The sequence below is a fragment of the Alosa sapidissima genome, chromosome 6, assembly GCF_018492685.1.
Source record: "Alosa sapidissima isolate fAloSap1 chromosome 6, fAloSap1.pri, whole genome shotgun sequence".
NCBI lineage: Eukaryota > Metazoa > Chordata > Actinopteri > Clupeiformes > Clupeidae > Alosa > Alosa sapidissima.
Genome location: NC_055962.1, coordinates 8,243,488 through 8,314,831, shown reverse-complemented (window position 1 = coordinate 8,314,831; position 71,344 = coordinate 8,243,488). Strand labels below are relative to the sequence as shown.

Sequence of the window (71,344 nt, the reverse complement as noted above, 5' to 3'; positions counted from 1 at the left end):
GATCAATCACGACGTGCCGCTACTCTACACGTACACTAGGTCCCGCCCCGGCACAGCCTGCGCCACAACTTCCTGTTCGGTGGCCTCGGCGTCCCCCTCCTCCCCCTCGTCGCCCTCCTCCTCGTACTCGATGGGCTTGGGGCAGCTGTACGGGTAGCCGTTGTCGTCGAAGAAGCGGCGGAAGGTGAACTCGTAGAAGGCGTGCTCGGGGTGCTTGCCGTTGCGGAACCAGCCGTTGAGCGTGTCGTCGTTGCGGTTGCCGTCGGCGTCGGTCCCGTCGCCGCCGCCGGTGCTGCTCCACAGCTTGTCCGGGTCCACCGGGTCGAAGTTGGACGTGTCGGTGCTGTGCGTGATCTTGGGCACGTAGGGCGCCGGCTGCTGCTGCTGCCGCAGGTCTGTGGAGAAGTCCACCGAGCGGAAGAACGGGTGCGCCTTGATCTCGTCGGCGCCGTTCTTGCCCAGGCGGTCATCGGGCCCGCGGCACAGCTTGACGATCAGGTCCGACGCCTCAGGGCTCAGCTTGGCCTGAGGGGGGATGTGCAGTGTGGTCTGCCAGTTTATGACCTACGGAGCAGAAGCACAGCAAAGGGGACAAATCACAGAGCGTATGAGCATGAACAGACTTACTACGGAGTGGACAGGACGCATCTGGCTGCAATCTATGGAAAAAAAAGGCCTTGACTGCTAAAAATCAGACATACAGTACTTTGACCAGTCAAGTATAAAGGCAAATGGAACCCAAACTTTGGTTTGTTTGGGCATTCTCAAAAATGTATTGAACACCCCTTGTTTAATAGTATCGCCATGAAGCTCAGCAATGCCTACCAACAAAACGTATTAGAAAATGTTGCTTTACCTTGACCTGAGTTTCCAGTGGCGTGGTGGCCAGGAAGGGCGGCTGACCCACTAACATCTCATAGAGGATCACGCCCACACTCCACCAGTCACACAGCTGGGTGTAGCCTGCGGAGAAGAGAAGCACTCGTGAAACACATAGCCGCTACTCGTCAAGCGCATAGCCGTCACCAACATCCACTGCTTTTGGACACGTTTGCATCCGGTCAGATTCCTACAGACAGGATGGAAAGGAGACGTACCGGCGCTGGACACAAGAAAAGGACACAGGTGACATTTCAAACCCTGGGACAATGGCTGGGGCCTTGGTAACAAAAACAAACAAGTGGTTCGAGAGGAAATGTGTCTAAAGCTTCCACCGTATAAATAAGTGGACAAAAACTCATGTGACGTCACCCATAGGTTTTCAGAAGAGCAGGTATGAAGCTCGAAATAGGAGCCTATGGACGCCACCATGTTTATTATGCTTGCTGACGTAAGCTAACAGCCAGACAGACAGACAACACATAAATCACAGCAGACATTATTGTTTGTCGTAATAATTATTGGATAGTAGGGCAGGTTTAGAAACTTCCGTGGTGGCTTCATTGTTTGTTATCGAATATTGCCGCTTGGTCTGACTCACACTTACATACCAAAAACCAGGAAAAACGGGCTCTGGGAAGCATAACATAGGACAGAAGGCAAAAGTCAGTGACAGAGACTGCATGTTATTTAATAGGGTGTTTCCTATCTTTTGTCCAACCCTGCAGTGTCTGGGATTGTCTTACCAGTGCGTAGCAGCACTTCTGGGGCAATGTAGTTGGGCGTCCCCACCAATGAATGGGCCAGACATCGCTGGTGTTGCCGAGCAGCGCGGCGCTCCAGGGGCTTGAGCCGGTCGCCGCAGCGACAGTTGGCGGAGTCCTCCCACTCCTTGCTGAAGTCCATGCTGTCCTGACGAACGTGATCGCCTGCCGAGATGCCAACGACACAGCATCAGAAGTGTGAGGACAGTATTCCAGCACTTTAGAAATGCAGAACGTGCATCTACTTAAGCTATATAATCTAGTCCACTTAGAGAATGCTTTTGAATGCCTATGGCATGCTATATGTTGCTAGATTACATGGAATTCCATGCAAAACAAAACAAAAAAATTCATGTAATTTTTTTTGTCTCTCTCTCCCACCTGCTTCCTGTCATCCTTCACTGTCCTATCAAATAAAGGCAAAAAGCCCAATATATATATATATAACAATACTCAAAACCAATTATGAAAAACCTTAGTCTGCCATCCCTCTTAGCATACCTAACTGCTTTGGACTCACATATGCAAACTGACCAAATGAAGTAGTCTCCCCCGTCTCCCCCGCGTCCACTCACCGCTCTGGTAGTACTTGGAGTCATGGGTCCAGCGGAAGCCAGTGCACAGGCCGAAGTCGGTGAGCTTGATGTGTCCGTCGCGGTCGATGAGGATGTTGTCGGGCTTGATGTCGCGGTGGATGAAGCCCATCTTGTGCACGCTCTCCACGGCGCAGGTGAGCTCGGCGATGTAGAAGCGCGCCAGCTCCTCCTCGAAGATGCCCAGCCGGATGAGCAGGCTCATCATATCGCCGCCGGGGATGTAGTCCATCACGAAGTACAGGCTGTCCTTGTCCTGGAAGGAGTAGTATAGACGCACCACCCACTCGTTGTCCGCCTCGGCCAGGATGTCCCGCTCGGCCTTCACGTGGGCCACCTGGTTGCGGAGGAGCACGTCCTTCTTGCGGAGGGTCTTCATGGCGTAGAGGGCGCCCGTGTCCACCTTGCGTGCTAGGCAGACCTCGCCGAAGGCACCCACGCCCAGGGTCTTGATCTTGACGAACATGGACTTGTCCATCTTGGCGCGCTTCAGGCGGATGTAGTTGGACTCCTTCTGGCTCAGCATCATACGCATCTGTTCCTGGGCGTCACCGGATAGGCCCACCTGGGACACACACACAAACACACACACACACACACAAAGACAGACAGACAGACAAGAGAGGGGATTGTTAACCAAAAATAAGGTACTAGTGAAGATTTCACATGCAGGTGTTATAACAAAAGGATTTGCTTGGACACACACACACGTTACATAAATAATGATAGACTGAATTCACTCGCACGCACACACACCCTTCATTCCAGGTGACTCATCACATTCTTAGATCATCTGGTTAAACACACGATGCCATGCAGTCACATGTGGATTCTTAAAATACCATGCAGAACTGACGTGTCAACCACTAACAAATGACACACACACAGAAGAGGTTATATGATGGGAAAACGCATCCAAAGGCTACAGAGATTTGTAATTGAAATGGGGAACAAAACATATATTTGCGTTGCATGCATTAATTATTTGTAACTCATCTTAATGAGAAAACATGAAATTCAAAATGCATGTAATTTAATAGCCATACATTAACTATGCAATGTTGGGAAACTATTACATTGCCCTGTATGTCTTGTGCCAAACTCATACATTAGTATATTAAATGTTAAATATATTACTATTTCATTACAACATTTTAGGACATTAATTGATTAAAATGTTGTCAAACAAAAGTAGCAAATACGCCTGACGAACATGTGGCTTACTTGCACAGTGGTGCATGTGGACTATTCAGGTGACAGCGAGGAAGAAAGCTTTTTACCTGCTACACCAGAGGTTAGTGACAGGACTGAGAGAGAAATAAAGAGAGAGATGAGAAGTAAGAAAGGTACAGCGGACTACATACGGCCTGTGGAGAGTTCCAGAAAGGAGAACTGCCTCCGACACGGAATGCCAGTAAGAGAAACAGGTAGGGGTGTAACGGTACACAAAAATTATGATTTGGTATGTACCTCTGTGTTGCAGTCACGGTTCGGTTAATTTTCCGTAAAGTAATCCTGTAAGTGCTGCTTGCCTAACATTCACTGACAGTATTGCAGATGCATAACACATATAAGCTGGAATAGCATTTTGAAAAGGTGTGAAATGTTTTTTTGCCATTAATTAACTAAACTGACATATGGTCTGTCACTTAATATGCTTTTGTGGGAAATTGCTCTTTTTGACTGCATTCGGTACACATCTGTTCTGAACCCAACTTCCTGTCCTGTACCTAAACGGTTCGCTATGGATACATGTACCTTTACACCCCTAGAAACAGGAATAAATAGAGGAGAAATAGCAAAGGTACTACAGATGGACTACGGGAGCATAAAGAAGGTCTTTCAAAGGACCAAAAGAGTACCGACAAAAACTAGATCAGCATGTTTTAAGCTAAAATACAGCCAAGGACATCGGGAAGCCTTCCGTGTTCTCACCCTTTGCATCTCGCTCTCCAGCTGTTTCTTCCTGCGGATCCTGTGCTGGTAGTTCTTGAGGATGTTCTCCACGTGCTGCTCCATGAAGAACTTGAAGGCCTGCGGCGAGTAGATGGGCACGCGCACCTCGCCCCGCCGCTCCTCGTCTCGCTTGTTCCGCCGCACCGGAACCGGCGACGTGGTGATCTGCTTCTTCTCGCCCTCACCACCGCCACCGCCGCCGGGCGCCTCCGACGTCTCCCGCTCCCTCTCCGCGGAGCTGCTGCTGCTGCCCTGGTCATCGTCCGCTGCTGCCGTGGCCTCCTCAGGACCGGCAGCGCCTTGCTTGGAGCCGGGCTCGCAGGTTGGACACGGAGCTGATGGCTGCTGCTGGAGGAGGTGTTTGGGGTACGGTGGTGGGGGGCCTTGGTAGCTGGGCGCCTCGGCCACCATGGTCATCTGAGGCGGTCCTCCTCCACCCGAGGCGGAGGTCTCCTGGTAGGGGCTCGGCGGTGGCGGAGGGAGAGGCTGCTGCTGCTGCTGCTGCTGCTGCTGCTGCTGGATCCAGGGCGGGTGTGTAGGCGCCACGGCCGTGTGCAGCTCGGGCTTCTGCACGCGCATGCTCTTGACGGGCTGCAGGATGGGCGCCTGGGTGATGGCCGTGACCGTGGTGGCCGAGGGCTGGGAGCTGGAGGGGGCGCCCTGCCCGCGGCTGCCCACCATCTGGGGGCTGGTGAAGGAGTTGGAGCGGACTGGGACGTTGTGGCTCGCCCACGAGGGAGGGGGCGCCAGGTCCTGGCCACTGCCCCCCGCCGAGGACGCCTGCTGCTGGCCGGAGCTGTGTGGCGGCGCCTGGGCCCACGGCTGCAGGTTGTACATGTCCAGGTTGTGGCTGTTGCGGTTGGGGACCAGCATGGACTGGGGGAGGTTGCCACCGTTGACGTAGGGTGGCGACGGGGCAGGGCCACCACCACCGGCTTGCATCTGCAGCGCCGTGGGGCTCTGGCGGTTGCTGGGGTTCATGGGATACGGCGGCGGGGGCTGACGGTTGCCGCTGCTCATGGCCATGTTCTGGTGCCCCATGTAGTCAGACTGCGCAGGGTTGCCATTCTGGGGCCAGCAAGGGGGGAAGGTGAACTTGTTGCCCGCCGAGGAGGGCATGATGATGGGCTGCCGCCCGACGGGCACCGGGCTGATGCCCCGCTGGTTCTGGGAGGGAGGCGGCGGCGCTGCCGGGTAGCCCTCGGACCAGCCGGTCTGGGGCACGGGGGAGATGCGCGGCCCCAGGTAGTCCATGTTCCCCGAGAAGCGCTTGGTGGAGGGGTTGGCGTCCCAGGAAGATGGGGGCGGTGTGGTGCCCCGGTTGGGCGGCGGCGTGACACTACGCATCTGCGGAGGCAGCGGCGGGTTGACCCGCTGGCCGCCGCCCAGGTGGGCCTGCTGGAAACCGCTCGGCGTCGGCGGCGGGCGTCCGGACATGTCCCCGCCTTGCGGACCGGGGCTGCTGGAGCGGTACATCATGCCGGCGTCCACCATGACCGGGCCGTGCCTGTGGGGGGCCAGGGACTCCTTGGAGCCCTTCCAGCTGGGCTTCCTGAGCACCGGCTGCTGGATGTGAGCCCCACCTACGTAGAACACAGAGGAACACAGGGCTCTGAATGAAACATCGCTCACACTCACACTTCCTAAACACAGTTGTGAGCAAAACAAAAGCAAATCGAGCGCTGCCGAGCCGACCCACGACTCAAATTACACTCATCTCACAACATTGCACTATGTGCCATTGTCTGATTGCTGAATACCAAGGAAAATACAAGCCCTATCATATATGACAAAAAAAAGCATAAAAGGAGTCCAAATCCAACACAGCTCCCAGGGGGAGAGAGATGCCTACCTGGCCCTTTCATGCCTGCGTTGATGGGGCGGGCGGCGGCCGCAACCATGACCATCTGTTCCCTGATGGGGTCCTGGTAGCTCATCTTACTGATGTATTCAATGGCGGCCTCTATGCTGCGGCTGTTAGTCTGCTTCAGGGCACGCACTGCCATCTCCTGCGGCCGCCGACAGAACGAAGCACAGTCAGATCATTGAACATGGATGTTAAGGTCTGTCAGTTCGCTTGCCAAATGCCTTCGTTTTAATCATGTTTTGGTTCAGCTGAAATAGTCTTTTGAGCACTAAGCCATTGTCTGATTGTACCCAAATTGGATTAAACCTCTACTGCATTGTGCACACTAAATGAACACCATGAGTTACCCCCTAGCAAATGACAAATGAACTGATGAACACAGGCCAGGCCATAGACATGCAATACAAGCAAGCAAACAAATACATAAATGGACACAGATGCATCACGTAATCATACCTCTTCAAAGCCAGCTGAAATAAGCTGAAGCTTCATTTGCTTGTTGACATCTGAAGTCGACTCATACTCAAAAGGCTTCAGGGATTTTCGGATTTCCTGAAGGGCCTTGTAATAAGGATTTTTGGGGTTGCCACTGCGTCCCTGCTGCCTCGTATCAACAGCGACCATGTCCACTTTCAAGCCATCGGAAGGCCGTGGGAGATTCCGCAGACTTTCCCGGATCTCCTGTAGCATATGCTCGCTGTTGCCACTGTAGTTGCTCGCGGGGAACGTTTTGGGTCGCATCTGTCGGTATCCTTCGGGTTTCTCCCCTCTCTTCATGTAAAAACATGTATGTTGACAGCCAACAAGGAGAACGGGGTTGTATGCAGCGCTTCCTTGCTGCCTGGGAGATGCGTGTCGAATGTCCACACGAGTGTCCCGACCATTCACTTCTTATTACTCAGCTGCTGGAGGAAGACAACATACGTATTTAGGATGACAGTGTTAGCTCACGCCGTTTCAACTTCAACATGGATGTCCCTTCCATACCTGACAGATGTACTGTATAACAATAACACTGCAACTTTCGATCGATCCATTTCCCTTTTCAGATAATAGGTCCTTGCTAGCCATATCCATAGTGAAATGCATCTTACCACCATCATGTATTAAGCTATTTTACAACTTTTCAATGTTACTTCGCCACAATCAACTAGGCCGAGAAGTTGATTCAACATTTGATGCAGCCATGCAAGTAAACACGAAAAGTCTTACTTTGATTCATTTATTCGAACACATAATAGTATTGTCACTACCGTGTTCCACAACGTCCCACGACCACTTCAGCTGATTGACTGACCGGGGGCCTAAGCTAACGATAGCTATCCTGACTAAAGCTAACTAGAACCAGATAATGTCTATTAGGAGACGGGCTCTGCTAGAACTAGTTTAGGTGCGGTCAACACTGCTCACTGCTCAGCTACTGCAGCTAACCCTCCAAGTCACTGGCTGAACTGGCAGGTGACATTTGAACAAGTTCGAGAGTTAGCCAATTGATCTCAATTTTGCGCAGTACCTGCTTGTACGTAGAAGTACCAAACGCTGGGACAGAGCTGACTCTCTTAATAGTTAATTTAATAATAGTTTTATAATAATGCCGATCTAGCCGTCAGCTACTTTACGTTAGCTAAAGTTAATGTGCTAACATTACCCAACTTGAATAACTCCACATTTGAAAACTTCCTGTACAAATAAACCATTTTTTAAGATGGTTAATCACTAATTATGCATGCCACGTTTACATGAGCACTGACAACATAGTTTTCCCTGAGTGGTTATTACAATTTAAGTACAACTGAACTAAGTCAGTGATAGTTAGCTAACCAGCAAGCTAACAAAGTTAGGCTTGAACAGGGGCCTAAAGTATCCGATTAGCTGAACTGGCTAGGTACTAACATTAGCTTGTTAGCTAGCTATTTGTTGATACTCAATGTTATGCCACTTACCTGTTGATTTCCAAGGTGCTCCACAGATCTCGGCGTCTGGGGCAGTTTCATATAGAATGTAGTGTTATCATTTATAACGGATTTATATTTCCCAGTACAAGGTCTAAGGCAAGTTACAACAAAATATAATCCCAACGTCTTTGTATTGTCACTGTCGCCAAGGTTTTCCAATGTCTCTCCTACGATTTACTGTTGCCCGGATGTTTGAGTACTTCCGCCTTTTCGCCACTAGAGGGTGATATGTTTTAATTTTCACCAGAGCCAGATATGATCATCTATCATGAAGGGTCTTGTGAAGTAATAGCAGTAATAACATTTTCAACTGAATACTTGCTATCTAATTTCTCATCAATTTCTCCATTTTGACAAGCAATACGATGTGTGATTGTCCATGTTTGCTTGGTGTGGATGTAGAGTACAGCTTGATACTGATTTCAGACAAACTTGCAATCTAAATTATACCAAGATGTATAATAGAGTGACACATTTACTGAAGAAACCAACAATACTAGAAATACTATTTAGACATGTCATGGTTCATTATAAATGTACTTAAAAAAGCATTGTAACTTCATACACACATCAGGAATAGCACACAATAAGCTCAAAACACCTCCAACACCTTGCTACAAGACAAATCCGGCTTTTATTTTACTGTTGCCCATGGTTATTTCAGCTGAAAATAATGACAGAAATATTGCCTGACCCAAAACTGGAAATATGAAAAGATATCTTCACAAGTAATGAGTAAGCAATATGTTACAACAATACATACAAAGAAACAAACAAAAAATACTTTAAGATAACTTTCAAACTGGAACCTGTCTGTTGACATATACTGCCTCTCCATCAGTCCCACATACAAGGCATTGGCCAAGCACATCTAAACTATTTACAGAAAGGGTCTGACTAGGGAGCATATGGGTTGTTTCAAGGTGGCCTTTGCCTGAGTCTCCAGAAAGCCACGCACTGATAATTGATTGGTTTCCTCCCGCTGGGGCAATTGCACTGCGGGATATTATGCTAGTGTTACGTCCACCTATGGGAAGAAATAGTGAAAGAGTGAAATGTACACATCACTAATGAGTTGAAAGGCATACAGCACTTTATTACGCTTAGAGGGGGCCATATATGCAAAGCTCGAAGAACATAGATTTTTCTTTGCTGTGCTTCACACATACATTATACATGCATGCATACATACATACATACATGAAAACATAAATAATTTGTGCATGTTCATTCATTATTCCGTTTCCAAACCAGATCCAAAAAACAACTTTTTTTTGTTCTTTTTTTGTCGTTTTTAAAACCAAAATGGAAAAACAGAAAAAGGAAAAACAACACAAAACAAAAACTTTCTGACATTCATTCATTAAATTAGTCAGAGAAATAAATTAAAAACTAAACTGAGCAGGTTCTGCTTTGAGCACAACCTTAGGCCTAGAAAAGCACTGTGGGGCACCAACGCGGTGCAGAGCGGTGTTTTTCCACTCTCAAAAAGTTAAAAAATAAATTCTGCATAAGGCTGAAGTGTGGCCATAACTTTGTAGTTCTTCTTGGTTGCCGTAGTATCAAAGGTTCATCAACCTTCTCTGGTGGTAGACTATCAGATGAGCAGAGTGCGCGCTAATCTTTTCTGATATTCTCTACAATTCCTAGAAAACAAACCACTGCTCCTTCGTTTTTCGTTTTTTAAAATTTTATCCTTTTTCTGTTTTGTTTTTAAAAATAGAAAAAAAAAAGATTTGATTTGGAAACAGAATAATAAATGTACAAACCATACATGGATTGCTAGCTGGCCTTTCTGCTTGTGTAGTGAAAATTACAGATGATTCAGAATGCAGCAGAATTTCTGCAGTTGAATACTTTTGCAACCCCCTGTACAAGTAAATGCTGCTTAGAAGATACAGTACGTCTGCATAACAAACATATATACAAGACTGTTGTGGGAGTTTGGCTGAGATTTCAGTCGGTAGGCACTGATACTCACTCTGCAGGAATGAAGGTGTGTCTGAGCTGCTGGAAGTTTCCCAGTGCAGCAGGGATCCATCCTCTGAGCACGTGAACAAGTGGTCTGGGTTGGAGGGATGAAAGTGGACTTCCCACACTGCAAAGAGAACAGTACATAAATGGCTACTTCCAATTCAAAAGATAGATCAAATTTAAATAAATATAATAGATAAAATAACAGATAGTAAATACAAATATAAATAAGTAATAACATAGATTAAATAGAATACAGTAGATAAAAGATACATAAATATAAAAACAATTCTCACTTTCTGCTGAGTGGGCCTCCATGAGCGAGAAGGGCATGTTGCCCTGCCTGACGTCCCAGATGCACAGCATGCCGTCCTGTCCTCCTGTGGCCACTATGTGCTGTTGGTTTGGGTGTCTGTCCACACAGTGGAGAGGAACTCGGTCGCCAGTGCTGCAGCACACAAAAGAATGACAACAATCAGCAATTACTAACCAAGAGGAACATCACTCAGATGCGGATCTTTTGGTTTTGCACAAGTCTCCATCCTTTTTTTCCTCTCTCAATTTTCTTAATTTAAGAATATTGATGCAGTGTTGATTGACTGATTAGCAACTTTATTGGCCGATATCGCTATAAATAATATGACATTTAACAATGGCAGTGGCTGACGTTAATATGTCATGTTGCATCAATTCTACACCAGCTAAATGTTGTGTTATGCTCAGACTGGCACATTCAGAGCTAGAGCTATAAAGTATAAAGGCCTAAAAAAACTGGGAAACAGTAAATTAATCATTTTTGTTTGAATGGGTATAATTAACAACTAAAACAAAGTAAACAAACCAAAATATATCAGTATTTGTATCAGTGGAAAAATGTGAAATGTGTGCGAGTACGCTTACAGGGCAAGGATCTGTGCAGGTTCATTGCTTTGTTGCCTGAGGTCCCAGAGTTTAAGTTGGCCAATTGAGTTCACTGTAAGAACTTCAGCTGTTCTCAGGAATGTAACGGCATGGATTGTGCTGCTGTCTGCATTTTCTGAAATTAAAAACAATTGTTACCAAAAATATACAACTGAACAACTGACAGTAAATCTATATCTAAATAATATTGAGAACCGAGTTCTCAATATTAAACTGAATACATGAAAATACATTCCTTTTAGGAAATCTGAATATAAGAACAACAAAATTGGTCAAGAAGTGTCTGCTAAATGTAATGTAATGTAATTAAAATAGTTGAATAACGGTGGCCAAATCTATGTAAAAGTCTATGCAAACGAAAGAACAGTTTTCAGACAGACCTATAGTGCGCAATACCCCAGTCTGGTCAGCTCGGAAAAGTATAATCCTCCCGTCCTCTCCAACCGACACCACCTCAGGGCTGTTGCAGACCACTCCTGTGCACGGGGCATTATCGCAGGGATAGTGATGGGCACGGTCCCATCTGTGAGCCACAGACAGGGTCTGTAGAAGGAAAACAAAGACTTGTTAGATATGAAGAATCAGGTTAGTTGGGATATGAAGTAACATGTTGAGATGGATCCGTTTGGATGCAAATATTCTTGATACGGTTCCAGGGAAGACAGAGAAAACAAGATTGGTATGGTACGTGTGGACTAGCCCTTTGTCAAGTTGACATTTACCACATCCATTCATACTGAGAGTTTACCTAGCCCTGTTTATAGTTCATATACACAGGATACAATAACATCAATGAAAATATGTGATTTAATACCTGGTTGTTCTGATGATGCCGGTAGATGGTCACTGCCCCAGATGAAGATGCTGTGACTAGTCTATCTGCATCTAAAAACTTGGGCCAACAATTAAGTGGTCAGTGTTACAGTACAGCAGATTTATATTTAAAGCAGAAGTACATGCCTTATTCTGAGATATCTGGTGCCTCTTTAATCTACTGGTTTTATCCATAGTTCCATTCCTAAATATGGTGCAAAAAGCAAACTTACTTGGAGATCAAGGACGTCTCCTTCGTGTTTTATTTCACAAAGTAACTGGGGATCTCCCTCGAACTCATCTTCCATACTAGCCACTCCATGGTCACCAATAGTCCACAACGACACTTTATTATCCTGGGAAGGTTAACATTGGGACATTAACACAACACAGTTAGCTATGTAACGTTAGCAAATTATAACTTTAGCTTTACGTGTGACAGCCCACCTCGTTGTCCCAAGAACCAGTGGCAAACATTTCTGGTTGCTGCAACGAAGCAGAAGAGACTGGTCTCCATCGAGTCTTGCTGATCTTCTGTGAGACGTACTTAGCGTTGATACTATCCATATTTGAGAACTATATCGTTTTCAGCCAAAGTTCTACCTAAATAATCAGTTTTAAAACAGGCATGTTGCTTTTGACACTCATATCCCGCCTTCCTCCTTTTCAATGAAATTAAGGGCACATGTTGTATAGACTGCCACCTACTGTTTTGGAGTATTTAGACACTACTCCAGGGGAATAAGTGGTATTTGTGGGTGCTACCAAAGATTGTTAAGGCGGAGCAAGATACTTCGTCGTAGTTCATGTCTATGGGCGCGAAATGGGGATCGAATCCTTTTTTTAATTTTTATTTTTTTTATTGCAAAATAGTATAATACAAAGTGGTACAAATGTTATAAAATACAATTAATTAAATGTGTACAGTAAAGTAACAATGCATGAACATAAACAAATATTACAAACATTACCAGGGGGTACAGCATACAATAGACAACACTTATAAATCATATAGTTAGGAAAGAAATATGTTAAATAATATACATAGATCGAGGGTTTTGAGGGCTTTGCCGTTTTTAGAGAATAAGATGGTCTTGATGTATTGCCTGGATTCTCGTTCAAATGCTATAAAGGACGGTTTGGAACTAGAAAATTTCATTTTGTGAATATGTGCTTTGGCTAGTATTAAAAGTAGATTGATAATATAGATGGTTGGATTTGGATGTCGGGTATGAAGAGAAGCCAAACAGTACATCTTTAAGAGATAGAGAGGAGAAAGAGAAATCAGAGAGAATATGTTGAGAAATGAAAGCACTGAGGTCTTGCCAAAAGGTACAAGAGTAGGGACAGGACCAGAGTAAATGTTCAAGATTCTCAGGAGCCTGTTGACAGAAAGAGCAGTCTGTAGTAATGTCCTTCTTGAATCTTTGCATAAAAGTCTTACATGGGTAAATTTGATGGATTATTTTAAAAGACACTTCTTTAATTTTATTCGTAATCAAATATTTAGAAGATAAACACCATACTTTCTGCCATTCTAGGTCAGAAAATAGGTTATTCCAGTATGAAAGCTCTGTTGGGATAGAGACCTTGTCTTTTTGAAAAAGAGTGCGTATTCTACGGTTGTTATTTATTTTATTAGTAGAGAAACAGATTTGGCCAATCTCAGTAACAATGGGATTTAAAGGTAATAAAGGGGAGTTATGTGAAGAGTTTTTAAGAAGAGAGACAGCACCAGAAGGGATAGCATCAAAGACTATAGCGTACTCCCTAGGAAGAACAGGGATGTTGTACCTGTGTAGAAGTTCAGTGTAGGACATTAAATCTCCACTGGAGTTGAGCAGCTGAGTAACTATAAATACCATGACCAAACCAGTTTTCTAAAAATAATGTTTTGTGTTTATATAGCAAGTCTCTATTATTCCAGATATAATATCTGTGTGGTGAAAGTTGTGTTTATATATCATGTTCCAGGAGAGAAGCATCTGTTTATGAAAATTAGAAAGACTTAAGGGAATTTTTTCAATATTATAATTACACAATAAAAGAAACTCAAGGCCACCAAGTTTAGAGAATAAGTAGTTAGGAATGAAGTTCCATATAGAATTAGGGTTCATGAGAAATTGCTTAATCCAATTTACCTTGAAGGTATCATTTAAAGTAATCAAGAAAGTGAAGGCCACCGTGTGTATAGGAGTTCAATAAAACAGATTTTTTAAAGTAGTGAATTCTATTTTTCCATGTGAAATTGTAAAGTTTGTCAATGGACATAGATGTTTGTTTGTTTACGTCAAAAGATAAGGCTGCATATGTCAGACGGGATAAGCCTTCTGCTTTGGACAACAAAATTCTCCCTTTAATGGAGAGGTCTCTCTGAAGCCACTGATTAAATCTTTTCTGTGTTTTTTCTATGATAGGATTAAAGTTCAGAGAGCATCTAGTGTCTTGTTTACTGTTGATAGTTAGACCAAGGTAAGTGAGAGTTTCTTTAACAGGGATGTTACAAATGGATGGACGAGTATACGTTTTAAGGGGGAGCAGCTCGCATTTATTTCTATTTAAGTATAGCCCAGAGGCCTGAGAGAATAATTTAATTGTATTTATAGCTATTGGAACCTGTGAGGCATCCTTTAAGAGCAGGGTAGTATCATCCGCCAGCTGACTAATGATGATTTCCTTCCCAGCAATTGAGATACCTTGTAAGGGGCTAATTTTAATGAAATCGGAGAGTAGCTGAGCACAGATCAGGAACAAGTAGGGGGAGAGTGGACAACCCTGTCTGACACCACGATTCACCTCAAACCTAGGAGAGGTCCCAGAATATAATTTAATAGAGCAGTTTGCATTTGTATACATAGTCTTAATAGACTCACAGAAATAAGGACCGAAGCCAAATTTATCTAGGGCCTGAAAAATGAATTTGTGCTCGACTGTGTCAAAGGCCTTACAGAAATCTAGAAATAGAATATAAGCCTCGTTGTTGCAAAGGTCATGGTAGTCTATAAGGTCCAGTACAAGCCTGATGTTGTTAGAAATGTGTCTATGTCTTAAGAAACCAGATTGGGTTTCATCAATTATCTGATCCAGAGTTAACTTTATTCTTTTAGCAAAAATCTGAGCTAGAATTTTGTAGTCATTATTGAGCAGACAAATTGGCCTCCAATTATCAATGAGTAGTAAATCTTTCTTAGGTTTTGGAATTAGTGTTAATAAACCTTGGGATAGAGAAGGTGGGAGAGTTTGATTTTTAATGCTTTCCGTGTACAGACCGTGGAGGAGAGGGGCTAGTTGTTCCGCAAAGGCAATATAAAATTCTGAAGATAGCCCATCAACTCCTGGGGATTTGTTGAGTTTAAGATGTTTAATAGCAAGTAGGATTTCATCAATTGTTAATGGAGCATCACAGAGATCTTTCTTGTCATCTAAAATTGATTTTGTATTAGAGAGATGTTTTAAAAAGTTGTTGGCATTAGTCTCATTATAATCTGACTTATAAAGGTTTCTGTAAAATGAAGAACAGTAATTGGCTATCCTGCGAGGGTCATCAGTGATATCACCGTTAACATTGAGTTTCCTGATAGAATTTAATTTGTTCCTGGATCTTTCTAATTGGAAGAAGTAAGCAGTATTCTGCTCTCCATCCTCAAGCCATTTGCTTCTTGATCTTACAAAGGCCCCTTCAGCTTTCTCTCTGTATATTTCATTTAGTTCATCTTGCTGTAAATTTAGAGTTTCCCTGTCACTTTCGGATAAATCTTCAGGCTTAATTTGAGTAAGGGCAGTTATTTTAGTAATAATTTTAGTTTCTTCTTTCTTTCTTTCTCTGGCTAAAGTGGATCCATATTCTCTTAGGAATTTTTAAACCTCAAATTTAAAGAGTTCCCAATTTCTGCAAAAGTTGTTATCTATAAGGGCCCTGTTTGAGAAACATTGTATAATTTCCTGGATCTTCTCGATTACTGAAGCATGCTTAAGGAGAGAGTTATTGAGTTTCCAATAAGAGCCTCTAAATTTCTGAGTGAAGTTAGCCTTAAGGGATATTTGGAGTGACACAGCTTTATGGTCTGTTAAGGGCGTTGTAATGATATTGCAAGTAATGTTACTCCTATCAAAGCGGTCAGAGATTAACCAGTAATCTATGCGTGACATAGACGTGTACGCTTTATTGCTCCAAGTATAGAGTTTAGTGTTGTGATTTTTCTCTCTCCATATATCAATCAAATTGAATTTTTGCATGAAAATAATCAGGTTGGGAGCCGGAGACTTACCTATACTTGGTGGCCATCTGTCTAATTAACTATTTAAGGTAATGTTGAAATCTCCGCCTATTACAAGCAATAAATTGGGATATTTAGATATCCAGTATAGGAGGCGGGCTTCGAGGACATCAAATAAATAGTCATTATCCCGTTTAGAGTTATACCCGTATATATTGGCAAGAAGAAGAGGAATGTTATCAATACTAAGAATCAGTATCAGGTAGTGACCATGAGGGTCACTTTCTGAGTGCAAGACAAAACCATTAAAGTTATTCTTAAGAGTTGCAACCCCTGCGGATCTTTCTGACCCATGTGAAAACCATATTTCATTTCCCCATTGGGATTTCCAAAAGGAAATATCATTTAACGTAGAATGTGACTCTTAGAAAAAATAAAAATCAGATTTCTGCTGTTTTGCAAAGAGAAATAAAGCTTTCGTTTAACATTTTCTCGTAACCCCCTGGCATTGAGAGAAACAACTGATAAGGACAGTGTAACGAGTGAAAGGCGAGTAGAAACTAAAACCAATGTAAACAATTTCCACCCCCCCAGCAGAACAAACATGTTGAAGTATGAACATTTATTTGTACCTATGGACTGTATGCTATGAGTGCATGTATGTATAGTGTTATGTATAGTGTTGTGTACGTATTCACCCCTTGCAAGTGACGTCACGTTTTGTTCGCGCCACAGCAAAATAGCCTAGTGGACGGCAAGAACACGAATCAAATCAATGGGTTGTAATGGGACATATCGCACAGCTAGGAGATTATAGTGAGATTTAACCGTAGTAATGCCCTTCCACGACTGTTGGCTTATTGTTTGGAATACAACAACATCCCATGTTCTTGCATAGATATATTTTGGTTTGTTTTCTTTGTGTTTCGGGAGTATTTCAACCACAATTGCATGCTTATCTCCTCAGTGTATGAAGCACAGCAGCGGTTGCTATAGCAACCATAGACTCTGAACAGGACGGCAGATAGCACTTAGGCAAAGTCTTTGGCAAGATCTGAATGTAAACAGATAATACCATTCAAGTTTTTTTTTCATTTCCTATTTCTTTCAATTCTTTAACTTAAGACATGTAAGAAGTAAGGTATTCGCTGGGCAACGTACAAACTGACGAGTTACATTAGCCCTAGCACTATGAGCTACGATAAACGTTAGCTAGAATAGCTAGCTTCTAAGTGTGGCAGCTAGTTATTATTTCATGTTCTGATATGACATTCTTAACGTTTTGACTATGTTACAATTGATAAAAGCAAGACAAATAAAGTAACCAAATCGCTTTGCAATATTTTAGTCCAGAAATACTTATGGGTGTTCATTTACCATAATGTTAATTACAGTAGCCTAACGTAACGTTATCTCCCCTTGCTGTTACCACCAGTTTTAATAACTTTACATTTGCGATCATGACCCATTTCATCTAACAACACCACTGGCATCTTCTTTGACTATCAGACCCCAAACAGCAATACATTGAACTACAAAGATGTTATAGTAATGGTGTTCAGTTCATCATAATCTTTATGACATAATGTAATTTGCCGTCCGTCTCCCATCTTTTTGCCGTCCAGCATGGAGCCGTCACGTGACTTAAGTCACGTGTCTGCAAGGGGTGAATTCTAATCTGCTCGTGATATGTACGTCTGTGTGAACGCAGATAGTCCCCCTGTATGTATGTACAGTATGTGAATATGCGGTGCAGAGTTGCTACATAGCTGAATAGCTACATAGCTAACCACTACTTAACGGTGCAAACCATTATGGGGGGCTTGCAGTGTCCATTTCGGCAGGTGCTTCTAGAAGAGCTGCTGGACGAATCTCTTTTCCTTCTATTATCACGCAGGTCCCGGCAAAGTGGGCTCTCTTTCCTTCCTTCTTGGCAGCCTCGATCATTGGCCACAGTTTGGCTCGCAGAGCTTTGTCAGCTGCAGTAAGGTCTTCTGTGAAACGAAGTTTGTTCTCTGTGAGAAAACTACAGCCCTTAGCCTTCCTCCACACCAGGTCCCGTGTGGATCAGTTCGAGAAGCGGATGATGGTCGTTCTAGGTCTTTTTTCCTTGTCATTATATCAACCCAGACGATGAACAATGTCCACTTTAACATTTTCCCGAGACTCTTCGATAACAGCACTGCAGATGTCGATAACTTTCTCTTTGATGTTTTCGTGCATGCTTTCTGGGATGCCATGCAGTCTTAAGTTCCATCTCCGTTGATACCTTTCGGCTTCATTGACTTGCAGCTCTAACTCTGAGAGCCGTTGAACATTGATTTTGCATGTATTCTTCACTGATACCATGTCGGTTTTCAAATCATCAATTTCAGTAAATACGAAGTCAATTGACTTTTTTAAGGCATCGATACTGACGGTGTTATGATTGATCATGCTCTCTAAGTTATCAGCACGCTCATTTATTATAGCTGCAATGTTATATTGCAAGTCTGTGAGTGTTAAGTCACCTTTGAGTCTCTTCCCATCTGGTCTGGCGGGAGTGTCAGGGTCGTTGTCTGGGATGGGTAACAGCTCTGGACTCTTGTTGCGGGTGCTGGAGCAGGTGTAGTTATGCTCAGAAACAGTGGCAGCAGATGGAGTTTGGTTACCGTTCGCCATCTTTCAAGTTTCCCTCCTTGTGCCAATGACGCATATCATATGCGCCAAGACTTGTAGTTCTCTAAGTGGTCTTGCACAAAACCTCATATTACTCTTCTTCCTCATACTGAATTGTGGCATTGTTCACGTGAAAAATTATCTTTAAAATTCATTAACAACATATGTAATATTCATGTCATATCTCACACAGGACCAGAAAATCGTTTCTATCTTTCCATTGACTCCCGTTCATATTTTTCGCTAAACAAGGTCCCATGGACCGGAACTGGAAAGGGCGGGACTTCACCACTCTATGGCCTATATGACACGGCCTTCCGCTCTAATGCTAAACCCGCTCCTCTACTTCCGGTGTGTTAGCGTTCTGCGTTCGTCAATAGTCACTGAAGCCGACAATATGGCAGTGTTTTTCACCCGGTCACTTCAGGACTTACCTAGGATGAATTTGAACGACGTGAGTCGTATCATAGCTCTTAACTCTTCAACATCGGCGGCGATGAAGAACAAGGGTTTCAAACTGTATGTGACGAACTACATAAACTACGAAAGTAAGTTTACAATGTTGTTATTAGCCCTTAACATGTATGTTTTCCTACATTAACTTAGCAACTACCGATAGGCTAACGGTAACAGCAGTGCTTATGTTTAATGTATTTTGTGAGTTATTTGTGTACAATATAATATATTAATATTAACCCCGGTGTTAATCTCAGTTTCAAACAAGAGTCCGGCAGGAGAGATTACGGTTAGGTCTGAGTGCTTCAGAACATAGTTCAAATTACAGGGGGTACTGGGGGGTACTATACCCCCCAATGAAGACCCAGTACCCCCCAAATAGACAGAAATATCAGTTTTGGGGGGGTCAGATAATTTTTCTGATATTGTGAAAAAATATCATTACAGTTACAATACAAGTCAACTCCTATTTTCACCGTAGGAATATTTTAAAGCAACAAAGAACTTTCCCTCTGTCGCACGCATGCTATTTGTTTATCCAGCACCGGCTTTGCAAATAACGATGTCCACAGATAAGGTAGAATATTTTGCATGACTTATAAAAGTACGATGTATTGCGACATCAGATGCAAGTCAAATTTGTAGTTTCTTATGTCCATCAAACTACAGATCCCGATCTGGCAAACTTACATAGTGCGGTTATAGCCGATAGAGGGCCGCGAAGCGAATGCATAATTGCCGTTCACCCTGTTACGAGTTGATGAACCACTGAAACGATTTTGGAAACATTATTTTAAGGTACAAAAAACTCTTTGGTGTTTCTTTAATGTAAAGCGATTTCAGACACCCCTATTGTGGACCGTACCATTTTTAACCACCGTGGCGCTAGAAGCAACTGAGATAGAGAACGACTTCAACTTCACAAGTAAGTGTCAACATTGAATGACAAAAAGCTAGGTAAATTCCTCCAGTAGGCTAAATTCGGTTTGCTGCTGACGTGCATGGGTAAATGTAAGTTGCTAGCTGACGTCTAGCTTGTTGAAAATGTGTTATTTTACAACCTTCATTTATAAACGTGTTTTGTTCTTTCATAGCTCATGTCACGTCTTCATACATTGAATTACAGGCTACTTACCCACTGAGGCTAGTAAAGTGGACCTTGGTTAGACCAAGGTTAGTTAGCAAGATAGGCTAATTATCTATTTAAATAAAGCTTTTCATTGTGGTTAGGTAAAATCAATTGTCATTTCCAAGGAGATGAACTCCATAGCCTATGTGATTATTCTCATTTTATTTTGAATAAATTATTGTGCCCTTTTGAAATTAGTTTGGCACAGATCCTGTGTTTTTTATATTACCAGTATGCACAAGAGGGTCTGATGTAGCTAAGCCTAGGCTACATAACATCAGTGAAACCTGTGGAAACATAAAAAGGCCCAAGTAGCCTAGGCTAAATAGTATGCTAGTATTTGAATGTTTTTAATTGGTTGGTATTGTTTTTAGATTCTATTATTTCATATTTTTAGCTTGATAAATGTAGTTTCATCTGAGAACCCTGATACTATCTTAATGAAACTAGGATTTTATTTTATTCAAAGAGACACTATGAGGAGAAGGAAATGGCACACAGACATTTTGGTGCTAAAAGAGTAAGCAGGAAATATTAAAGGTCCAGTATGTAGGAAATAATGGAAAATAAACTGTAACCATTCCAAAAATGATCACCATATGTTGTCAGAGAGTAAGGAAACACGATGAATTGAAGTAATGGCTTATTTGACATTACTCTAACCCGTAAAACCCATGAAAAGAAAATGAGTTACGGGGCGGAATGTCTTGGAATTTTTGTTTATGTTTTGAACGATTCATTCTAGAATAGCGTATTAATAATGGGCTAGCGCGTCCTCCTATTTGGGTTGCCAAATTAGCAAAGGCCAACTGTCAACAGCTGTCAGTTGTAGTCATGAACGCCTACGAGAGGCAGGCAAATTTCCAAAATTTAAACAAGAAACAAATTAAGTGGACATCGGAGGAGCTTCCTGAGATGGTGACGTCTTCGTCAAACGAAGAATATCAAGTCTGATGCAGAGCTGGCCATATTTCTCCACAACAGGTAGCCTAGGCTAAACTTCATCTGCATCGCTAACTTCAGCTAAATATGTTACGTTGGTTAGAGAGGTATTTTTTGTTTTCACTGTTTCCGTAATGTGTAGCTGGGTCATGGTTGGAGAAACGTTAAAGCAGCTGCAGGTCAACTAACGTTAGCTAAGTCTTAAAGGAACCGTATGTAAGAAATGTAATTCAATTAATCATAAAATGGCCCTGATTTGTCACTAGACATTAGGAAATCATGCTAATTTCAAATACTTATATCACTGACAACAGTAGTCCGGCCAGGATATCGTCATTTAAAAAAGTGAAGTTGCAGTCCTCAACTGATGTTGATGTTTACATATTTGTGTTTTAGCCTGATCCACCACCCTCCACCTATCTTGTAATCACAAAGTCAGTAGTGTTTCGGCATCTGGGTTGCCAGCTCTGCTCTAGTTACCACATATGCGGTGTACACCGCTCTACAGTATTTTGAATGTGATTGTAGTACCAGTTTTGGCCAAAATCCTACATACGGTTCCTTTAATTACATCTGGCAACCCAGAAGAGGCTCACGTCTGGTAGTCTTGAGAACGTTCACCAGTGTTTTGATTTTGGCCTGCAGAACGTTCGGTAAGAATCCTACAAATCGCACCTTTAACACTAAGATCTACAAACAATTACATTAAAAGTGTAGGTGCAGTTAGGTTTTATACACTGTTCATATGTGTTACGGAAAGGGGTGCTCAGCAGACAGGAGAGGCAAAGGATGAATGCCGTAAGCAGGCCGCAGGGATAAAACAGGATATATAAGAACGATGAGATATTATGTAGCCTACTGATTATCAGTTTGTCGCATGTTTAGACCTTGTGTGTGTTGCACAACACATGTTGCACTTGGTGATCACGGTGGGGATTGATATGGTAGTGGACCATGATGGTCATAGAAGTGAAGGAGCAGTACCCCCCAATTATAGTGGAGTAATTCGCACTCTGCTTCAGAAGTATGGAGAAACGAAAAAAGTCTCACAGTCCAAGTGTAAGGGATCACGCAGGTTCATGATAAATTATTACTCAAATCAAGTTTCTGTGGCATTGCTAAAAAAATGCTCAACTATAGCCTAGAAATCTAGACGCGCCCCTAGCGGCTAGTCTAGTAACTCTCTGTTGGCTTGTGAGCTCCAGAAATCGAAACTTAATCAGGCATTGAAATCGTGTATATAGTTGTTTGGTGGGCTTTACATAATGATTGATGGCAGAGTTGCAACGGTTTGGCTTGAATTCCCTGCTACTTGAAAACAAATATCCTATTGCGTGCAGAGGGAATTTGAAAGACAACTGATCATCCCGCCCCTCGGACTGAGCACTGCGAATGGTGAGTGCCCAGACCCTACATTTTAATGTGGGTCTGGCTCGCCAGGCTAGCTCAACTAGGTATCTAGCAATATTTTTCATAATGTGTATTGTCACATTTGTTCAATGTGATCTGACCCAGTATTGGGAAAAAAGGAAGAAAGTAAATCTCACAGAAACTAGATTTTGTTCAGAGTTCTCTTACTTCTTTACTTTCTTTGCTCCTACTTCACTCTTTAAAGGAATTATCTGGAGTAAAATGCACTTTAGATCAATTTACGGATGATTGGGAGTACATCCCAGATAGCAAATAGTAATTGAAACGATGTTAAATCAACATCCTGCTGTCAACGATAAAGTCATTGAATCAACGTCGAACTCTGTTGATTCTTCATCATGTTGCACCCTCTATTTAACCTGGCAATAGCCAGATGAATTTCGCTCCGCCTAGCTCCACTCATCCATCTGGAACCGATCCATTGAAGTGTTGCTTCAGAAGGCTGGGCCTAATCAAAAAATGCTTGCATATGATTGAATAAGCCACTTGTCCGTCATCTATTGACGTGCTACTTCAACCACTCACATCGAAGGCAACCCGTGACGCTAATAACAGACTCACAGTCGCTTCTACAAATATTATTAGGCTATTTTAATCCTGCTTTATCAACAGCCAGGATGGGCTAGCAAAATATAGAACAGAGAAACTATAGCAGATCTTAAAGGGGTGATAGAATGATTATATAGGGTATTTGGTGCTGGTCCTTAAGGTCTCTGAATAGGGTGTGTAACATTGGTTGGGCTGAAAATGGCATATGTGCTGTTCTATGCGCCCTAATGCAAGCCTGGTTAAAAGCCCTAGAATGAAACGAGAGGTTTTCTCCCTTTTATGGTATGCTCATGAATATTTAGATGAGCTGTGCGCTGATTGGTTGGTTTACAACGAGCGAAGCTGCGGAGCAAACGCGTCATGGCCACAAGCACTCACTCACTGAAACATCGAAATTGTTGATATGGACACATTAGGTGTTGAACCATAAATGTATGAGCCAGAATCAGAGGAAGAATATGATGTAGAGGAGCAACCAGTTGCCCATAGATTACAAATGACTACTTCAGAATGGTAAGTTTTTTCATTTATCATTTACACGTAGCACTACACGTTAGCTGTAATACTAATGTAATAGCCTACTCACACTTCAGTGTCCTAGCCTAAGCATAACGTTGTATTAGTCTTATGTTAACTTTGTAAGCAGCATAACAGTTATTCATTTGCACACAAACAAATGTTTTACAACATGTAACGTTACCCTCGTGCATTTTCTGTCAAGACGTCCAGTTAGCGAGAAAGTCCGTATAGCCAATATGTAGCGTGCAGATAGCTATAATGAAATGAGTGCTGCTCGCAAGGAAAATAGCCTATACTCTCGTTTTAGTCAGTATATTGTTACAGTTCTCTCCTGCTGAATGGGTTATCTGATTAGGAGTTACCTATATTATTTGCCACATAACGTTAGTAGTAATATGTGATCTTACAACAGGACGTCCAGTTAGCTGGGCAAGAGACTATTTCCGTAGTACCAGTTCAGTATGTTATGGCCGTAATGAAATGAGTAGCCTACTGCTCACTCGCTTCAACAAAAATATTACCACTGTCATGTCACGAGAGGTAATATTTTTGTTGACGCGAGCAGTAGGCTACTCATTTCACAAACACCATAACCTACGAACTGCCACTACAGAAATAGTAGGCTCTTGCCTAACTAACTGGACATCGTCCTGTTGTATATATTATTACATGTAACGAAGATAATAATCTCATAACCAGATGGCCTAATCAGCAGTAGGCTAACTTCTATCCTGCTGATTATATCATCTGATTATAAGATTATTACCCTCGTTCCATGTAGTGATATGTGAACTTACAATTACATCCATCTCCCCTTGCCAGGTGTACGTGTGGAAACTATGACCGCATGCCCCAGGAGAGAGAAAATATATGTTGCCGGGAAGTACCCCAGGTAATTAAAACTGGAGATATTTACTCAAGCTAATTTGTGCTTTCTGCTCATTCAAAATGACAAAATAACAGCATGGTCTTTATATTTGTTTTTACAGGTCATGAGAAGAATGACCCAGGTTCCGGAGGAGATAACCTGTATGATTGACCATCCTGGCCTTGAACCGGTGTGCCTCAACATATATTCTTTACAAAATGCAATGAACATCTACAGAGCTGACCATGGGCAGTTGAGAATAAGAGGGATGGAAAGGTGAGGACAATCTGATACAAGTGTTACCAGCTATATAATATAAATCAAATGTTTTTAGCCAATATGCATTCATTATTAGTTCAGCAGGTCACGAAAACACAGTTTGATGCAAACAGTAAAATGACAAACTTTATTTTGTTTCAACACAATCATACAGTGCTATACTCAAAAATATAAAATATTCAAAAAATAAATAGTAAAAAAGTGTGCCTTTCCACTCTGATTTCTCTGAAGGCAATGCAGACACTTGGCCTACAGATCTTTCGTGAGCTGGTGCTGGGGTTTCCTTGGGCGAAGTGTCCGTGTTGTGATCCCCTCTTGTGTGGTGCTGCGCATACGGAGGGAGTTTCCGGAAACATCAGGGCAGTATGTCGGGTTCAGACCCCCCCTCGACTGAACCGTGACACATGCTCAGCGACAGCATCCTCCCTGGAAGGTCTGGGAAGCTGAGCACACAAGTCTTGGGGCACAGGAATCTGCTGGACGGCATCCACATAACGAAGGGAGTCATGGACGATCTCTTCGAACACCAGTCTTATCAGGTTAAAGACATAGCCTGTTGTGTGTGAATTAATAAGTTATTGTTAGTGTCTATACCGTTGCACATTTGTTGCACAATCGTTTGTATAAAAAAATATATACATTTTAAACTTACAAATCGTTGGCTCTGTCTTCACTTTTTTGACCGTGTAACCTCCCCTTTTGGCCTTTGGAAACACAAGCCTGTACATTAGTTTCCCCTTGGCTGTCTTCCGTTGTAGGCGCTGAGCATTCTCATTGAAATGCATAGCTGCAAGGTACAACCTAAATGAAACAGCAGAAATGTTGTAACAATTGTCACTTGTCACTTTTGTAAGCACACACCAAGCAAAATACTACTATTAACTCACAGCAAAAGCATTGGCTAAACCTGTAGGCTGTGCCAAAGCTGTACTCTAACCGGTGTTGTTACAAGTGCCTTTCAGTTAGAGCAGCCTAAAACTGTAATGATTTGCATTTTGATGGCTGGCAATTAGGCCTGATCTCACACTTTCACTAAACAAAACCCATTTCTGTACACAATGTCTTCTGAAGGCATCATACGTGTGTGTTCTCAGCTGCATTTCATCAAATATCTATAAAATAATTAAAAGTAGATCAGTTGTGAAGTCATCAGTGAAAGACAAACACTTCCTGCAGGGGACAATGAGCACAATGATACCTTTTTCATCTTTGAAAATGAAGCTCCACAAAAGTAAATGGCAGCAGACAGCTGAAGGTTGCCCACAGGGGTGCTCCCAATAACTGGCTGACTCTTCCACTGTCGGAAGAACTTGCAGTGAGGGCATAGTTGGTCGATCGCTAGGAAGGACCCTCTTCTGCGTGGCAGGAATGTACAGGTTCTTGTGCACACAGGGCAGATCTCGAACAGGCTGAAGAGGCATTGCTCAAAAACAATGTATTTTGCATCGCCATATGAAATCACTGGTGATGTACTACAAAAGATAATAAAGAAAAAACAACATTGTCCATCTCAGTCAAAAATCTGTCAAAAAACAATTGTACTGTCTGACAACAGTCACAATGCATATAAATAGCACTGCTGCATTGTGAGAGTTGTAACTTTACTTACAAAAGCTGAGATGATTCTGTCTCCATTGTAGCAGACTGTGCAGGATCGTATGTGGAATCTTGAGGATCAGTGCATGCAGAGGAAACATCTTCCACCTCCTCCTCAAATTCAAGGCGAGGTCTCTTTGCTGGCCTCTGACCCTTCAAAGGAGTTGAAGAGAATGGCCCAGAGACTGAAGGAGCCGTTGTGCCTACTGCCACACTTTGGCATTGCGGCGTTGCCTGTATGCCTTTAAAGGGGGGGGGGGAGACTATTTAGTGGGGTGTCATATGGATTGCTCGGTGCCGAAGGACAATGTACTGCTGTGATACAACATACAATTGACTAATCAGTCATATCTTTTGTATATAGACCCATTCATACTGGTTGAACAAATAACTTTCACCAGCCTTCCCCACAAAAGTAAATGCAGGTCATTCAGTGAGATGAATAGTATGAATAGGTCTATTCATACTATGAATACTTCTTTAATTTGTTGTGAATGGCTCACTAATGTACTCAGTCATCAAGGTAAGTAATTGGGCAACACTGCTCTACTAAATGCTACCCAGTAATAATGCTACACATGTTTGGAACACACAAACACCATAACACGTCTGATAATATTCATGATAACATAAGAATAATTAGAACGTTTACCTTTGCTTCGTTGGTGAGGTCTCAATGTAGTAAAAGAAAGCTGCGTCCCGCGAGATGCCACACAAGGAGGATCTGTTTGGCATGCTGCAACTTTTGTTCGTGGTTGTTCTTGTTGTTCTTGTGATGTGCTCTGAAATCATTTTACACGATAATGTTAACGTTACTCCTAGTTTCCACTTCTAAAAGTGGTAACAGGATCGACTTAGGTGGGTAACATTACAGCTTAGTGCTAGCTTCTAGCAACCAAACTATCGTGATTCTACTCAGCTTTAGCTATCTTGCTGGAATAGAATAACAAAATAACCTGACGAAGACCTGGACAAACGTGCATCAACATGTTACTTATTCGAATGAAATACAGTCAGGGAAATGAAATAATGTTACCCCCATTGCTAACAAACTGAATCGTAACACATTCTACGTGTTCATGTATGTTGCTATACACGATATGCTAGCATTGCTATCAACTGCTTAGCGACAAAATAATACTTACAGCTTGCGGTTGTGATGACCTTACGGTCGGAACAGCCCCTCGTTTCAGCAAATCCTGCTTTAAACTGTCCAAGATTTTGAAAGCTGTCTTCGGTAAAATGTTTAGAGCAAATGAACAGCTGAGCGTCGAACTTTGCAGGGATCTTCTGATAGACAAACATTATCCATGCCTGCCGAGTCTTCGGATCCTTGGGAAGACTGTGACAAACTTCCCCTTTCTCCGTGCAGCCTGGAACACTGCATTTACCTCTCTGGCTCATTTTCGATAGAGAAACTGCCTGCTTTGTAATTCTTGTAGAAGTAAACCCAACAGTAGGCTAGCTAAACTAGTGTCTGACATCTTCACGACCTCCATTCATGTTCTTGGGCCAGCGAACCAGTGGGCTGGTCTGTATGTAAATTTTGGGGCGTGACAAATGTACAGGCCAGAGCCAAATAAGGCACCACTTCAGAGTTTGCGTAAACTCTGAGCTTCTTTTGGATTCGCCCGTTTTATGGCGGGAGTTTCGAATTGTGAGATTTGCACAGAAAGGAGGCGTGGATGGGGTTTTGAACTTCTCTGTATCTCCATTTCACCCACTGAACTATCGTTATTCATCTATGACAAGGTAAACTCGGTTTTGCATTCTATGACCCCTTTAAGGCTATAGCCTAGACTAGCACAAATGACACCCCACGCATTTTTTACAAATAAATAATCGTTTTTATTGTATTGTTTCTTTTTTTTTTCTTTTAACGCGCTAACTCTGCGTCGGTCGTCCAGCTCCTCCTGCTCGGTCTGGGGCGTAGCGCAGCCACTTCTGCACAGCTTGTGCGAATTCATAGGTATTTGCCGTACTCAGTCGTTGAGTCAGTGCATCTAAAATAGAACACAAGCAAAATTACATTTCAGTTTAACATTACTATGCCTGTGAATGATATAGGCTAAACTCAGGGATGTCAAACTCAGGCCCGCGGGCTGCTTATTTGTGGCCCGCGAGGTCATTACTCAATCTGTATTAGAAGTGGCCCGCCGCGTAGTTTATACAGCGCATCCAAAAGACTCAAAATTCGTTGGCTTCCGGTTGCATGATGGCGCCAGTGTGCTTGTCGGCTTGCCGTCTGCTCCGTGAGCTCTTACCTGTCCGTCTGAAGTTTTGTCTGCTCATGCTTCTCCTCCTGCTGCACTGGAATTACTCCATTGCTCTTCGGATCTATGATCGTCAGTCACTGCTCCACATTAAGGACTCACTGGACCACTTTACCAGTGCTACTCCTGCCGTTCATCGCCGGCTTCATCCCACGTTTATCCAGCCGCCCCTGGAGTGCATACGCCGGCTCTCTTGCTGCTCTGCCCACCGCAAGAAGCGTCGTAAGCTACGGGGCAAACGTGGAGGCCTTCGGGTGAAAATCAGGAGCTGGGCGAGACTTGCCCACTCGCAGTCAGGACTAGGACCTCACCTGTGCCATGCCTTCTCCTCATCTTCCTGACTCGGCGTTCGTGGGATCTGATCTACTCCGGTCATGTCTCTGCTGCTCCACTGAAGTCCTCCTCAACGTCATTCCCGCTCGACCGAGGCTACGCATCCGCAGTGGTGGAATAAACCCCCAAAACATTCGCTCGTTGGATTACTCTCCATGTCATCAAGCCACGGCTCACTTTGTGGCTAAGGCAGCTCTTGTCAACTGCAGGTCGGTGCTAAATAAGACTTTCATACTGAACGACTTTTTCTGCCGCCATGACCTGGACTTATTGTTTCTAACGGAGACCTGGATTGTTGCCGGAGTTGGTGAGTCTGCTGCCTTCGGTGAACTGTGCCCTACAAACTGTTCATTTGTTAGTACGCGTTGGAAGAGGTGGTGGCGTAGCTCTTGTATACAAAAATACAGTGAAAATCCGGTCGCTTCCAACAGAGACTTACAGTACCTTTGAACTTCAATGCATGACAGTGGAATCCAAAACGAACTCGCTGGTGTGTGTGTTGATTTATAGACCTCCTAAGCCAGATAATACGGAGCCCGGGAGAGCTCACTTTAAGTGATATTTTTTCTGGTCGTGATAATTTTGTGAGCACGTTTTCCTTTAATTGAGTCCTCGAATTAATACAACGTGACCCCGTTGTAGGTCTAAATTGAGCTCTCGAAATATGTATTTCGTGCTCACATTTAGTAATTCCTGACATTTTCTCACCGCTCGCTGTGCTGGTGGCAACTTCGTGTTACCTTGACATGGACTAGGCCTACAGCTGTCTGTAACAGTTCATATTGGTAATTTGATGATAACAGTATGGTCATGGTTTATAGCGGACTTCTACTCTTTGTAGCAGGGGCACTGTGGTGTCAACCGCCAGCTATGGAGACCCATAATGGGGAAATTCTACTACAAAGGCTACTCGGGCTCTGTTGTAATGACCGGTTTCCACTATCTCCTGGATTGTTGACTTAACTGTGAGGTCTAGAAGTCAATCGAAGCACATCACAGCGACAAGCTCCCAAACAATTACAACACGTAGACCTACTGTTGGTACAAATAGGCTACTGCGTATTAGTAGTATAGCCTAATACCCACCCAATACAATAAGGTTCCCTCTAGCGCCCGATGGGCCTCACCATATAACCCACGCGCACACCAATGATACGGACTATGAAACGGGAGACATAAACAGTGGCGTTCACGATGCTCAGCTTCTCAGGCTATGTAGCCCAGCTCACACCGTTCGCGATAAACACCACAGCTCTGCATACACTTGGACCTCAACAAACACTCAAAACTTCGGCAAACATTCAGCTGGACGATGATGGCAGGGGCCTGTACAAACACACACAATCATCTGCTCTCCCACCTACAGCCTACCTACAGTGGGTCCCCGTTAAGTTTGGACGGGTTCCTTCAGGAATCACGCACCCCATTTTCTCAGCAGAAATGGCACAAACTGCAGTTGACACAAACAACCACAAGGTGTCACTTTGGAGTTCTGCCACTACTATTTTTGATACGACTTGACTTACTGCTTCCATGATGCATTTTCCAAGTCAGTAGAACAATCAGAGAAAGCTGAGCCATTACCAAACATGTATGATAATACAATAGCGTGAGTTTATATATCTTATACCCTATTTGTCACGGTTACTTATAGATTTGATAGTGTAACGATAAGCGCATGAGACTTTCAGCGGGGGCACGGGAACTTAAATTGATCACGGTAGTTTAAGCTTACACTTGACAAAACATTCTAATATGAAAATGTAGATGCAATTGTTGTAAGATAGTGCAGCTCCTTTAAGAAAGCACCGTGTGCTGGGATGGAGAGAGAGAAAGCGAGAGGGGATATGTGTTAGAACTTAGATGCGTGTGGAAAGTGCTGTTGAGACTGGAGCGAGTCATATTCAAAATAATGCAAAAAATAAATCTTTGCAACCGCAGCATGCCTGCTTGCCGACGTTCAAACGAAAAATATATCAAAGCACCTTTTGCGTTTGAATGTAGCACGAATTTAAACAGCTTGACAAATGATTTAGCTAATTGATTATAGCCTGTACAGCAATTGTTGAACATTTACCTGTACAAGTACATTGTAAGCCTACAGACCAATTTCCATAGTGCACATCTTATCAACAGTTTGAATGTCGTGTGTTTCTGCATTGACAAATACCGTTCAGCACAATGATTCATGCCCAATTAATTTCCCCTGTTAAAGTGTTCGCCTTTGTTACACTATTTGGTTTCATGATGTAGCCTATGATAAACACCATATGGCCAAATACTCAGCTAATGTTATAGGCTATACAATTTCCCCTCTTAAAGACAAGCTGGTGTAGCTTATTAGACTAGGCTACTATTAAAATGCACCGACGGTAGCCTTGGCTATGTGTAAAGTAAGCTATCGCATGATTTCATGCACGTAAGTTCATGCATCTGTCAAGTTCGTACAGGGCCTCGCACCCCCTTGCGACGGCCCTGCAGCTCCTCCTAAGACAGCGAGGAAAAAGTTAAAATACACGATAAACCCGGGAAAAGTTGACAGGTTTGTTTCGGACCCAGTGATTATTTGTGAAATTGTGCAAACGACAGCCTTTTCAAGGCATTTCAAGGAAGGAGTCGTAGCATGCAAACTCCCAAATTGGCAGTAGACTGAAGGCATCAATAGCCTAAATTGTTGGGACTGGGGAGGGTCATGCGTTTTTTCTCAATCACTTTGGAGTGTCATAGAAAAATGTCTTGCTGGCGAGGGTCACGTCTTTTTTGACTAACGCTCCCAAAACTCCTCCGGTAGCCCCTTAAATAAATAACGAACAGTCCCTAATTGATTATAGCCTGTAGGCCTACACCAGCAATTGTTGAACATATGTACAGGACATTGACAGTAGCCCAGCCTAACAAGCAGATGTTGCAAAAAAGACGCAATTAATCAGAAATAAATAATGTAATCTGCATCGCTTTATTTAACAAACTGCAAGCAACAAGAGGGTTGAGTTCGCTGTGAAGCCAAACCCAAGAGCAGAGCCTATCCGCTAAGGCACTCGATAGGCTATAACGAGCTGTGTGCGCCTGGAAAGACAATAAGATGCTTTCTGAATAGCACAGCGAAGACGGCTCTGGTCATCCCATACCCTCCCCCCACTTCCTGTAGCCTACCATTATGACTTTGCCGTTTTGGGACATTAAGCTTTTTCACGTTAAGCCCCCCTCCCCCACCCCCTTCTTTCACAAGCGCGGGGCACAAAGTAACACTTTTTGGTAGACAAAGGAGGGTTCTCCGCGCTTCTGTCGTTTGGCCACAATCCGGTGCAGCCAGGCCAGGACAGCAGGGGTGTCAAACTCATTTTCATAGAGCGTCACATCATTGAATTTATAGGTTACCGAGGGCCACATAATCGGCGAACATGTGCATGGTGCAACCATGAAATCGGTATTGCAGTATGGCTTATTCAAAATTGGTGTGTAATGGTCCTAACCACTTTAAAACAGTGTGGCTGAAATAAAAAACAAACAGCCTACAACAGTAACATTTTCAAATGCAACTTCTAGGCCTACAGTATTAGTTAACAACTGACCAATATGCATTCATGGACTGACATTGATGAGAATAAACTGCAGTCAATAATGTGCATAACAATGTCCATAACACATATCACCACTAAAATTATCTGTGGCTAAGAAAGGTACTGTGTGTGTGTGTGTGAGATAGATATGGTACGTACACACACCCACCCCCGCAAAAACAAATTCACGCGTGTACAATATTTGTCCGTTTCCCGGTTTTAGGTCCGTGCATTGCAAAAAAAGTAGCCTACATAGCATAACAATATCCACATGCAATAATACAACAACAACGTCTACGGTGACCTATTAATTTGGACAAATCGATACAGCCCTATAGCTAAAGTTACCTTTAGTTTTGTTCTAGCGTACCGTGACGTCTGGCTTTAAACAGCTGTAATCTAACGTTCTGACAAGCACACCAATTGCCTACCTTGTTCTTGCCCATCTGGAATAACTCCTCTAGCTTTGCTGTCTCCATCCTTTCTGTTTTCGTTGTTTAAACTTGTGATATCCATAACTAGTGAATTAGCCCAACATTGTGTGCTGATAACCATGTATAGATAGCCGAGTAAAAGAAAACAACAAGTAGCCTAGTTGTGCCTGCGTGCGTATTCTGTCTTTAAAGTTTAATAGTGTTCTGCACCTTTTACTAAAGAATAAAGAAAATTAAGAAGACATCTGAGCTGCACCGGCGTCTCTCCTTCTCTAACACTTTTTGGCTTTGGCTAAATATTTCTAAAATCATTTGAGTTTCACTAGTCACATGTTTTAACAAGCAACACTTGTTATTGAACTAATAACAGACGTGTGTCATGAGGCAAAAGTGCAAAACATCACAAAACTAACTAAACTAACACGCGCATATTTTTGTATTGCAATCATTGTAGCCTACAGTTGTAACAGCGCGTAACAGTCATTTTACTCCCCGGATGCGCTCATTATAAAGAACGTTTAACGTGTCCCAAAAACAGCTATCAATTAATCACCAAACGTCTTATAAACAAGTATTGCCAGGAGCAACACCTTGCAAAAAATGATAACAATAGGCCTAGGCCTATATATGGCTCTGCTCCTGCCTAGATTCGAACTCAGAACTGCCTGAAAGTTGCAGACCTGTTCTGGAAATACGTGCATTAACCCAGTGTTTCTCAAAGTGTGGTCCGGGGACCACTGGTGGTCCGCAAGCTATCCCAAGTGGTCCGCGAGCAGACGTGGTAAAATATGATATAGATGAGTTGTTTGCAATATTGAACCAACTTGTATGTAAATCCAAACAGTTCTGCAACAGTCTATGTAAGATATGCCAGTTTAAATCATATGAATCCTCTGACACAATAAGCAAAGTGAAAATACAATAAGCAAGGTGGTTCAGTGAGTAGGCCTATTGTGCTGATATACTGTTAAAGTAGGTCTAATCTATTTTTTTTTTAGCTAGGTGGTCCATGCATTTGAAAAAGTTTGAGAAACACTGCATTAACCCACTCGACCGTCAGACAACGCTATCTGCTTCGAGTAGGCCTATTGGGTAGGACTGTAGCCTACACTGGTTGCTGTGAACGAATTAGTTTTTCTTTGTCATATGAATGCTGTCATTTTGTTAACATTACTGTTAAGGAGATGCTGTAGGCAAAGTCTATATTTCAACCTCGTTAGTGTAGTAAAAGAAATCAGAACTATTCACAAGGTTTCTGGGCAGCATATTTATGTTCTGTTAGCAAGCGAACTTCTCATGACTACCGACAAAGTAGCCTACTGCCAGCTGACGAAGCTCTCATTTTAAAACATTACTGAGAGACAGACACTGTACAATCAAGAAATCTTGCCACTGAATCCAAAACTATGTTTAACATTATGTACAAGGCTTAGGCTACAGTGGACTAGCATGTTGCAGGGACTGCTAAAAACACAGAGAAACGCACTGAAAACTCGGCCAATCACAGCCCTTGCTGTCGAATGCGCCGTCTGGTACGACCGTGGAACTCCACAGCGGACTATGCTGCCCCCAAGCGGCTGCAGTTGTACTTACATTTCACCATTCACCATGATCGTGAATGAAGTGTCAATTTTTAACTGGGACCCACTGTAGTACCCCCCAGTACCCCCTGTAATTCGAACTATGATCCTGAGGAGCTTGCTGCACACATTGAAGGACCGCAGCCTCCTCAGGAAGTACAGCCTGCTCTGCCCTTTCTTGTAGAGTGCGTCCAGTCCAGTTTATTGTCCAGGTGGAGACCCAGATACTTGTAGGTGCTTACCACCTCCACATTGACCCCATCAATGGGAACTGGTAGCAGAGTGGGCTTAGACCTGCGGAAATCCACCACCATCTCCTTGGTCTTTGAAATGTTGAGTTGAAGATGATTGAGTTTGCACCATTGTACAAAGTCCTCCACCAGGCTCCTGTACTCCTCCTCCTGCCCGTTCCTGATACACCCCACAATTGCAGTATCGTCAGAAAACTTCTGCATGTGGCATGACTCGGTGTTGTAGCAGAAGTCAGATGTATACAGGGTGAACAGCTAACATTAGCATTGGCTGTTCAGCTGGTCTCTCTCGCCTCCCCTCTTGAGCGAGTTGCTGGAAGACGATAATCATTTCAGCCAAACAGGCAAGGCACAGCACCTTTTATCAATTGTCTTCGACCCCCCGATGGTACTGGGTTCCACATGACTAGGCGCAAAGTGGCCTAACTTTTGCCAGCTTGTCTGTATTCTCTCCTCATGAACTGCACTGAAAAAAAAAAATGGCAAATTGCTTCAAAGCGGTTGCGAGATATCCGGACACATAGATCAGAGCTCCAGTAGTCAACGAGGCAGGGTACACGATGGAGACTCATGAGGATACTGAAACCAATTAAGCCCCTCATCTCCTCTGTTGTATCGTACCATGTGGCGGGAGGGTTGCTGGATGCAGCAGACACTATTTGCCATCCGAGCCAGTGGGGAGCTTGGCCGATCAGCTCTTTATATCAGGCCCCAGGTATTTATCCAGTAAGCAGTACAGTACATTTGTGAAACTTTACATCTTTACATCATACATACAGGTCAGGCTTAACACATGTTTATTTGTTTCCTGTCATTTCAGTTGGATTTTTGCTAAGATCTTAGAGGTAAAGTGCATAAACTTTAAATTGCTGCTGTATCATTGTACATCTTTCTACGACATCTTCTATATTATATTATATATACAATATTCTGGTAAAAATGGCCATATGCCAGGGGTCTTATTTGTGTTTTTAGTCTTTGGAATATAAGATTAATCAGGTTATGGCAATTGGAATAAGGTTTTTACACTAAGGTTTTAAACTATGCTACCAGTAAAATATATTTTATTTGATATTGCAGATATACTCGACATAGCAATAGCATCGCATCCCCTTCAACAAGACTGAGCCCTTAGTTTTGAATATTTATATAACTAACAGACTTACTGTTTGCTTTTGTGTTTGAAGTAAAATTACTGATAGTGGGTCTCCCACTCCTCCTGTCATTATACTGGCCCACCCCAGTGTCGTAATTGAAGTATCGCATGCCTGGCCTTTGCCTCCTGGCTCTCCACCTTCTATGAACCCAGCCTGCCCACATTCAGCAAACCACATCTCTTAACATCAGCTCAGCCTGGCCCCCTTGCCGGCAAACCACGCCATCTCCTAACATCAGCCCAGCCTGCCCACCTTTACAGCAAACCATCAGCTCATTCAGCACACCATCTCTTGACATCAGCTCAGCCTGCTCCCCTTGCCGGCAAACCACGCCGCCTCCTGACAGTACAGCCAGCCCACCATCTCTTTACATCAGCCCAGCCTACCCACCTTGCCAGCAACCCCACGCCATCTCCAAACATCAGCCCAGGTTGCTTCCCTTGCTGGCGAACCACGCTGCCTCCAAACAGCCCAGCCTACCCACCTTGCCAGCAAACATCTCCTAATATCAGCCCAGCCTCCCCACCTTGCCAGCAACCCACGCCATCTCCAAACATCAGCCCAGGTTGCTTCCCTTGCTGGCGAACCACGCCGCCTCCAAACAGCCCAGCCTCCCCACCTTGCCAGGCTGCAACTCCAGCCTGGTCACCTTTTTCATGACATGGTCTCCACCAAATGAAACATATTTATTGTAACGCCTCCAATCATCACCACTTTCGTTCGAAAATTCTAAAACAACAATGTTTTACAAAACTTCAAATTAACATTTGATAAATTAACCTTACATTTTTCAGTAGCCATAGGTGTCTAGATTTGAACAAAATCTGTTTTGGTTCTTAACGGTTACATGCTGCTATTCCGACATGCCGCTACTTAGACATTGGCGTATAATTGTCGAAGTGGCGGCATTAACATTAATTTTCAAGCGTCCCACTACTGCGACATTTTTTTTCCCATTGTCGGAGTAGCGACACTTGACCTTTTTTAAAACGTCCTGCCATTCCGACACGAGTGGCGTAATCAGGATTTTTCAACGGAGTGGACTATTGCGAAGTAGGCCTAGGGTGGCCCTTTATTTTTTTATTCCAATATGGGCAGTATAGCCTAGGCCTACAGTAATCCCAACTTTAAACAACACTCGATTTCATCACAGCTCAGATGATTCATGGCAAAAAACAATAAAAGGCTACATTGATAAATAACAGGGGCAACAGGATTGGATTATAATAGCCTACGCACAATAACTTCAACCGAAAGGTTAGTCGCGTTTCAAGGAGTCCAAGAGTGCGCCTCACACACACCAGCTCCGTTGAACAGTGTATTTTTCGTGTTTAAGAGCTAAAAAAGTTGATTAGAGAGTCACATTTGAAATGTTGGGTAGCCTAAATTATATAGCCTATAGCGCGTGCATCTCAGAGGAAGAGATTTTGGAGAGAGAGAGGATTTAACCTAGGTGATGATTATTTGTGTCTCGTGGTAATTAGACTTGAGTATGGATACCTACGAATTGTTTTGAATAAAAAAAGATAAGACAACAAATGAAATGTGACCCTGCAAGGCGGAACCAGTCGTTTTGGTATTTACAAAATTAAGTTATTGTAGGCTACTCACACGAACGGCCATAAACTAAGCTTTCCAACAATATGTATAGAGGGTATTGCAAATAGTATTGGGTGTTGGATATAGTCCCCGACCCTCATTAGATGTGGATATTTGGAGGTAAGGATAGCCTTCAAGAAACAAGGTTATCGCAGTTGCTGTGAGACATACGGCCCTTTTCCAGTCTCTCTCAAAATCAAAAACACACCCAATTCATGCTTGGACTTTACGATTATGTTTCTAAATGTTGGGACTGATGGACACTGAACTCTGGGGGTTATTTGAACGTTCGTTGTGAAGTAGTTCACTGTAAAAGGAGTGTCGGATATCCCGCTTGTCTTTGCACAATAATAGGGCCATGATAATGCATGCGCTAGCCTAAAGTCGAGAGAAAGCTTAAATAAATATGCAGACATGTTATGTGCAATTCAACAACTGCACGCCTGGCATATAAAAGATATAGGCCTAGCCTACATTATTGTGTAGTAAATTGAGTTTATCCAACCTGCTGGCAAGCCAAAATGCGTTGCACATGGCTTTATCATTGTCCTCTAAAATGCAATATAAGCAACTATATTGCACATCCAGTTTGAACACCCTGATGGACACTAAACTCTGGGGGTTATTTGAACGTTCACTGAAGTGGTTTAGGCTACTGGAGCGTAAGAATTCCGCCCGTCTTTGCGCAATTGGCCATTGATTGACGGCCATTAATTAATTAATATAGGTGGTCTGCACGCACAGAGTTTGTTTGATGCATGGAGTTTCCGACCGTTTTCCCCGGAGAGCTTAGAGAATAAAATGAGGAGAGCTACCTGTGTTTTACATAATGTGTAACATTTATTCACATGGCCAGTTCAAAATCACCTAAGGTTTTGACTGAAATGTGTGCCGATATCAATTATTGGGAAAAACATTGTTTAGTGGATGGCGGGTGGATTGTTGATGTATATAGCTGCAGGTGCAGATGACATGACTAAAGCTCATCCATGCATATAGGATACAAGAACTGCAGAGATAAATTGAAAATGAGGATTGGTAGCCTAATGTCGGAATAGCGGTACTAAAAAAAATCGGAGTAGGGGCATGTCTAAATAACGGTATGTCGTAATAGAGGGATGTCGTAATAAAGAGTGAACCCCGTTCTTAACGGGAGAATTTACTGCCTGAAATATTTTGTTCACCACGATCGGAGGTTAGTGCTGGCCTGGGTGTTCCAATGCTGCCTTGCGCGCGATTTGATTCACGCTGCTAAGGCATCCTGGAAACTACCGCCCTAATTTTTGCCTCAGATAGGGAACCAATCACAGAAGAGGGGGGAAAGCAAGACGATGATGAGCTATGCACAGACGCATTTGATAGACATCCGTGGCACCCAATAAACAGATCTGGGCATTTTTTTCAAATACGAGAAAATGAACATTTGGTTCCCAGACCACGTCTCATTGAGAAGTAGTGGCGCTAGCCAGGCTACCTATTTACGGCGTTTCAACAGCACAAGAACCGAGAATTCCCGTCATGAAATAAAAATTCCACTGGAGCTCCAAGCGGATGTGTACACGCAGCCTTACAACACTGTTTACAGCTCTTCGAGTCACGGTAAAATGTCATTTTTGGTACATAGCTAATTTAGATACACCTATGGGTGGGTGCTTGCGTTTCTTTAGGAATCCGCAGTCTTGGTTTGTATAGAAATGGATATTAAGTGACACATACACGCAAGACAGTGGAAATACGGGACCGACGGTAATAGGGGGAGTTCTGATAGACATTATTTGGTGGCGTTAATAAAGCAAGCCTAGCCCATTCAAGAGCAGATTTGGAAGATTCGCCAGATCGCCTTGAAAGCCTGATTAAAGCATTACAGAACAGGTTGCCTGAACCTCCAGCACCACGGAGCAACACAACAAATGTTGTCAGGGATGGTGTATTTGACTGTGCTTAAATGGCCTTTAAACGGCAAAGGTTCAATCCGTAGGTGCCCATTTATATTGTGTTTGTCGATAATGATGGGTCAGTGGAGGAGGCTGTAGACCAAGGTGGGCAAAGGCGGGAATTTTTGATAAAAGACATACAACACAGTCACAATCTTTGAGGGGCCAGAGGAGTCAAGATCACTTGCGCTCGTTGGTGGTGGTAAGTACAGTTTATATATAGTGGCTTAATGTTTTTGTTATGCCTACCTACCAGAGATGAAAATGAGCTCCACCCAAATGCTTGTAAAATATGAATGACTGATAGATGTCGGTAATTTAATATTGTGTGGCTGGTAAATTTGACCAAAAATCTGCCGGTGGCTAGTAGATACATTTTTTTTTTTAATTTATTTCCACCCTTGCTACCAACCATATCTTGTAGGGGTGTAACGGTACACAAAAATCACAGTTAGGTTAATTTTCAGTACACTAAGCTTGATATTTTTGATACACAGTGAGAATAGTATTTTATGGGGGCAAATGTTTCTTGATGTTAATTGACACATTAACTGACATATGCTTGTTTAACTCAAATAGTGTAGTGAAACATTAAACTTTGTGTTTTTGCATGGAGTCACTCCCCATAGCAAAGCAAAATTGAAGACGAGATCTCTTTTATGTCACATTAACATCTCCTAGATATAAATGAGCACTAATCAAGACCAAAGTGGTTTTCTCATTCTTCTCAAATGTCTCTCCTGAGAAATAAGTCTCACATAGAGCATAGTGTGAGTTCTCCAAATTCTCTCACAGCTGTCTCTGTTCTTGGTCTCAGCTAAGAGAAAAAAAATAGACATATTGTGCTGCTTTCAAATATGTCTCAATTTGATATCCTTACTTGAAAGCACCATCTCAGTTATGTCTTGGTGAGAATTCATGGTTCTGTCTCTCACATCTCACTATTTGAGTTCTCAGATTCTCTTACAGTTGTCTCTTTTCTTGCGTCTAAGCAAAAGCAAAAATGAGAGTAGTGCAAGCCATCAAATCAATATGACATGATTTAATATCAGAAATCAATCAAATCTGTTTGCCAAAATTACTTAGATATATGGTTTATTAACATAATGTTCAATTTTCACTCAAGTCATATAATTCATTAATTACACTTTTGACTTCAAACAACACCTTTTGGATACTTTTTATAATGTGTAAACTGTCAAGATGTCAACATTTTAACAGAATTAATAGCAAAGCTCTATTGTGTATGGAGCGTCAAAAGAGTCTTAGACATAATAATACACTCTTAAAATAATAGTGCACACTTTTTAAATAATCAAGTGATTCACCCTGAAAATACAGTAAAGGCAGTTCATCTTGCCACCATACACTATACAGGCCCTTTGTTGCATCAAATATAGGTTTACGATAAATTCTAAAGATGCCTTGTACTTCTACAAAGCATTCACGGCAAGCGGTCAGATGGGAGCATGTTATTCCAATGATAAATCGATTTGTGGGTTCTTAGACTAGTTCAGGTCTTAATGGGTTAAAACTTTTCAAGCGTATTTGGAAAATGAGCTGCGAACACAATGCCAGGCATAGATGCCAAGTCAAGGAAAACAACTTTACCCAATATATGATCCAAGGAAACTACTGTATTGGCAGAGGTTTCCAATAGGGGAACAACATGACTGCATGTACCATTTGTTACATCATCTTGCAGCAAGGAAAAACCTGCACATTTGAATTCATGAACAAGGGCCCATTTGGCACATGAATGTTCTGAGGTGAAGAAGAACTCAATCTGTCCATACTTAGTTTGACCTTCACCAGAAAAAACAACTGTAAAATTGTTTCTTCTATTGCCTTTGCCATAGTGTTTTGATGTGAGATAATTTCTCTTAACTTGTGCCCTGTGAAAGACCTTTACCGTTTTAGAATTGATACAGTGACCAGTCTGTCTTTCCAATGAAGAGATGTGAACTGTGTCCAGTTGAAGTTCACTAGATGCTCCATATACTTTAGCCCTTGACAAATCATTATTTTCCTGACAAAAACTATTATCTTTAGTCATCCGTGTGTAAAATTCAGCTATGGCATTCCCTGGCTTTATGGTTTGTGAAATAACAGGAATAGACTGCACAAGTTTGACTGCATGGACCATCTGCATTGGTATATTTTGAGTGCCATGTATCAGCCTTAACAAATATCTTCAAAATGGAAACAAGAATGAGTCCATAATGGACCAAGGGCCCTGACACTGTCTGCTAGGTGCACGAGAAGGTGTACATTTGCTGTTTGGTACCGCACACCATAGAGATCAGCCATTTGAGAACAAAAGTTCCACAGTAGTTTCTCTGCATGATCAATCTGTTCAAATGATATGGATTCCATCAATAAAATGAAAATAGCTTCACTTAGTAGAAGGAAGTGATTGTAGTACAGTGTTGCAAGAATTCCACGGAAAACAACAGGTCCATAAAAGATCAAAAGATCCCGATATTCTGATGCTTTAAAAAACATTCTGTGCGATGCCACTGATCGAGGATATCTAATTGAGGATGGAGGAGAGATACCCTGAAATCGCCTGTCAATTTCTTTGGCATTTTTTGCCATGCTGAAGGGCTGACGAGAAAACTCTGTAGAAAACCACATAACCATCAAAAGACGCATTACTCCAAGAAGGACTGAGTGCATGTAATCTATGCCAGTGCCTTTGATAAGGTTATAACCCTTAAGTTTGCTAAGCCAACAGGGACCCTTAACCCCTTTAACAGTGGTTTTGGTCTCATTTGCGATTTTCATATCAAAAGCAAACTTTTCATTTGTGCGCAGTGGCCCTTTTGGATCCCCATGTTGGTATGGAAATGCATGGACATGTCCCCTTTCCCCCGTCCTCACAGTCTCTCCTGGCTGCTCACATTTATGACATCCAAATTTACCATTGTATTGCACTGAATTAAGGACTAATGCCTTAGCAGGCAAGTCACATGTTCCAGCAATGGTGAGCACTTTACACAGAAAAGGTTCAGATGTCAACCCTGCAGGTTGCACAAGAATTCCGTTGTCTGCTAGTTTACTCAGTGTGTCACTTAGTGGTCTAAGAAATGTAACCATGGATGGTTTTGCATCCCCATACCAAAGTCCAGCAAATATCATATTCTCTCTTTTTGTGCGTTCCATGACGTTCAATTCATTAATGACACAATAAAAGGGCCACACTGAAAACTTTGACGATTTAAAAATAGGTACCCCATCTGTGTTCCAAGTAAGTGAGATGTTTTTAGGGTCACTAAGAGGACCACCCCCATCTACAAGCTGTTTGTAAACTTCTGCATCATATATATCTTCAACATTGTTGGGATCCGTTTTCTTCCTGCTAAATCTAAAGTTAAGCTTCTCCTGAAAACCTGGCTTGAGAAACAATGATCTTATTTGAGCCTCAATTGGAATCTCTATGAAGGATGAGGATTTTTCTTCTGACATAGTAGCTCCACAAGACAGACATTCCAATTGTGCACTTTCTAATGACCCAAAACAATTACTGCAATATTTATGCAATACAATAGGGGATGATGCAGAACGGGAGAAAAAGAAGTCTTTGAACTTCTGTATACTGTTTAAGCAGTTTGTGTTCAGACTGTCGGGACAAAGCAACTTGAGCATTTTAAGCAAATCACTAAGGGCCTTATCAGTTACTTTATGACAGTTTACATAAGCCATGATGATCAAAAGGCACTCTGACACAGTTATTGATGCATTGTCATATAATGGCTTGTCTGTTGTGTCCTTGAAATTTGACTCTTCTGCACACTCCTCACTCAAATCCTCTTCAAATCCCTCTCTGAACATATGTCCATCATCATACGTCCAAACCCCCACATCAGGGAGAGCTTCCTCAAATGATTGAGATGGATCATACTCAACACTGCCTTGTAGTTCAGTTGTTAGGCCATCAGGGGGATCTCTGAAGGCTGATCTGGAAGATGATTCTTCATAGTCTTCAAAAGAGTAAACAGTTGACATACTCTCTTGTGCCATGCTCCCTTGTGATGGTAACAAAAATCATTATGGGTAAAAATAAACAAACAAACCTTGTCACAATTCAAAACCTACATTGTCTCAGCCTGTTTATCACTTTCTGACACTCAAATAATTGTCATATTTTAGCAGGATCTGCTCAATATACTATACATCACTAGACAGACAGACACAGACAGACTGTATACCTGGCAGGTGGTGAGAGGTTTGATGTTCCAGAGTGAGTGGGGTAGATCCTGCATGTACAACCGGAGGTTGGACTTGTTCGTTCTGGGCTCCTCCAGGAGGCACCCCAACCTCCTGCCGTGTTCCCCAGGTGCTACATCCTGACAGAGAACAGTACACACATCAATGGTTCACACCATTTTCTGGATCAATTAGTAGAGATTATCATCAAGAAACGTTCTTTGAACGTTGACACTACCAGTGCTTTTTCAAAGTTCTCAATGTCTCGTTTTAAATGTCAGGGCCCTAGGAAGTCTACCAATGAAGTGTGGAGATACATTGAGCCTCGTAAATGGGTGTAAAACAGTGATTTATTTGCATGGCTAGCCCGATGCCGAAGCACCACTACTGAAAAAGTTGTTGGTAGCATCGGCTAACTAGCGCCAGATTTTGGAGTGCAGGGGACAAGTCGAGATGGGCTATGAGACATACGTTCACACTCGGTATCATGTTTCAATACACTTTAGGTCAATATCACACCGGAATTCTCCTTTAACTGCTAGTAGCAGCTACAGTTCGGTTGGCAATTATAATAAGAACTTTTGAAGCGTGCTACTTTAGCCGCCTTTTAGTGTTAGCTAATGCTACTTTAGCAACATTTAGTGTTAGCCCCGGTTATCTTGTTAACTGTAGGCCTAAATTGGGTATGTCTAGCTGGCTGACCTTACTTGTTGGAAAAGGTAGAGTGTGAAAGTTGTCATGAAGGTAAATTCAGATGTAATCAGTAGCTTTCCCCCAAAGATATGAAGTCAATTTTGTTAACATAGTGTCTATTTATTGTATACTTGTCCCAAATGTATTTTTTCATTAGCAGGATGTACAAAACGAAAATACCTGCAAAAAAGAGAGTACGGGTTCCCACCCAGAAAATGAAGGAACTGCAGAACTCCCCGCCCACCAATGAGCAACCTGGTAAGTATTGAGGTAATACTGTGAAATGGCATGATTTCTGTTAGCGTAACGGTAATGTTAATCATAATATTATGTTTCAAATGAGGTAGCGGAGTACAGATAATTGCTGCAAAATGTAACGAAGTAAAAGTCAAAAGTATGCACTATAGATTCTACTTAAGTAAAGTACAAATACGTGGAAAATTTATTTAAGTACAGTAACAAAGTATTTGTACTTCGTTACATTCCACCACTGAAAAATAGCATCCTAAATTGTTGTGCCTAAATGGAGTTTGCTAAACATTTTCTCTCTCTCTCTCTCTCTCTCTCAGGGTGTTTTGCATTCGTCAGATGGGAGGATGGTTATACTGGCAAAGTCTTTACAGGATCTGACATTTTGGCAAGAGATGAGGCTCCTGTGCAGCTGCAAGATCTTAGATCAGGAGATCCTGTTTTAGCAAAGTGGTCAGATGGTAAATTTTATAGGGCCATTGTTGAATATATTTCAAGGGAAGACCAGGCTAATCCGCCAAAAGGCCGCACAACTCCACAGGGCTTTTTAAGTTTGTTAAAAGGCGATGAGCCATCAGACTCAACGTCAGGGTCTGATACCATTATAGTGGATAGGAGCCAACTGTCTGAGCATGGCGAGGAAATCCCAGCGTTGAATCCATCATCTGACGGGGGACATGCAACAGGCTGCAACACCGCTGGCCCACCACCTTATGGGTAGGCTAGTCATAAGTATTACATAATCGCCTGTGCCCACAAGTTAAAAACTTTTAATCATTATCCATTCAACCCCCCAAAAAACACCATTAGGATAACTTTGTTATCTAATCTGTGATCATATAATTTCAGTAAATAGTATGTGAATGACATATATACTTTACTTGAAACATCTGTGTCCACTTAGATTTAGGGATTAAAAGTTTTGAACTGATATGCCTATGCTGGTCATTTCAGTTAGTTCTTTGCAGTTACTTATATCTATTTTAGGCAATTTGTGTTTACAAAAATGTAATTTATGGTTCAATGTATATTTTTTTTTTTAATTTTTTATGATAGCTCTACAAAAGGGGGCACCATTGTTCCATCGCCCTACGGAGGCAATACCGTCAGCCCATCACCGTATGACCTCAACAACTCTGGTCCACCTCCCTACGGAAGCAATACACCCAACCCATCACCGTATGGCTTCAACACCTCTGGTCCACCTCCTTACGGAAGCAATACACCCAACCCATCACCGTATGGCCTCAACATCTCTGGTCCACCTCCCTACGGAAGCGATACACCCAACCCATCACCGTCTGGCCTCAACACCTCTGGTCCACCTCCTTACGGAAGCAATACACCCAGCCCATCACCGTATGGCCTCAACACCTCTGGTCCACCTCCTTACGGAAGCAATACACCCAGCCCATCACCGTATGGCCTCAACACCTCTGGTCCACCTCCCTACGGAAGCAATGCACCCAGCCCATCACCGTCTGACCTCAACACCTCTGGTCCTTCACCCGACAGAGGCCATGCAGCTCACCTGGCACCAAACAGGAGAGATGCATGCAACTCCTCTGACGAGGGCAACATCCCTGGACAGCAGGAAGAAAATGCATGGACACCATGTGATAGATGCAAGGGGGAGGTTGAAAAAATCCTTCATGAAAAAAGAAGAATCAATGAAGTTATCTCAAGAATAGGCAAGTAATGCTAGTTCTTCTAATGAATTCATGATGTAATTGTTTTATTAGTGATTGGGCCTTGAACACATAAACATACTGTTTTAACTATCCTTAAAAAAAGGCAGAAAAGACTATGGTATAAGATAAAAACGGTTCTAAGCTGGTTCACAAGTTCTGAGAATTTTTATGGGCCGGTTCTAAAGGGTTAAGTGTAAGTCAGTGTAATGCTGAACTCAGTGTTTCCTCTATGTTGATTTGGTAGTGGCGGCCCCCCACGGTTTAATTTTCTTCCCCCACGGTATCAGAAATGGGGCAGACGCACAATAGACGCAGTTGCCTTTCAAAATTCATTGTGCAGACCTGTTGTAGATTCTCCAAATATACAGCTCAATCACAACTGAAAATAATGCCTCATTGTGTGAATAGAGGTGAATACATATAATTGTTTGTGTTGCAGCGAAGTGTCAGTTGTCAGTTCCGGGGGACGGGGACGGGGGGGGGGGGTGTGTGTGGTTCGGACAGGCCCCCACTGCTTAAAAAAATCCTAGAGGAAACTTGTGCTTTGTTAAGGCCATCCTTAAAAATATTTTTGTTTGCAGTAACAGCCAAAAAAAAATAAAAAATGGGTCGGTAGGTAGGTCAATATTTTTTTTTTTTCAAGATTCAAAGTAAAAAAAAAAGTTCAATTTTGGTCATGTTGATTACCTAGGAATGAATTTACACAAATGTGCATATCGTGACGTAACTGACTGGGTCTTCAACCCGTGCCTTCAGGCGCACCATTGCAAACCTCATTCTGATGCAGGTTAGGCCATCCTTAAAAATATTTTTGTTTGCAGTAACAGCCAAAAACAATTAAAAATGGGTCGGTAGGTAGGTCAATATTTTTTTTTTTCCAAGATTCAAAGTAAAAAAAAAAGTTCAATTTTGGTCATGGTGATTACGTAGGAATGAATTTACACAAATGTGCATATTGTGACGTAACTGACTGGGTCTTCAACCCGTGCCTTCAGGCGCACCATTGCAAACCTCATTCTGATGCAGGTTATATAGACCAGCCTTTCTCAAACTTCTTTGACCTGAGGCCCGGTCATGGCAGACTTTTGGGTCATAGGGCTCATCTACATGTACGCAGAAAGAAGGCTACAATAGCTCTTGGCCACGTTATATTAAAATTTGACTATACAATACTCCATGCTATAAAGTGTATTTTACAGTCTCTGCTCTGTTTCTAAGGAAGTTCCAAAAAACAACGTCGTTCTATTAAGTTTCGTTAAATAAATAAATAGCCTTCCAACAGGTTGAAGCGGAGCTTTGATACCAACGTTATCGATTAGTTTCAGTTTCTCTCGCGCAGACGCACATTGAATGAATGCTCATACCACCACTTAATTGTAGGGCTCCATGTTTAATGACATCGATAGCAGAAACGTTTGTTTTCTTTTTTCGTCGATCCGCGGTTTCTTAATCAACTGCGCAGCAAATTATCAGATGAAGCACCGGGCCTAATTTCACTCCACGACTCCGCGGACCAGCAGTCTCCATGTTGCGGACCCATATTTTGAGAAATGCTGAATAGACCACAACCAATTTCAATACTCCGACACGGTCACCGCTAGACTAGGGGGAGAAGGGATGAGAAAAGATCTGGCCACAGTTCTTCCAGAACTTCGTAACAGCGTTATCAGTTTGTGTGAATGAAACGAAGCGTAGGCCATAGTGTGACATGCGTAAAACCAATGGTGTAGAGATGACGCCACAGGTGTTTTTTTTTAAGTGAGGCACGTTTGCATGTAGGCAATTTATATTCACAATACTTGGGCCTACTAAAATAAATATTATTTTATTGCATTTGTATTGGTTGTTTAGAGTAAAAAAAAACAATCGGTCGGTATTAACGCAAGTTTACAACCGGCAAGTCGGTCGGACTAAAAGGGGAAAAAAATAAATATTTGGGTCGGTTCTAAATTGACAGGGTCGTTCGGGTTACGGCAAACGAAAATATTTTTAAGGATGGCCTTATATAGACCAGCCTTTCTCAAACTTCTTTGACCTGAGGCCCGGTCATGGCAGACTTTTGGGTCATAGGGCTCATCTACATGTACCCAGAAAGAAGGCTACAGTAGCTCTTGACCACGTTATATTGAAATTTGACTATACAATACTCAATGCTATACAGTGTATTATACAGTCTCTGCTCTGTTTCTAAGGAAGTTACAAAAAACAACGTTGTTCTATTAAGTTTCGTTAAATAAATAAATAGCCTTCCAACAGGTTGAAGCGGAGCTTTGATACCAGCGTTATCGATTAGTTTCAGTTTCTCTCGCGCAGACGCGCATTGAATGAATGCTCATACCACCACTTAATTGTAGGGCTCCATGTTTAATGACATCGATAGCAGAAACGTTTGTTTTCTTTTTTCGTCGATCCGCGGTTTCTTGATCAACTGCGCAGCAAATTATCAGATGAAGCACCGGGCCTAATTTCACTCCACGACTCAGCAGTCTCCATGTTGCGGACCCATATTTTGAGAAATGCTGAATAGACCACAACCAATTTCAATACTCTGACACGGTCACCGCTAGACTAGGGGGAGAAGGGATGAGAAAAGATCTGGCCACAGTTCTTCCAGAACTTAGTAACAGCGTTATCAGTTTGTGTGAATGAAATGAAGTGACATGCGTAAAACCAATGGTGTAGAGATGACGCCACAGGTTTTTTTTTTAAGTGAGCCACGTTTGCATGTAGGCAATTTATATTCACAATACTTGGGCCTACTAAAAGAACTATTATTTTATTGCATTTGTATTGGTTGTTTAGAGTAAAAATTGGTCGGTATTAACGCAAGTTTACAACCGGCAAGTCGGTCGGACTAAAAGGGGAAAAAAAAAAATATTTGGGTCGGTTCTAAATTGACAGGGTCGGTCGGGTTACGGCAAACGAAAATATTTTTAAGGATGGCCTAAATTATATTCCTCCCACAGATGTATACATCTAATGAAATATCTGTCTGTCTGTCTCATGTGATGTATCTATCTATCTATCTAATTCTTGTTTCTATTTGCCCTGAAAAAGGCCTGTCATATAGGCATGGTTTTATGTTCTAAAATGAACTTTCCTGCCATTTAAAGCTGTTTAACTTTGTTTTATCGTATTGTTTGTACTGTTTCTCCCTTTCAGATCCAGGCCAGGTCAGAGAGCTTCAGACACTACTGGAGCTCATTGGAGAGAGGCATCATGACGGCGCAACATCTACATTAGGCCAGCAGGAGCTCTTTCCTGGGAGCGGCATATTAATATCCTCATTCCGCCTTGCTGCCTTGCATCAAGCATCCAAACCAAACAGCATGCGTCTCTTTCATGCACTTTTTGACCATTTCTTCACTTTGGAGGAATGTAAAAATGCAGTCCCCTTTGGCCGACCCGGCAACAACCCCTCAGGAAGAGGAAAACGGGTCCTTGACCGCAAAAAGGTTGACGGAATCCTAAGTAAGTTTTCCCAAAATGAAGCTCTGTGTTTTCAGGCCAGGATGTAAGGGATAATAAACTCCACGCTGTGCGTACATAGGAAATGATTGCACGTTCGAAGTGATTATAAGGTCCCAATGCCGCAGGCAGATGGACCTTTACGCTTTGATAAGTGCAATAATTTCCGATATACGCACGGCGTGAAGTTTATTATCCCGCTTATACCACTGCTTAGTACTGTTGCTACGTCTTTACTAAGTTGTTTTGCTAACAATGTACACATTTTGATAGCTATCACAGTCTCATTTGCAGAACTACTTTCCTCCACACTTTGCCTCAATCAAAACTTACCAGCACAAACTGCCGTTACTAGTTCTAAATGGATGGTTGCTATGATCAAAAGCGGTTCCTTAGTTCCACCTGTCATTGTCAAGTGCTGCATCCAAAGATTCTATCCAGTCTTGGCTTTTGTAAAATCACTGTTTCTCGTACTGCCAAACGCATCCGGACTCCATCCAAAAACCATCGCGGTCACAAGTTAGTGTTGCTGTGATGCAGATGTCGGTCAGGCCACTAAACTGTAATCCTGTGTTCATCATACAGTTCACAACGATTTGGGCGAATGGATATGCAAATGTGATACGGACAAAAAAAGTGGAACTACTTCATAGCCGTGCAGTTATAGAAAATTAATGCACATTCCAAATAGCGCATCAGAATAGGAAATTTGATCAAGCAGTGATCTAAAAAAAACATGTTTGTGCCATTTATATGTGAAAATGGCTCTCTGCACCCTCTACAGTTTGAAACATACCATAACCTTTTGGCCCAAATGCAGATGTTGAACCGCACTTTTGGGGCTCTTCAATGTCATATGGCCAAGCAATGGCTGGAAATTCTAGGAATGTCCCCGGATAGTGATAGAAAAATATTTTTATTTGCAAATTACATTTCCGTAAGGATTGTTTTTCAAATTACAAGTTTGAGGGTGGATTCTGCAGCACTCTTCGTCTCTCCCTTTCTCCCTCCAAGTTCGTCAGCCCCTTTCATCTCTGTCCCTCTTCAACCTCCCCCTTCCAAAAACATCCCCACACATTTTGAAAGCCTTTTTCAGAAATGTGAGGTGGGTGGAGTTGTTTATGGTTGTCCCAAAAAAACAATCAGCTGATTTCCAATTCTATGAACTGAAATGGACATCCACCTGGTGTTCTATACTTTGAACCTGAAGTGGAGTTGTGTATGGTGTGTGGCAAGTCTTTTTGTCAATTTACTCATGCCAATTTGTAATGCTCTTGTCTTACAGCTTATGTCCTGAGATGTGGCACTCTGCCTGGTTGGGATGAAATCGAGGAGGCCAAGCTCAAGAAAGCCTTTGTCAACAAATGTAGGGCCAGAGCAAATTCTAAGGCTTAGGCCACTGCTGTAGTCTACAGTATGTGGAGTGTTCTTTCTCACCATTGTTAAGTTTAGGTTTTGTAGTACGGAGTGTGTTCTTTTTCATGGACCAGAGGTGTTAAGACCGTACCAAGTTGAGGTTTTGTAGTACAGGTGCTGGTCATATAATTAGAATATTGGGGAAAAGTTATTTTAATTTCAGTAATTTTATTTCAGTGATTTAAACTCGTAAATGTGAGACTTGTACATTATATAGATTCCTTAGACAGGAAGTGAAATATTTATAGCCATCATTCATGTTAATTTGGATGATTATGGCTTATAGCTAACAAAAACCCCAAATTCAGTCAGAAATTTTCTGACACTTGATTTGGGGATTTCTTTAGATATAAGCCATAATCATCAAAATTATCATGAATAATGGCTAGAAATATATCACTTACTGTCTAATGAATCTATAATTTTCCAGTTTCCAGTTTTACATTGAATAACTGGAATTAAAAAAAACTTTTCCACAATATTCTAATTACATGACCAGCACCAGTATGTGTGTTACTGGTACTGTGTTTCCTTTTCACATGGTTTCATGTGTTTGAGCCAAACCCAAGTGTGATTATTCCACATACCTCAGCAGAGCTGGTCAGTTTTCATTGTTTATCATCTGGAAGTGGTAATTTTGTCTATATGCCGGATTGCTTTATACAATGCACCAGTTCACATGGTGTTTGTTCCAATTGTGTAAATGTATCTGTTTTACTGAACAGAATAGTTCACCAGAAATTGTCACCATCTACTCCCCCCTCCCCCTTTCTGAGTAGAAGTCTTAGGTTTTGAGGATTAAAAAAAAAAAAAAAAAAACAGTAAGGGGGTGAGTAAATGATGACTGACACTTTTGGTTTTGTATTTATTTATTTATTTATATATATCAAATATGTATGGTGTACTGATATAGAATTGTACTGTAATACCCAAATAAAAGTGTTAAACTTTTCAATATTGAGTGGTGGTGGGGTTTATTTTAGTATTTTTTTCTAAAGATAATTATTTTTTTGTATTTATTCTCAATTTGTTCTCGTATTTCTCAAGTATGGCTCAGATATCATTCTCAAATATAGCTTCAGGAAGACATGTAAAAGAAACAATCAGTACATGGAAGACACACTTAAGACAATGGTAAGATCTTGTTTAGGGCTCATACTTCTCAGATTTGTTTCATAAAAGTCTCAGATTCATCTCATGTTATTCTCTTTAATTGTCCTTCAAAATAACCAAGACGTATTGAGATCAGGGGCATACAATTATGAGATCTCCTCTGTTTATCCCACTTCTCAAGTATTGCTGAACTGATTTTCTCAACTATCTCTTAGTGATGTCTTGTCTCTTTTAAGCTTACCTCTTGCTCCTAAGGGACCCTTAGGAGAAGTAATCCAGAAACAAATGATCACAGAATGATATGAATATGAGAAGCTCAAACTGATCTCAGGAGATGAGATTGAACAGCAGATGAGCAACACATTTTTCCTATGGGTCACCTCAGATTACCCCGTTGACATATCCAGAAAGCCCTTAACCCATTGCAGAGTGGACGCGGTCTTAGCCACTAGCCACAGAAAACTTTTTCCTTGAAGAACTATTGGTAGCATGCTGGCTGTGGCCTTCATCCAGGAGGGTTTGCCTGTCCATTTTTTTTTCTGACTGACTTTACAGTCAAATTAGTGTACTACCATCCCCAAAATACGGAGTAGAAGATGTAGTGGATGACGACATTAGATCAATAGTGGAGGTGTGCTTTTATGCTTGAATCACGTTGTTGTTGTCCAAATTGCCCTTCGGGTTTATTTAGATGACGGACTCACCCAGGCTTTTACACAGTGAGTATAATCAAAGTCACCACTCTCTTGGTTACAGTTTCGGATAGTTATTTCGGAAAAATATGTCAATCATTCTGTGTCCAACAATGTGGTTGGTTATTAAGGCTGTATGATTTGGGGGAAATATCTATAATATTGCATCTTAACAACCGATACAATGCCAACAAAGTTTCTTTAAAGTTACAACTGACCAACCCGGAGATTTCACTGGCAGTCTGGAGAGCACCGGAAGAACAGAACAGCCTGAAGACATGATGGTCGATCTTGCTGATCAGCAGCTCGGTGGCTTTAGACAGTGACAGTTTGTTGCTTCATGGCTCCCAACGTCGCCATCAGAGCTCCCCACTTCAGCACTCAATCCAGACTCCAGGCACCCAGCGACAGATGTATGGCAGCTCGCAGGTCAGCCGCAGCTCTGTGGTCGTGGCAGCTGCAAATCTCTTGCAGTCTTTCCGTCCAGACATTGGATGTAGGGTACAGCATCATTCACAGATGGATGAGGGACGGCCAGTCAAGGCAAGCCCAGTGGAGTAGCAGCTAACGTTAATGTTAGTTAACGTTAGGTATCAGCCGACTTGTAATCAGAAAAAAGGACTAAGAATAACACAAAAACTATTGAAAATAACGTAAATAAAGAGTGAATACATTTAACTAGACAAATAAATACAAAAAAATAACAGAACATTACATAAAATTACGAAAACATAAAAACAAACAAAAACATGATGCCAGCCGGAGCGGCGTGTCTCGCCAGCGTCCCCGTAACCTAGCAACTGTTTGTATAATATGAAAATTGAAAAAATAGCTGCCTGTAGTGTAATGCTTCTGGGGAGTGTTTCACAGAAGTACTTGTGCTTGTTTTTCATTTGTTATAGGTTGAAGGAAGACCTTTTGACGTTGGGGCTCCTTGACGAGGTGATGTGCAACCCAAGAGCCTTCCAAAGAACCTTTACACAACCTCCACTCCCACTGACAGCCACAGACCTGGCCAACCTCTTCACCACAAAACTGTCACCAGTAGGGCTGTCATTTTACGGACCAACCAACACAAGTTTCGAAAACTAAAACAGGGAATCGATTTTAACCAAATATGTACACTTCATTTTAAACAATTTAAACAAATAAAAAGATGGATGTAACAAAACCCACAAACAAGCAGAAAAAGAAAATAAAGAATTCCGGAAGTGCAGTAGGCATTGCGAAAGCTAAAAAGAAAATTCCCACCAATTTTACGCACCGGAAACAGCGGTTTCAATAGCCTGCTGTTTTGCCAAAAAATGGAGGACAACGTGATCAACCTGTGTGACATGAGAGACGAACTTGAGGACTTCGATATGGAAGCACTTTGAAATCGACAATCGATTCAATGAACACGTCTCAAAAATCGAACAGGATTTTTTTTTCATAAAAGTGACAGTCTCCAGTGGGCAGCAACAGAAGGAGATTGGAGAACCGGACTATTGGCCACTGGAGGTTGTTAGAACTTTCCTGTATCATCTTTTTTACCTGTACGATAAAAATGACTATGTTGAGACTCTGATATGGACCATGTTCAATCAGAGGATGTCCTTGTTTTCTGCAGTGGAACATCCAGAATTTATTATACAAACGTGTAGGCTGTTAAGAATTGCCGTAATGAATGAAGGGGAAATTAAGGTGAGGTTTGAGTTTTCGATTCCTATGCAGGCAGGATGCAATATTACGGACGTTTTGGGGACCAATGCTCTAGAGTGTCTAGTTTCTACCTGATTTTCTACGAGTCTGTTCACACCTTCGAATATAAACATCAGCAAATAATAAAGAAGTTATGAAAAAGTGCTGCATTTCTAACCAATATGTTGGTGAACAGCTGGCGAGTAACAAAAAAGCTTTGAAATAAATATAATTTACGAGGTGGTAGGAAGATCTTGTGAAATGGGGTAGCAAAATCCTGTTTAGCAGAAGAGAACACTTACTATAGCCTTAAAATACTGATAGCCGTTTAATCTAGACAAGCCATGGTTGGCAACATTTCCTACACTAATCAACAGTACTGCCACATTAACTCTTGGGACCTGCCCACAAGTGATGTGAACATCATAATGTTGATGGACAGCTAATTTTTTTGCCTTTTAACCAAGATGTGCCATTACGTTGGATGATGGTTTAGGATAGATGTCTTTCATGAAGTTTCAACACTCCCACGTTTCAACAAAACCCTTCATGTATCCAACCGTGTTCCCACAAAATAAATACATGTTGCACCAATTCTGGCCACATGTTGGGCACGTGTAAGTTCATGTACGTACAGTAGGCTGCTGATAAAACGGCAATTATTCTGATACATGTCAATACGTGACTGGAATCTTCAATGAATACTCACGCTTCTTGGATTTGCCCAGTTTGGAAGGTTTCTCATTGTAAAAGGTCTGATACTGTTAGTAACACTGTTGACTTATATTCTAGATAGATATAGATAGATAGATACTTTATTGATCCCCAGGGGAAATTCTGAAAATGTCTCTTCTTTATGAGAGATAACTGAACCGTAGGTTTTGTGAACTGTGCCACCCCTTATATCCACCACAACTGAGCTCTGTCTTCACCTTTTTTGAATGCATCTACAGTATGATGTGACCATCTCAACCAAAAGAGCCAAGGAACTTCTTTCAAAGCTTCATGCTGCACATTAATAACAGAATGTATATGTGTCCAAAGTGCAGAAAACTGATATCAATAGAAGTCATTTGGCATCATTGTGAAATGCATGCCTAATCAGATAGACAGGGCATGACCATTATCTGCAGCCAAGATGGTTGCCCAAGAACTTATCATAACTTCAATTCTCCAAACATCTTCATAGAGATTACCAGCCCACAACAACATTCATGGACAATGTGTCATTTCAACCTAATAACCACAGTTTATCAGATGCATATGAGACTGGGACATCTAAAAGTGTGGAAATATCAGACTATGTTCTGGTTCAAACTGCCATTCATAGTGAAACTGTTGCCTCTTTTGTGGCAAAAATATACCGCTCATCGCAAGCGCGCCGGAAGCACCGGTGCAGGGGGTGCGAACGCACCCCCACTTTTCGGGGGTAAAAAACCCCACAACACCGACACGGCATCGCTCAGTGGTTCCCAAATGGGGGTACGTGAAGGCACTTCAGGGGATACGTGAGAGTTTAACCATTTCGAAGCCGATTGATGCAAAGTGCGTCAAAAAACACACCCTTTCTTCTCTGTTACATTGCTCCGCAACTGTTCCTAGCAGCGAGAAGCCTTAATTGCGTGACAGAGCAGAAGTGGGGCTTTCCAACGAGATCACGCACTTGTCTGTACGTTAAAGTATGAAGATTAAAAAAAATCATGAAATTAAATCAAATTGCATCATATTTACAGTCTCTGCGTTTACCTGCGCACCCATTACTCTCGTTTGAATTACTTGCAAACCCATGAACGCATAGATATGGCAAGCATATCAGATGAAAGAGGAGACACAGGGCTACCCATTGGTACCAAGTATGTCGATCCTTCTGGCTTATGAAAACAGACGAACTGCCTGCAAAATAATAACGTCATGTACAAAAACCAACACCCATTACTCTCGTTTGAATCGCGGACCTGCATCGGATAGATATGCCACGCATGTCGGATGAAAGAGGAGACACAGAGCTATCATTTGATACCAAGTAGCCTACATCCTTCTGGGTTATAAAACAGACGAAGTGACAGCAAAATAATAACTTCATATAGCTCGACTTACCTCACCTTTTTCTCTGTTTTTGTGGCAAAGCATGTTTATAATCCAACGCTATTGTGTGTTTCTCTAAGGCAAAGAATGTTCATAATCCAGTTTTGAGATCCTAGCAAATTCCTGCATGGCATTCAATTCAAGGCTCACATTGCATCCCAATTTGTTCGACAAATAAACACCTTTTTTGCCTTTACTTTGTTCATGGCAATGCAGTAAAACGTTGTAGAGAATCATGCAAACACAGGCTTCCACATAAACTCGGGTCAAGTCAGGTCAGATCAGTTACAGATATGGAGCGCAGAAAGGTCATTTTTAATTACTAATTAATGTATAACATGATTACAGTCAAACACAAAGGGAACAGGCACAGTTGGGTAACTAATTCTAGTGTCATTTTCTTACGGGGGATAAACAGTGACAGGTTACCGGGGGACCTTTTACGCTAACCTTCAAAATGTAGAAAGTAGGTTACGTGCAGATCTTTTCATCACAGTCATTGACAAGGCTTGGCTGCGTGCACAGGACAGAAAATGGAGATTGTGATCATTATTATTGTAGGCTATAGACTACCTCCTTTATTCCTTGAATGGAAATTCAGGTTATGCTGGTGTGTGTGTCTGTCAATATCAGGCGCAGTTTATTTTAGCAGATTATTCATTTAGAACTTGTAGCCTAGGCTAAATCACTCGTTTGTGTGTAAAAAGACACTACTTGCAGTCCAATCAGCTTGAATGAAACCACCCGAAATCACTACACAGCACCTAACCACGCACCTAACATAATGACAATTTTTGTTACTTTTTAAAATGTATTATTAGACTATCTTATATCGTAATATCCCACGTGAAAACGTGCATGAATAGTTGGCCTCTGGAATTTTCAAAATTGTCTCAGGGAACCCAGCCCGAAACCAGCTTTTTTTTGTTTTTTTGCACCCCAACTTTCAAACTCGTTCCGGCGCCGCTGGCTCATCGAATACAACTTTAATGGATGTAGCAAAAAGCATCTCTTGCAATACAAGAGGTGCTACAGAGGACTGTCGATAGGCTTCAACATTCAACAACTACATTGATAAATAATCTGCAGGTACCACTTGGCAGTGAGTCTGTCCAGTCATTATTGGGCGAGTTTGAAGCTGCTAAACTAATGTTTAAAGATGAAGACACTAGGGCTGCTTGATTATGGAAAAAATCATATAATCACAATTATTATCAATTAACGATTATATTATTCATGGGGGGGATTACATACTGTAGTGCGTTGCATATTCAGGCATGTTAGATTTCTTTAGAATTCTACTTCATAAGTTGGCTCTCCATCACAGCAGCTTTTCTCTTTCTCCTCTATACATTTTCTTGGCTCTCTGCTTCAGCTGCCACAGCAGCACTGGTTGATAGTTGGATAGCTAAAATTTAAAGGAATTATCCGGAGTAAAATGCACTTTAGATCAATTTACAGATGATTGGGAGTACATACGTTGAGTTGACATCAAAATCATGTCATTCAGATGTGTTTTTAGAAAGTTCGATTTTACCGTTTTTAGTCAAAACTCGTTAGCCTGGAAGTGACCAGGGCAAGTAATTTCGCCGCTACAAAACGCTATTTTTATACCTCTTCTACAGTTCCAAACAACATTACACTTACGTGGTAGTGAGTAGAGGGTCCCTAAAGCCAAACCGAAGTATCCCGAGGTCTTTATGTGGTCGGATAGAGAGTCCAGAATGAATTTCTGTAGGAGTCGATAGCATCACGTCGTTGCACCTGTTAGTAAGCTAGGGTTTGCTGTTGCATACAACTTCATTTAAATTTCGAAAGAAATACTGGACTATGTTTAAAAAAAAAAAAAAAAAAAACGGCGACGAAATTGTGAATTTCCAGAGTGTGTTACTCCACACTCGGCAATCGACTCCTGCGGACTATCCCCTAAAGATGCCAGCTGCAGCAGCAACATTTCCGGAAAGGTACTGGCTTGATGAAATTCATTCTGGACTCTCTATACGACCACATAAAGACCTCGGGATACTTCGGTTTGGCTTTAGGGACCCTCTACTCACTACCACGTAAGTGTAATGTTGTTTGGAACTGTAGAATTATCACAACACTCAAAATAAAACACTAAAACAAACGACACACGAATGGGTCAAAAACCCCGAAAATCACTGCAGCCAACTAAAATCTAACCTCGACCTCGGTCTGTTTAAGCACTACAATATCGCAGTGCACTACAAAATCACAAAAGCGACACACAAAAAGAGATTACCGGAGAACTGGTAGATTCGCTGCTACACCCCAATCCTACTCACCAATTAAACAAAAACTAAACTAACTTAGCCTTACTAGTCTTCAGTGGATCCCCTACCCGGTGTACTTTAAACGTTTAACTCGTGAGGACGTAGCAGGCCGATTGCACAGCCTACCACAAACCTCCGAAACGTACCGACTAAGGATCACCACCAAAAATAATGAAACTAAAATAATAAAATGGCAGACTCCATGTCTACCCGGCGGCTTACTAATTGGGATGTACGCTCATCTTCCCAGCAAATATTAAGGTACTCACCCAAAAATCATACTCAAAATACCTGCTGCTTCCTACTAGATTAAAATAGCCTACAGACTAAGGCCCAAATGTTATGACCAGGCACCCTGGCCACAACATGAAATGACCAAAAAGTAATTTGAGCTTGTTTTGTCTAGGGGGTTATTAAACAATAGGGTAAATGACAAAATAGAAAATGGGAGATAAACTTCAAAAGAATAGGACAAATGCAGGAACACCAACAACAGGTGTGGTAGCTGAAACACATATCTCCCCTGAAGTCAAGGGCTGGTGTGCTTTTAAAGGACCGGCTCCGACCACCTGCAGGTACAGGTACTGTACAGGTACTGTACGTAACACATACAAACAACATTATTGATAATCAGTTTAAAGCAACATGGAAGACTATTTATAATGTTTTCAACTTACAGGGTGTCAATTTAGCACCAAGTTCAAGTGTACTCATAAAAGGATTTATCAGTAATTAAATTTATTAGGCTCAAGAGCCAGCTCAACTTCAAAAGAATAAATTACATAGTAGTAATTAAAAAGGTATATTAATTGGGTGGGTGGTATGTGTGTGTGTGTGGGGGGGGGGGGGTGTACTAGAGTGTGGCTACCTGATCCGAGCCTGACGGGTCGGGTCGGGTTCGGACAAATATTTAGAAATTATAGTCGGGTTCGGACACATGGGGGCGATATGCATTGGAAGCTTTACATTTAAAAGTCCTTATTATGTTGGGTATCCAACAGGTCTGCTTTACATGATGCAAACGTTTGTTTTTTGAGAATAAAGTCAAATGTAAAAAATACCTAATAGCTTTCTTCCTGTGTGCAAGATTTGTTTATCGTGACAACGCATTTCAGGCATATGCCGCCTGAAATGCACACGCGTTGTCACGACTACATAAACAAATGTTTATGCAAATTTCGCACATAAGCACAGTCTTGGGTGCATGACGTTAAAAAAAAGTTGTTAGCCTATCAGGAGATTTTAAGATTATTTGCGTTGCATACTGTGGTAAAGACGTAGGCTATAAGGTCGTCTCGTTCAACTGGATGATGATTTCCTCGAGTTGCCCCAATTAACAATGCTGCATATGGATCAGTGACAGAGGCACTGTAGTTTCAAAGACTGTTGCAGTTCATTTCAAGGCTTTTCGTCAATGGTAAGACAAGAATTCTATTTCAATAGGCTATGCTTGCTTGGGCCTCTTGTGTTAATGTGCGCTGTGTGTGACCTGCGTGCGTGCACGCTCATCTGATTCTGTAGACAATTTGTTGTGTGTTCCGTTTAATGGGCTAACGTGAACATTTAATCACTAGCATAGGAATAACTGAGGCATCATATGCGTCGGGCTCGGGTCGGGTTCGGACATAAAAATGAAAATGCCTGTCTGGTTCGGACGCAACTCTGTCGGACGCGGGCCGGGTTCGGACAGAAATTTGCGGCCCGATCCGCACTCTAGTGTGTACCTGTGGAGGGAAGGGGGTAGGGGCAAAGTGACAAGTGCCAAAAAACACCGAGGAGGTGTGAGGTTCACCAAGTGCTAAAACTGAAAAAAGGGTCATGTATATGCTGGGAATAATAACTTCACATAGTCCATATTGTGTTGCTTTAAGCAAGATAGTTCAGTCTCTTGAGTAGAAGGTTGCATATGCACACACATAAAAAAATGTACAGGATTGGGAAGAAATAATGTGGACTGTATTTTTTTCTAGACTAAGATACAAGTTGTCAAGCCCTGAGGCCCGTTGCACAAAAGTAGGAACAAGACATCCAGGACTGAGCTGAGCTCAATGAATCCAAAACAAGAGCGTCCAGGCTTAATTGGTTGCACAAAGACCAAGCCAGGATGAGCAGACACGGATTTATCAAGCCAGGTGAAATCTATCCTGGATAAGTGCGTGTTCACGGCTCCCTCAAATAGACCCCGCTGATTTACCATGACAACTAGAGCAGCAACTGGAATCCATGCATGAATTATTTTTGGAATCTGATCCCTTATCATACCTGTTCATTCGTACTCGTTCTCTCGACTTATGGTGACTAAATTTAAGATGGCGGCGAACGGTAAACTTCCTCAAGGTACTGTCTGTATACTGTAAATTGTCTTGTAAATAAACTACCAGTGCTTTTTCAAAAGTTCTCAATGTCTCGTTTTAAATGTCAAGGCCCTCGGAAGTCTGCCAATGAAGTATGGAGCTACTTTGAGCCTCGTAAATGGTGTAAAACAGTGATTTATTTGCATAGCTAGGTCGATGCCCGAGGCACCCCCATCGAAAAACTGTTGGTAGCATCGGCTAACTAGTGCCAGCTTTCTGAGTGCAGGGGACAAGCCGAGATGAGCTATGAGACATACGTTCACACTCGGTACCATGTTTCAACACGGTCAATATCACACCGAAATTCTCCTTTAAGGAAAGCTCTACTGTTAGAGTGCAAGAAAATGAATAACAGAGAGCCAATCAAAACCTTTGCCTACTATACAGGAGGCATGAAGTCATCAGAAATGTGCCAATGGTTGGTGACTTCATAAGCAGATGGCCTGCACTATTTGAAGTTGCTGAGATAAATGGTCATGGTCAATATTATTTTTAAAGATAATAATTTGATATTTCAAGGACACAGTTAGGCCTTGTGAAGGCATTCTACCCCTCAGAAAGAACATACGTGTCTGCCATTATATTTGGTTTCTCTTGTCTTTTTGCAATATATGTAGCATGCTGAAGTGTGTAAGTTAGTTATGTACGTCATTCACTACATGCTCTGAGTTTACATGTCAGATGCCATCATGAAAATCTTTAAAAGCAAAGGAGGGGAACTGGACCAAAGACTGAGATCAGTTATGGCACCTTTTGCCTACAGTAAGTAAGTAAGTGTGTGTTATATAGATACCGTACAAACACTGAGTGCTTCAAAGCCATTTCTTTCACCTTGTTACATTTCAAAAATCAAAGGTTGCTAATAAGCCTTTTTATGTTGTAGAACAACAATGTGGATGTTAGACGGGAGTGCATTCTCAAGGGTGTCTTCATGTATATGGGAGAGGAGCCAGACAACCTCATGAAGGAGTTTTTGGTCTGTTTTTTGTTGTTGTTTTTGGGTTTGTCTCAAAACTCTAAATGTGAGTAACCTGATCTGTCTCAATGTGGTTGTCAACATAGTACTGCAGGACATTAACATTAAGCCGTTGGCAGTAGCAATGCCTTTGGCCTAACCTACGCCATGAATCTCAGTTACCCTTCTGAGCTGCGATACACATTTGAGATTTTCCAAAAGGTTTTCATGGAATTGTATTACAAACTTTTAAAAAAAAATAGACTGTTTGAGGGAAAAGGAGAGCTGTACATACAATTACAAAGAAACTCCTCTCACAACATGGCAATAACCGGAGTAAATATAGTAAGGTAATGCACTGCTGCAGATTTGAAGTCCAATCTGATGTGAAATTTGACATTGTGAAAACTAAGCTTGGGTGATTCTCACGAAATCAGACTCATGAGGTGGCATTAAGGATTGTGATGAACAGATAAATGCTATCAATTTGGGAAACACTGGTTTATAAACATCTCATCATAGGCTATATTGGAAGTGATTAAAAGAAGACATTGTGATATTTTAAATTATGTATTTTTTACAATTTAATGTGAAATTCTCAGTACCACAACGCGTCCATTACTGAATCTCGGCTCTTCAACTACATAATTTTAATATTTAAAATAAATAAATAATAAAAAACTTAAATGTATCTCATAAGGTAAATTGTTACATTCAATAAAAAGTTATTGCTTGGAATTCACTGGTAAAAGAAAAGAAAATATTTAGAAAAAGAACTTTGGTCACACCCAATATTCTCAGCCTCCGCAACAATTTTCAAGCACCATTTAAGACCACAAGGAACAGACAAAAAACAGGCATTTTGAGAAGGGGGACACCTTTTACTGTAACACCCAAGATGGCTACCAGGTAAGCACCTCATTTTATAGCTCTCCAGATAAATGTTAAAAACTTGGGTGTCAGCGAGCATACACAACTTTTTGTTTCTCATTACCGAAACAGCAAGTTTTCAATGTTTAAAAAATGAAAATTTTATTGTGTTTTGGGAATTTTTAAGGTTTTTAAAGTCTAAATACAAAAAGCTAGCAAAAGTTTAGCCTAGCATCATGGTGGCCCCAGAGAGGCCCCAGAAGGTCAAGGTCACTCAGGCTCCGCAACAGCTTTCTCATACACCGCAACAATTAAAAGCCTGTTGCGGTGGAGAGATTCACTGTTGCGGTAATGAGAAATTAATGTTTTAAGTGACATGAACTTATATTATTTATTTATTATTTATTTATATTATTTATTACTCGTTATTTATTTACTTATTATTTATTTATTAATTTACTTGATATATAGTATATTATAGTATCTATGTCATAGTATATTTATTTATTTATGTATTTATTTATATATAAAATATTTATTTATTTATATATACACACACACGTATATATCATCAATACTTATTAACAGTTTTTTTTTTTTATCTTATTCGGAAATTATATGGGTGCCGCTGTGGTCCTTTGTAATTGAGCACTGACCTGCTATATAAATCCGTTTATTATATGAATTTTCATCATTTCATGTCATTGCATTGTATCATGTCATTTTGAGATAAGTTTAATATATATATATATATATATATATATATATATATATATATATAATAGAATGTGTGGTTCAATGTAACAATTCTATGATATGGCTATCCATATAAGCTCTCTTTGTAAATAGTAAAGTACCTTTTACATTTTAAAATCAACTGTAATATGCAATGTCATTTCATTTCCTAACAGACAGGAATCTGTTCTGAATAAAAAGGCATCCGCAAAGGCTAGGCTGGCTAAGTTCAGAGAGAAAATCTACAGCAATCCTGAGCTACTTGAGGAGTACAGACGGAAAGAGAGAGAGAGGTTCGGGGTGACAGGGAGATAATAGGGACACACACACACACACACACACACACACAGGTTGAGACAGACTGTGAAAGACAGGTGTGTACATGAGGCTGAGGCAGATGTGCATGCGCTCACACATGGACACACAATGAAGTCCAAATATAAATAACAATGGTTGTGCACATAACTTTCATTTGTGTAATGACTGTTCAGTAACACAAATCTTGGGTTCTTCTTTCAGGTATCACAAACGTAAGGAGAGTGGTAAAGTGAAGACTGTCAAGGACCTTACGAAAAGAGAAAAGAAAAAAAAACTCAAGTGGAGAAAAACTCAAGCTACAAGAACAAAAAACAAACCCAATGTGTTCTCAATCTCACTCCAGATTCTTCTGTGAGTGAATTAAGTGATTCTTCAGCAATAGCTGAAGTAAATAAGCCAACACCTGAGGATCACGTATCAATACAAGACGATGTACCAACACCACCACTGCAGTCATCAACCCCAAAGAGAAGCACAATCAGAAAGAAATCAAAAGTTGTCAACAGATTGAGGACCAAACTGAGACAGGCAGAAGAGGAATTGAAAAAAAAAAACAGAAAAGAAATGCAGAATCTCAACAAGAAATTTAGGAGACTTCAAGCTTGAAGGGTGACTGTGACCAAGCAGATTGCCACGACCGCAAAAAACAAAAAAGTCAGGCAGCAGAAAGGTGGCATTTCGCTCAACAGCAAGAGGAAAGGCCTGTTGAAAATGGTACATTCTTTCCTCCATAGGGATGATGTATCCACTGTGGTCAACGGAAAATCTGGGGAGATCCGGCGGAGAGGAGTGATCCATAGGAAAAGGCACTTGTGTGACACAATGGCTAACCTGCACAAGAAGTTTTGTGGTGAAAACCTGCATCAAAATGTGTCTAAGGCGCATTTCTTTAAGCTTAGACCGTTTTGGATTGTCAGGCCAAAAGTTTCTGACAGGGATACATGTGCATGCAAGCTGCATGAAAATTTCCATTTCAAAATAAAAAAGTTACACCAGCTTGGAGTTTTGGAATCATCTTGCGCAGGTGATGTCGTACAGTCAGTTGTGTGCAACACCAACAACATTGACTGTATGTACAATCGTTGTGAGGCCTGCAAAGACAGAGTGATTCCAACAGCACTTGATGTGGAGAACAAGGGCAACATAATCACCTGACAGGAGTGGGTGACCAGGTTTATCACAGTGGAGAGGACTGGGAAAGCTGCAACCAGGGAGAAAGAAGTGAAGAACACCGCACTTGAAACCCGAAGTACTTCCATTGAGAGGTTGGTAGCTCTTACCACGGAACATCTCCCCAACTTTGCCGCACATATCTTCAACATCAGGCACCAGTTTTCTGCTCTCAAGACGATGAAGGATAGCATCCATGATGATGATGTGATGGTCCATATCGATTACAGCGAAAATTGGAGCTGCAAGTATGCGCGGGAAGTGAAGGATACCCATTTCGGAGGTGGGAACCAGCAGGTAACCCTCCACACTGGTGTGTTCTACAACAGTAAAGGCAGGGTGGAAGCCTTTGCATCAGTGTCTGCCAGCCTCCAGCACAATGCAACAGCAACATGGGCCCACCTGGAACCTGTTTTGAGGTACATCCGCCAACAACACCCCAATGTATGCAACATACATTTTGTTTCTGATGGCCCAACATCCCAATACATTCGTATTCGTTCTACTTGGCCTCCACTGTACCATTCCTCCATGGATTTAAATACGTGACATGGAACTTCACAGAGGCGTCTCATGGAAAAGGAGCCCCAGATGGCGTGGGGGCAGCCTTAAAAAACCTGGCAGACCAAATAGTGGCATACGGCCAAAGCATCCCAGATGCAGATACTCTGTTTCAGCAGCTGACCCTGAACTCCTCGGTAACTCTATTCCAGGTGTGTGTGTGTGTGTAACTATGTTCTAGGCTATATTGCACATTGTAGATTGTTTGGTTGAACACCATTTCAATCTTCTGTGAAATGCCTGTGACTTAAGAAACTGATAATGAAGTTCACTGTGACTTTGACAGGTGTCTGAGGACAAAATTAAAGAGAGGGGTGAATTGCTTCCTCCACACCTTAAGCCAGTCCCAGGGACAATGAAAATCCACCAAGTAGGTCAAAATTAATATATTTAAGTGCTCACATAACAAGTCACACTAGCCACATACTGTAAGTTAGTACATTCAAGATATCATTATGTTGCCATCCTAATCACATTTCCATAAATTAGTAAATCAGTAGATAAATTACTAAAACTGTTTTTGTTAATCTACACAACAGCTGATGTCCACCACTCCTGGGGTAGTTCACACGAGGGAAGTGTCATGTTTCTGTCAGAAAAATTGTGAGTGCTTCTCTCCATCACGCCATGCATTTGCGGAGGAAGACGGCGTTTCCACAAAGCCACCAGAGGCTTCCATAGAGGTTGGCCAGTGGGTCCTTGTGGAATACGACGCAGATCTGTTCCCCGGTGTAGTTACACAGGTAAAAAAAATATTTCAAGGCATTACTTTCAGGTGAAACTACATTGTCAGGCTTGTTTAGTCGCCAAGTTTCAAATGAGTGCTGGAGAGGCAAGTTGATGGCACTCTCTTAAAATTATTCTTTCTAAAATACAGATTGCAGATGACCAGTATGAGGTGGACAATATGAACTGCGCTGGGGAAAACCGATTTTATGTGCCATCAATTAAGTTTTCTGGGGAAAAGGTGTGGTACTACCGCCACAACATCAAATACCAAATTCCCGAGCCTCTGCCAGTCACTTCCTCTGCGAGGCATTTTTGTGTTTTGCCTGATATTTGGGCTAAACACAAGCTGCGCACCTGATGCATATTGTGATGTATGAGATGAGAGGAGATGAGCACAATGAGATGTTGTAATGATCATTTTGTATGTAAACATTCCATTTCGATTTATATCTACATTGATGTGTATTGTTTTCATGAATTTAATGTTTCACAGTTGTGTAATGAGATGTATTGATTATATTGTATTTAAACATTCCTTTTCCATTTATGTCTACATTCATGCTTATATTTTTAATGAATTTATGTCTGAGGTACTGAGGTACAGTATGCTGGAATGTGTTTTATTAAAATACACAGTTCAAAATGGGATATTTTCATTCTTTCTGAGAATAATTTTCAACAGAAAATGCCACATTTACTTCTCCATACAAAACTCTAAAGGTAAATCTCAAGAATTTGTTATATATTCCCAGCATTCACACTCTGTGTTTGTTGTGTAAAGTGTTATGGTGAATTAAGTAGGAATCTCATTACCGAAACTTTGACACTCATTTCCGAAACACCTTTCTCTTTACCGCAACACAGGTTTATTTACTTATTATTTTGCTGTTGTAAAACAAATTCTAGTTTATAATGGTATTTGGATAAATTGTATTTCTTCATTTGTCATCTGTACTAAATAAGTAATTATACATTTGAATTTTCAGTTAAATATCCTGAAAAAACAGGACATGAATCATGAAATATGTTGCGGTAATGAGACAAATCATAAAATTGAAAAAAAAATGGGAAACTTATAAATATAATATTTTCTGGGCTATATACACATATGGGCACAACTGTTAATAATATATATTAAAAAATTAAAATAGTTGTAACTTTTAAACCATATCTATTCTATGTTATCATGTTGCGGTGCTGAGAATTTATGTGCTCTGACTGACTAAAATGCTCCAAAATATACAGAAAAAAATGAATATGTATATATATATATATATATATATATATATATATATATATATATATACACTGCCCTCTCCCCACATACACAGCACACTATCCCATCTCCCCTGTCATCCCCCCCCAACACACACACCAAGACCCCTGGCAGTTGGGTTAGCCCCTTGAGCCGTGGATCTGCCCAAGGTTTCTTCCTTGGTAAGGGAGTTTTTCCTTGCCCCTGTTGCTCCTTGTTGGTGCCCCCCCCCCCCCCAATTCCAATTCTCCCCCACCTTTCTTATACAGCCCTTGCCACTTAATCTACTAAACCCCTCTTCTACTGCACTTTTTACCCCCCCACTTTGCACAAATAGGCTGACACCAGACATAATTTCACTGCATTTCTTCCTTCCAGTAACTATATGCATGTGACAATAAACTTCCTTGTATCCTTGTAATACTTAATGCCAAACAGTGTTTTATATAGTCTGTGCTCTGTTTTTTATGGAAGTTGCATAAATCCACGTTGTTCTATTAAATGTCGTTTCATAATTAAATAGCCTTCCAATAGGTTGAAGCTTAGCTTTGCTACCAACGTGCACACGCATGCATTGAATAAACGCCCATACCACGACTTAATTCTATGCCTCTATGTTTGATGACACCAAACAAGTATTTCCTACTAATTGCAGAAATGTTTGTTTTCTTTTTCTGTCCGCGGCTCCTTGATCAAAATTATCAGACGATGGCCCGGGAATAATTTCACTCTGCAGACCATTGTCCACATTGCGGACCGCGACCCATAGTTTGACAAATGGTGCCTGCATGCTGCCATATTAAGGCCTTTTTACGGTGTGTTTTAGCCGGGTTTTCGCGTGGAAGGCTCTGTAGAAATCTGACACCCTATTCAACGAAGTTAAACTGAAAGAGCGTGCCGTTCACAGACACCAGAATGGACGAGTTCACAGTAACGTTCATCAGGCAGTAGTAGGCTAATACAGTACGTTCAGTTCACGTTCGCTCAAAATATGAACGAGTTCATGAACTTTCGTTCAATGAACGTGTTCAGGCACAACACTGGGGAGGGGGGTAGCTGAAAGTTGACATCTGCCCTGACTGAATACTGATGAATAATGAAGCAGAGGCCCACTTGCGGCGCCGCAGTGAGTTCGTGGGCTACCGTTGCATGGTGGGAAATGGAGTATTGGTGCGTGCAAAACAGCAGCGGCTGTGGCCTGCGGGCCTGTTCTAATACTACTCAAATATCATCCAGGGGGCCGCAGATAATTCATTCGCGGGCCGGGGCCTTGACTTTGACATGTCTGTTTTACATGCACCCTTCCCATAGACTGTATATGACCTTCCATACTTCTGTATCAACATGATGATTGTCTGACAGTGTTCAGTCCACAAACCACTACTGCTTCCACTTGAGAACCATCACAAGCAATTCACTGAATTTGTCAAGAAGTGCAAGATCACAGACTGCGCCTTTAAGTTACAAAAAGGGAGAGGTCTTTCACAAAGCTGAAACATACTACAGCTTACCATAGACCTTCCCTCTCCTCCATCTAACATAGTAGGATATCCTAGTCTACAAACATAAGACACATACTTCAAGCATTCATTCGATCACTCAATTATTTTCTTATTTCGTCCCATAGTGGTGGAGCAAGTTCCTGATATCCAAAGGTTTTGTAAAGTTGACAACAAAATCATCTCGCTTATATTTAGCCTGACGAGCCAGACCCACATTAAAATGTAGCAAATGTAATTTGCTGCCGCTAGGGGCGCGTCTAGATTTCTAGGCTAGCTTATATTGGTATTGGTAAAGAAAGCATTAATTTAAACCCACTGCACACAGACCAAAGAGGGTAGAATATGTCTTTGTCGCACACTTTAGATAAGTAAGGCGATTTTTTATGATGTACATTTATGCTTATTGTTTCCAGGTTTGATTATTATCACATTATTATTATTGCAGATCAGCCAGTATACCTTGAAGTAAACTAACACTGAACAAACAGCATGGTGACATTGAGCCTAGCCTACCCACTCTGAGACAACAATTAAAGGAATTACCTTACTAGCAACTAGTTCTACATCTTACTTTGCTCAATCTTCCTACTTGCTGCTAATGACAGAATCGTTTTTGTATGAACATAGTTAAAATATTGTCAACATTAACCAGCTAGAATAAGAATAACTTACACGTTTGGCTGTTTTTGAATGCAGATAGCTAACGTTAGCTGTCTTTGAATGCAAATAACTAACGTTAGAACAGGCTAACGGCATCTGACAGATATCAACGTCAGAGCAAAAGCCTTTTAGGTTGTTGAAATTGTCTGCTAATTCTCGCCTTGGTTTTCATCTTTCGAATGTTATGTAGATTAGTGAAGAATAAGGGCTAATTTTGTTGTTCAGAGCGAATCTAACCATCTGCTGGACTCACCCCATGCCAAAGATGTCAGAATACAGCTTTCCAGTAGGCTAGCTGTTGGCGTAGTTTAGCTATCCCCAAATCCCAAACATAGATCCAAAGTGCAGATCGTAGCCTACACACTGTCGGTTCTGCTCATTAGAAATGTCGTTTTTTTTTTTTTTTTTGCTTTCTTATTGACATTCAATCTTGACAGTCTGTAAGGTTGGCTATGGCATATTTTGCATGTCAACCTGGAACTCATTAAATTTATTATTTATTAAATGTGCTAATCGAAAGGATGTTTGAAAGTAACCTAATCTGGTAGCCTGATCAACCAGAAATGAAATAGGCCTAGGTCTAAAACACCCATTCATCTTAGGATAGAAAAAAACTTTTGGATGATTGAGTGATGGATTTTGTGTTTGAGGTGATGGATTCCGTGATACATTTTAGGCAAGACACTAGGCTTGTCTTGTGTTGCATCGGTCATTTTAACAGATGCAAGGTGCCTGGACTACGGCTCAAGGCTTTTGCTTGTCAGATAGCCTAGCTAGCCTACATACTGTAGCTCTAGTCTAGATCAGACTCTGGACGGCTCTGCTAGACTTATTTGAACATTTTATGAACGTTCTAAGCAGGCCTAGATAGAGCCAAAGCCGTCTGAATAGCCTAGAGCTCGTCTACGGACATTCGCTGGTAGAGCAAAATGACGTCATTAGAGATGACGTGGTTACCTAGGTAATGATAGAATTCTTGGCATTGTTTCATCACTTCCAGGTCAGCAGAGCGCTCTAGAATCTTTTGTTAAGAATGTTTAGTTTACTCTGTGGCAAACTGCCGTTCAGTCAACTCGTTTCATTTTCAGAGTTTGTTTTATTTTTTACTTTTCCATTGTGATTCACCATACCAATATTCAGATTGCACCTTCGGCTCAA

The 71,344-nt window shown here is 41.7% G+C and overlaps 4 protein-coding genes and 2 long non-coding RNA genes across 12 annotated transcripts in view; 1 reads left to right on the top strand and 5 right to left on the bottom strand.

The window, feature by feature from the left end:
* Positions 1-8,508, bottom strand: part of lats1 (large tumor suppressor kinase 1) — a 10,276-nt gene extending 1,768 nt beyond the window's left edge. Inside the window, exons 1-8 of one of the 3 annotated variants that reach the window (XM_042095064.1) lie at positions 8,003-8,508; positions 6,516-6,964; positions 6,045-6,201; positions 4,172-5,775; positions 2,219-2,801; positions 1,626-1,808; positions 857-963; positions 1-564 (exon numbers count right to left, since the gene is read on the bottom strand). The exon at positions 1-564 is cut by the window's left edge and continues 1,768 nt beyond it. In XM_042095064.1, the coding sequence (XP_041950998.1) occupies positions 25-564; positions 857-963; positions 1,626-1,808; positions 2,219-2,801; positions 4,172-5,775; positions 6,045-6,201; positions 6,516-6,836 (3,495 nt within the window). In that variant the 5' untranslated portion in view covers positions 6,837-6,964; positions 8,003-8,508 and the 3' untranslated portion in view covers positions 1-24. Of the gene's footprint in view, positions 565-856; positions 964-1,625; positions 1,809-2,218; positions 2,802-3,461; positions 3,544-4,171; positions 5,776-6,044; positions 6,202-6,515; positions 6,965-8,002 lie in introns of those variants that run through there. The other 2 variants (XM_042095063.1, XM_042095065.1) reach the window with 2 other exon arrangements.
* A 121-nt stretch (positions 8,509-8,629) lies between these two features.
* On the bottom strand, positions 8,630-12,411 carry nup43 (nucleoporin 43). Its single transcript, XM_042095095.1, has 8 exons — positions 12,170-12,411; positions 11,956-12,078; positions 11,724-11,801; positions 11,290-11,452; positions 10,889-11,024; positions 10,285-10,436; positions 9,996-10,112; positions 8,630-9,041 (listed from the first exon to the last, which is right to left on the bottom strand). Exons 1-8 carry the CDS (start codon positions 12,287-12,289, stop codon positions 8,812-8,814), a joined length of 1,119 nt encoding a protein of 372 aa, XP_041951029.1. The 5' UTR covers positions 12,290-12,411; the 3' UTR covers positions 8,630-8,811.
* A 6,493-nt stretch (positions 12,412-18,904) lies between these two features.
* On the top strand, positions 18,905-52,139 carry LOC121711456 (protein transport protein SEC31-like). Of its 4 annotated transcripts, XM_042095084.1 has the most exons (7): positions 18,905-19,145; positions 19,888-19,978; positions 44,550-44,647; positions 44,959-45,355; positions 45,695-46,329; positions 49,492-49,800; positions 51,083-52,139. In XM_042095084.1, exons 3-7 carry the CDS (start codon positions 44,551-44,553, stop codon positions 51,190-51,192), a joined length of 1,548 nt encoding a protein of 515 aa, XP_041951018.1. In that variant the 5' UTR covers positions 18,905-19,145; positions 19,888-19,978; position 44,550; the 3' UTR covers positions 51,193-52,139. The 4 variants fall into 4 exon arrangements, with proteins under 4 accessions (XP_041951018.1, XP_041951019.1, XP_041951020.1 ...); XM_042095085.1 differs by lacking the exon at positions 19,888-19,978; XM_042095086.1 differs by lacking the exons at positions 18,905-19,145; positions 19,888-19,978 and having other exon boundaries at positions 44,265-44,647; positions 49,492-49,784.
* On the bottom strand, positions 24,883-27,559 carry LOC121711476. Of its 2 annotated transcripts, XR_006032341.1 has the most exons (5): positions 27,512-27,559; positions 27,019-27,148; positions 26,380-26,608; positions 25,423-26,242; positions 24,883-25,323 (listed from the first exon to the last, which is right to left on the bottom strand). It is a non-coding gene; the product is annotated as an uncharacterized LOC121711476 (long non-coding RNA). The 2 variants fall into 2 exon arrangements; XR_006032342.1 differs by lacking the exon at positions 27,512-27,559 and having other exon boundaries at positions 25,423-26,179; positions 27,019-27,341.
* Positions 28,281-29,110, bottom strand: LOC121711478. Its single transcript, XR_006032344.1, has 3 exons — positions 28,951-29,110; positions 28,631-28,866; positions 28,281-28,369 (listed from the first exon to the last, which is right to left on the bottom strand). It is a non-coding gene; the product is annotated as an uncharacterized LOC121711478 (long non-coding RNA).
* On the bottom strand, positions 41,669-43,910 carry LOC121711965. The gene is made up of 3 exons (XM_042095864.1): positions 43,699-43,910; positions 43,181-43,515; positions 41,669-43,150 (listed from the first exon to the last, which is right to left on the bottom strand). Exons 2-3 carry the CDS (start codon positions 43,508-43,510, stop codon positions 41,669-41,671), a joined length of 1,812 nt encoding a protein of 603 aa, XP_041951798.1. The 5' UTR covers positions 43,511-43,515; positions 43,699-43,910.
* Positions 52,140-71,344: the final 19,205 nt, after the last annotated feature.

Bases quoted from the DNA above. Each gene is read 5' to 3' on its own strand.
- LOC121711456 (XM_042095083.1), top strand. From the start codon at position 44,530: ATGTATTTTTTCATTAGCAGGATGTACAAAACGAAAATACCTGCAAAA. The intron at 44,648-44,958 runs GTAAGTATTGAG...TCTCTCTCTCAG, and splicing joins GCCCACCAATGAGCAACCTG to GGTGTTTTGCATTCGTCAGA. The intron at 46,330-49,491 runs GCAAGTAATGCT...TCTCCCTTTCAG, and splicing joins TGAAGTTATCTCAAGAATAG to ATCCAGGCCAGGTCAGAGAG.
- LOC121711965 (XM_042095864.1), bottom strand. From the start codon at position 43,510: ATGGCACAAGAGAGTATGTCAACTGTTTACTCTTTTGAAGACTATGAA. The intron at 43,151-43,180 runs AACTGTCATAAA...GATAAGGCCCTT, and splicing joins TGATCATCATGGCTTATGTA to AGTGATTTGCTTAAAATGCT.
- nup43 (XM_042095095.1), bottom strand. From the start codon at position 12,289: ATGGATAGTATCAACGCTAAGTACGTCTCACAGAAGATCAGCAAGACT. The intron at 11,453-11,723 runs GTATTAAATCAC...TTCCTTCTACAG, and splicing joins GGCATCATCAGAACAACCAG to ACCCTGTCTGTGGCTCACAG. The intron at 9,042-9,995 runs GTGAGTATCAGT...TTCTTCCCATAG, and splicing joins CACACCTTCATTCCTGCAGA to GTGGACGTAACACTAGCATA.